At 38.5% G+C, this 72,089-nt stretch overlaps 1 protein-coding gene across 1 annotated transcript; it reads right to left on the reverse strand.

Moving 5' to 3' along the window:
* Positions 1 to 26,684: 26,684 nt before the first annotated feature.
* CPO (carboxypeptidase O) lies at positions 26,685 to 57,947 on the reverse strand. The gene is made up of 9 exons (XM_021008658.2): positions 57,868 to 57,947; positions 48,601 to 48,700; positions 46,012 to 46,113; positions 43,232 to 43,336; positions 42,005 to 42,115; positions 39,871 to 39,961; positions 37,078 to 37,280; positions 28,235 to 28,319; positions 26,685 to 27,046 (listed from the first exon to the last, which is right to left on the reverse strand). Exons 1-9 carry the CDS (start codon positions 57,945 to 57,947, stop codon positions 26,784 to 26,786), a joined length of 1,140 nt encoding a protein of 379 aa, XP_020864317.1. The 3' UTR covers positions 26,685 to 26,783.
* Positions 57,948 to 72,089: the final 14,142 nt, after the last annotated feature.

A 72,089-nucleotide genomic window follows, 5' to 3' on the forward strand; every position in this document is an offset into this window, starting at 1 on the left:
AACTACCAGTATGAGTGGGGTTGGGAGAGTAAGTCCAGTGGGGGTATCACCCTTCATCTTGTCACAAAGGCTTGGAACTTCCAAGACAATAGACTTCTCCCTCTCTTTTGCTTTGTGTCCTGTTGATTCTTCCTTCAAAATGTCATTTACATTCATTTCTTCTTTTCCATTCCTATCCTATTTGGCCCTTATAATTAATGTACTAATGTAATCACCTCCTAATCACCCTCCTTGCTTCTAACATACTCTACGTAGCACTCTCACTTTATTATTACTAAAATCTTGCTTTTTTCATGATATTTTTCTACTCAGAAATCTTCAGTAACTTCTGACTTGTCAACAAGGTAAAGTTCAAATATATAGTCCTGACCTTTAAGACCATCACTGGCTCCAAACTACCTTTCCATTTGTAACTTCCTTCGGTGAATCTATCTAAAACCAAGATACTTTGTACTTCTTTTACCCCATGCTTTGGAAATTGGTTTTGTACCAAAGAATTAAAAAGAAATGAGCCTCTAGCTTTTTTGCCTTGTATAATTATGATAAAGGTGATATTCATATGAAAGTTCTAAAAGAGAAGATTTCAGAAAAGCAATAAAAAGAGTCATGAACAAATTGCACAGGTGGGTTGGGACTTCACTGTGTACCTCTAGCTCTCACCCACTGATAAAGCCTTTTTGGAGCTTTATTATTTTAAATGGTTGAATCCTCAGAAAGAAATAAAATTTCCATTTCAAATCATCTAGGAAAAGAATGTACAGTCTTGATTACAACTGAATTTCAAGATAAAAGTAGCTATTACAGTCCCATAAAGGCTTATCTCAGCACCAAATATTTAAAGATTTACAAGCTCTGAAACTCTTATCTCTTACAACATGTCTCCAAAAGAAGACCCAATTAGAAATGTGTATGTTTTCCTAAAGATGGAAAGCATATGTTTGAATTCTTCTCTGAAACAAAGTTTCTCTTATTTTTAAATGACTCCACCTTGAGACTAGTCAATACCTCTGTTCGTTTGCAAGTCTTACACTAAATATAACCAAAGAATAACAAAATAATGTGCTTCAAGAGTTTCAGGGGTGGAGAACCTGCAGCCTGGAGGCCACATGCGGCTCTCTATGTCTCAAGTGCCACATTTTGTTTGGATTCAGTCAAAGGGCTACACTTAAGGACCTAGAGGGCCACCTGTGGCCTTGAGGCTGCAGGTTCCCCACCCCTGGTTTAGTTGCTCTGTGATCTCATTAATGTGGACATTCCATTCCTCCTTATACTGTGTGATTGTTGACCATTTTCTTCCATAAATACTCTGTTGGAGATATAGAGGCAAAGTCTGCTAAGCATCCTGGGAGTGTTTCTCTAAGCTTTTTAACATTATTTGGGAACTAGTATTATATAACCAGCCCATCTCCTTTTCCAGTCATTTCTTAGATGATATTTTAGTTCACTTCTTTCAAGTGGTCATTGGTAAAATGCTACAGTCTATATATGTCAAGCCATGCACCTTTTAATTGCCCTTTGGACAAGCCATAATTTGAGTCCTTTGGTCGGTATGATGTTATAATCCATAGCTAAAAAGCATCAATCAGTGTGTGTGACCATGGACTTTTCTCAGGGACAATTTCCTCATCTGTCCAATGAAGAAATTGTATTTGATACCATGTGAGGTCTCAGTTCAGCTATAAATCTAGGAGCCTATACGAGTAATTTGTTAAGCACCTACTATTTGAAAAGAATGGAAATACAAATGTGGAATCAAGCTGGGCCCTGACCTCAAGGAGCTTACATTCTACTAGGGAACAGGGTGTGGGGGAATACAACAGGTTTACAGATAAGTAAATACAAAGTGATTGGCAACAGGCCCTAACAACTGGGGGAATCAGGAAAGGCCTCTTGAAGCAGGTGGCATTGAGAGAAATTACAGATTTCAAGAGGTGGAAATGAGAAGGAAGAACACTCTGGACATAGGGAATGGCCTGTGTAAAGGTATAGAGGTGGGATGGAATGTTGCTTATGGGGAACAGGAAGTCGACTAGTTTGGCTATAGCGCGGAATTGTAGGAGGGGGAGCAACGTACATCTAATAAGTCTGGAAAGACAGGCTAGGACCAGATTGTGAAGGGTTTTAAATGCTAAACAGAGGAAATTACATTTTATCCTATAGCCAAGAGGGATCCTTTGGAGCTTGTGACCAGGAGAGTAGATTATCCATTTGGAAGCTGTGTCAAAGATGGATTGAGAGGAGAAAAAAGTGCGATGGGGTAGAGTGAAATCAATTAGCACACTATTGCAATTGCCATGTGATTATTTAGAAGGGGCAGGATACAAGGCATGTTGAGACAGTAAAATTCAGCATGGACCTGTGATTACATCAGTGTGGAAGCTCCCTCCACTGGCTATGTGTCTGTAACTTATAAGTCTCAATGTTTGGAACACTAGGGCACTGACTTGCTGAGGGTCACATGTCCAGTGTATATCAGAGGCTGGAACAAGAACCTGAGTCTTCATGATTCCAAGGGTGGCCCTTCTTCTTCTATGCCACATTGACTTTTAATATTTTCAGGAAGAATAGTGGTGTTAAAAATAGTATCACAAGCAATAACATTAGATCTTTGGGAATCATTTGTATTTTGGGGTAAGTTTAGAAGGAAAAGAGCACCCCTAAAATGTTCACCATCACCAGGAAATTTTGACAAGTATTTTTTTTAGTACCTACTATATACCCAGTAGTATAATGTGTACTATACCTGACCAATGTGATCCATTCACAATCATGAGTTCACATCATATTTATATGAGTTATAGAAACAGAATAATAAAACTAGGCATTGTATATCTAGAATAAATCTTAAAGGCCAAATTCAATTCATCATTTTATATTTGAGGAAACTGAGGCAACAGAGAGAAGAGCTAAGTGACTTCCTCAGGGTCACATGGCTTATAAGTGTCTGAAGGGAGATTTGAAATCAGGTCTTCCTAACTCCAAATCCAAATTCACCACCACATGGTGGTGAAAATCAGAATGTGCATTTGAGAGTACAGTAAGTTATTAGGGTATTTAAAGAGGAAAAAAATGGAAGAAGAATTAGGCTATTTAAAAATTACAAAGGGATCGAAGGGATTTCTGATTGAAGAATCAGAAGGGAGTAAAATGAAATACTTATTTTTGAGACCTTTGTGGAAAACATTGGAAATAGAAATTTGTCTGTCTTTGGAAATGGTTAGTATGTTACCTGTTTTTATTTCTGGCATGGATCTAGCAGTAATGCATTACAGATTGTGAACTTACTTGATAAATACATGAATAAATGAATGAATGAATGAATGAATGAATGAATGCCTCATGTCTTCCTTGTGCTACAAAATTAAGCCTACACCCAGTTCAGACCTGGGTGCTTAAAGGGAGTGGGAAAAGTATACTTTGGTGCCTTGAAGATGGCTCATGGACTAGAGAATGCCGGAAGGATGTAAATTTCAGGCCAAAATAAAACAAAGAAATATGGAGACATTTTTATGAGCTCTGAGATAATACATTAAGCAATAACACATTTATGCCTCTCAAGACTGAATACCAGTGAATTTCTTCCAAAATTGTAACCCCTTAAAGGCCAGAAGACTAGATCATCTCAAAGACTCCTTCTAGCTTAGAAAATCTTTGATTAAAAGTTATCTAGCTGAAGAAAGAACAGTGCCAATAATAGAATAATGCTTCTGTTATTTTTTTTTTAATTTTTGTTTTTGCTGTTGGCTATGCTCTTGGATACTAGGGAGTTCATAGAAAGTAAAAACAACAACAACAACAACAACAAAAACTAGATAAGGCCTCAAATTCCCTCATGTAATTAGTTGAATGAATCTCACTTAGAAAACCATGACTCATTATGATTACGTATCCAATGGTCCTAGAGGAGTGGGGGGAAGGAGCAGGAGGAGGTGGCCATAGATCCATTATCTCTTAGAAGGTTTAGCTGGAAGGCACCTTAGCTGCTATTAACTCCCTTATTTAACAGACAAGAAAACTGAGGACCTCAGGCAGGCTGGTGTTTGAACACCTGTGTTTGCAGTCCTCTCCTATAACAGCCAAAGGCTTGTTCTGGAACTGGGAATTTGTCTCTGTGAATACGAGGTGTTCCCACAGTACTGAGAGAGACCAGAATTTTAAGTGAATGGAGGCCTTAGACACAAAATTATAGGCTGGCCTCACATTTACAGAATGTGTGCACCCTTGGTCACATCTCATCTGCTTTCCCCTTGCATGTGCCTTTGGGTGGTATGTGTTCAGTTTCATTCCTCCTAGGCTGACAGTTCATGAAACTCAAATCATTGTCTCCTAACAATAAGACCATTGTGGTATCTGCATTTGGATGTAAATATCCATTCACTGATTCATTAAACCCCTCTGCCCCTGACATTTTCTCACATGACCCCTGTCAACCAGGCACAGGGAAATACATAGAGAATGAACAGGAAACAGAAAGGCAACAGAAGAGATGACCAAAATGGGACTTGTAAATGAGTTCAGGAAGTTAACTTCAGAAATGGATAACTAAATGGACATCAGGATGAGCTGAGAATAACTCACTGTCACCTTTGTTGGAGGTCCTACAGAAGACACAAAGAAAAGAGAAGACATGGTCTCTTCTTAACAGGGAAGATAAGACATGCTGTCTTTTAACAGCTGATATCTACGGGGCACTTCATACTTTATAAAGAATTTGCTGCATAAAGGAAAGCATTTATTAAGTACCTATTACATACAAAGCAACTTGAGGATATTGAGATCCAACACAGACCTTGCTTTCAGGGAGCTCAGGTGATTTGGCAAAGATGGCAAAAAAAAAATGACAGTTTTTGGAGGGGCTAAGGGAAAACAAGTCCCCTAATGCATTGTCAGTGGACATTTGAACTGGTACAACCATTCTGGGAAGCAATTTGGAACTATTTCCCAAAAGTCACTAAATTATGAATGTCCTATGAATGAGCAATAGTACTCCTAGGCCTATACCCCAAGGAAATCATACAAAGAGTAAAAGTTTGGATAAATAAAAAAATGTTCATAGCAGCATTTTTTTTTGTAATGAACTAGAAACTAAGGGAGTGTCCATCTATTGTGGAATGGTTGAAGATGTATGAATATAATGGAACACAACTGTGGCATGAGAAATAATGAAACTGATAGATTCAGAAAAATGTAGATAGGCTTACATGAATTGATATCAAGTCAAGTTAATAAGCATTTATTCATTTATTTTTAAATAACGTTTTATTTTTTCCCCAATCATGTGTTAAAACAATTTTTAAACATTTTTTTAAAGTTTTAAGTTCCAAATTCTATCCTTTCCTTTCTCCCTCCCCTCTCCCTGAGATGGCAAGCAATCAAATATAGGGTTATACATGTGCAATCATGTGGAACATTTACAGGTTAGTCATTTCATAAAAAAAGACTCTAACAACAAAAAAGAAAGAAAGTGAAAAACAGCATAAATGAGCCTTTATTAAATACCTACTGTGTGCCAGGTGTGTTTAAAAAAACATATTCAGGATAAATTGAAAATAATTTTAGAGGGAAAGCACTATTATGAAGGAGGACGGGAAAAGTCTTCTTACAGGGGAGCAGGACTTTAGCTGAGACTTAAAGGGACCCAAGGAAGTCAGAAGGTAGAGATGAGAAGGAAGAGAATTTCAAGCACTGAGGAAAACCTGAGAAAATACCTAGAGTTGGGAAATGGAGTGTTTTCTTTGAGAAACAACAAGGAGGTCAACGTTACTGGATTGTAGAGCTCATAGAAAGCAGTCAAGTAGCAGAAAGAAGACCACAAGTAATCACAGACACAAGGAACAGCTTTGAAAATGACATATTGAATTTATTGCATACTTAAAAGAGGTAACTAGATGACTCAGTGGATAGACTGCCAGACCTGGACTCAGGAAGACTCATCTTCCTAAGTTCAAATCTGGCCTCAGAGACTTGCTATCTGTGTGACCCTGGGCAAGTCATTTAACTCTGTTTCCTCATCAGTTTGGAAATGGAGAAGGAAATGGCAAACCACTCCGGTATCTTTACCAAGAAAAGCCCAAGTGGGGTTATGATAGTTGGTCACAACTGAACAACAACTACAAGCAATAGAGATTTATAGTTTCGTGTACAATCCTCCTTTTCTATACTGCTATATATATGTGGAAATGTTCATTTTATTTAGTGTTTTTTTAATTTGAAATTTTAAAAATGCAAAAAAGAAAAAAGGAAAGGAATTTAGAATCACTATCACTCTGGAATTCTTCAGTCTTCTTTCCTACCCTGCCCTCACTTCAACCCTCTTCAGTTCTAGATAAGCTAATTCCCATCCTTTGGTAATCATACCATCTGCTTTTAACCATTTCCAATCCAAGGTCTTTGAGCATCAGTGAAGATAGCAATGAAATCAAATTGATTTCATTCACTACAAATTAATGGGATCATAATCTCAGCTGAACCATCCATATGGACAGCAAAGTCTTGACCTTTCTCATCAGTTCCTATCTCATTCAGTTCTAAACTTCTCTTTTCAAGCTCTCACTTAGGCCACCATCATACACAATTACAGTAGGTAATTTAGCTTCCTGTTTCATTAAGAAGGCTAGATGATAGGATTATAGATTTAGAACTGGAAAAGACCATAAAGGTCACTGAGTCCAATCTAATCCCTTTGTTTTACAGCTGAGAAAACTGAAGCCCAAATGGTTGGCCCCAAGTCACACAGGGAACAAGGAGCAATTAAAATCTAGTCCTCTGGATCCAAATCCAGTAGTTTTTCCTTCATCCTAAGCTGTCTCTAAGGGCCACCCAACAGACGATCCCCTAACCACCCTCCTCTACTTATTGAAATAAGGTCTTCTCTTAAAGGTTATTCAGGATGGGGACTGGACCTGTGAATCCATTAAAGTAGGGCAGATTTGTCAAACATGTGGGGCAGCCAACCAGATATATATATATATATATATATATATATATATATATATATATATATATATATATATATATATATATAGGCACCATGCTAAGTGCTTTACAAATATTATCTCATTTGCTCTGTCCATCATGACCACCATGTTAGTACATACCCTCATTCTCACCCGTCTAAACAATTCCACTACCCTGTTAGAGGATATGCCCATTTCCACTCCCATTCAACTTCCAGCATTTGTCCTAAACCATCCAATTCTTCTGTAGTAGACCTGAGTTCAAATGCAGACTCAGACATTTACTGGACATTACCCGAGAGACTGGGGAAAGGTTCAGGAAGTGTTGTCAAGGTTATGGCTGTCACTGACCTTCTTTTTATTGCCAGTGCTCTGTGCAGTGCCTGGTACCTAATAAGGGCTTAATAAATGCCTTGCGATTGACTGACTGACCCAGGTCATCACTACCCAAGCACTTAGGAGTATACTATGCCTTTAAACACTCCCCAGGGACATCAAGAAACCACAGGAGAACACAACTATAAGGAAAGGTCTCCAGAGCTGTACTTCTCCGCCACACATGTCTCTCTTCTACTGACAATAGTCATCTCAGCACAATGATGACCATTGTAAAAACACTGACCCAGAAGCCTAAGATTTCTTTTCTTTTCAAATAGGCTGGTAGTGTTATTGGCAACAGCTGCTGCCTTCCTATTTCATAGATTAATTGCTTTGTCTTGCTGATTGTGGTAATAGCATCCTTCCTACTGCTGCCAAATAATCTTTCTCATACATCGATTTGGCTGTGCCACTCCTCTGGTCAGAAATCTTCAATGGCTCACTGTTGCTTACTGACAATGACCAAATTCTTTTGCTTGACGTTTGATGCCCCCTGCAATCTCCCACCACTGTACTTTATGGTATCATATCATACTACTTTCCTCCATATATTCTTTGTAGCAGCCAAACTGTTCCCTAACCAGGCCCTGGACTTTCCTATTTGCATACGCTGGCTCTCAAGGTCATTTTGCCTGGAAAAGCCTCCATCTCACCTACGCATATTGAATTGCTAAGAATCTTTTAAAATCCAACTCTAATATGATTTTCAGGGCAGATAAGTGGCACAGTAGATAGAGTGCTGGGCCTGGAGTAAGAAAGATATGAGTTTAAATATGGCCTCAGACAATGACTAGCGTTGTGACCCTTGGCAAGTCACTTAAGCCTGTTTGCCTCAGTTACCTCATCTGTAAAATGAGCTGGAGAAGGAAACGGCAAACCACTCCAGTATCTTTGCCAAGAAAACCCCAAAAGGTGTCATGAAGAGTCGTACATGACCGAAATATCTGAACAGCAGCAATATGACAAAAATATGACTTTTACTATGAGATTAATTTATTTTGATCTTCCCAGTCTGTAACAATCTTTCTTCCCTTGAAGCCTATAAAGCAGTTTGTTTTGCACACCTCTGTTTTTTGCCTTGTAATATCACATATGTCATAGCCCTCTCCCATACCACAGGTTCCATGAGGGCAGAGACTATGTCTTATCTAAACGTCATCTTTCTCTCAGTATCTAGCTTACTTATCTATGGAGAATAAGTAATCAGTGGTCCTTGAATTAGGTTATATCTAATAGAAGGGGAACATGGTGCTTTCCTTCTACTGATTATTGCCAGTTTGTCCTGCATATATCTTCTTTTATAGAATTGTTTAAATGTTGTCTCCTCGATTAGACTATGAGCTCCTTCATAGCAGGGACTGTTTTTGCTTTTGTTTTCTTTTGTTTTTGCCTTCTTTCCATTTCTATCACTTAGCACAATGCTTGGCAAGTGGTGGGTACTTAACAACTGTTTGTTGACTGATAACTGAACACAAATATTTAGGATACAGGAGATTTTGAGATAAGTGCAAAGAATAGGTCTAGGTAATGTTCAATGAGTAATCTAAGGATGAAAAAATCAATTTCAGGCATAGGAGTCAGGGGAAGCTTCATGGAGGACATGGCCTTTGAATTAGGTTTTGAAGGAAGAAAAAGACTTCAATAGATAGAGATGGGAAATGAGGCAATCAATTCCAAATTTGGGCAACTGCATGGGAGAAGATTAGTGTGGTATAAGAATGGAAGAGTAGGTCAGAGTCTGATTGTGGAAAGCCTTGAATACGAAGATCCAGAGTTTCTGGTTTATTCATTGTTGTTTTTGTTGTTCAGTCATTTTTTCAGTCATATGTGACTCTTTGTGACCCCTTTTGGGCTTTTCTTGACAAAGATCCTGGGGTGCTTTGCTATTCCCTTCTCCAACTCATGTTACAGAAAAGGAAACTGAGGTAAACAGGGTTAAGTGACTTGCCCAGGGTCACACAGCTAGTAAGCATCTAAGGCCAGGTTTGAATTCAGGAAGATGAATCTTCCTGACTCTGGACCCAGCACTCTATCCACTGTGGCACTTAGCTGCCTAGTTTATTCATTAGGTAGTATGATACAGTGGGAAAGGCATTAACTCTGGAGTCAGAGGATTTGTATTTAAATCTCTTCTCTGATGCTCGCTATATATGTAAACTTGGGCATATAACTTACCCCTGAATAGTGAAAGGTCTCAGGATAGTCCTAAATAAGGATGAGTTGAAAGAACTATAGACATTTAGTCTGGAGATGAGACTTAATAATAATAATTTACATTTATATAATGCTTACTGTATACCAGGCACTGTTAAGTGCTTTAGAGTTATGATTGTCACAACAATCTTCAGAGGCAGGTGCTATTATCATGCCCATTCTATGGAGGAAGAAACAGGCAAACCAGCTGCCTAGTTTTACACAGTTAGTAAGTGTCTGAGTCTGGATTTGAACTCGGCTCCAGACCCTGTGCTTTATCGGCCATGCCACCTAGCTGTCATTTAGGGACTTTGTAGCTGTCTTCAAGTATTTAAAGGACTAGGGAAGAAGGATTGACCCTAGAAGATAGAACTAGGAGAAATGGATGGAAGTTGACAAAAGGCAGATTTAGACTCTATATAAGAAAACACATCCTAACAACTAGTGCAATTGTCCATTCAGGCGGTGAGTAGAGAGTTCCTCCTCGCTATAGGTCTTCCAGCAAAGGTTGAGAGATCCCTCATCTACAATGTCATCAAAGGCATTCTTAATCAACTGGGTTTTGGGTTAGATGACCTCAAAAACATCTTCCAAGTCTGTGATTATTTGAGTGGATTGTGTGGAAGTAGAGGCAGAGAATGGAAACACTTTTCCCCCTAAAAGTTTGGCAGTAAAGGGGAGGAAAGAAATTATAGCTTGACTGGGGAGTTCTGTCTGAAATTTTTTTATGACTAGAAAAACAGTATGTTTTATAGTGAGAGAAAGGAGCTATTAAAAAGGACATTCTGAAGACACATGGGGGGGGGATGATTGATGCAATAAAGAAATGGAGGAGACGGGAGGTGATGGGATCAAGGCTACAGATGGTGGCATTAGTCTTGGCAAGCAGGAGGGCCACCTTTTCCTCTCATGCTGGAGAGGAGGAGAGAGTGGGTGATGATAATGAGATTATAAGGGTAGAGACAGAGTTAGGAGAGTTCGACAGTCACACTTATCTAAGTAAAGTAGGAAAAGAAGTCATTGTTAAGAGCGGGGTGAGAAAAGGGGTAGAGTTGGAGATAAAAAGTCATAAACAGCTAAGGTAAGGAATGAGAGAAAGAACCACTGTTGTTGTTATTTAGTCATTTCAGTGGTGTCTGACTCTTTAGGATCTCATTTGGAGTTTTCTTGGCAAAGATATAGAATGCTTTGTCATTTCCTTCTCCAGCTCATTTTACAGATGAGGAAACAGGGTTAAGTGATTTGCCCAGGGTCACACAGCTGGCAAGTGTCTGAGGCCAGATTTGAACTCAGAAAGATGAGTCTTCCTGATTTCAAGCCCAACTTCTTTATTTTACAGATTAGGAAACTGAGGCCCAAGTAAGTCTAGTGACTTACCCAAGGTCACACAGACAGTAGGTAGTCATCAGAGGTGGCATTGGGGAGTCCTCTGACTCCAGAGAAAAAGCATATGTATATTCTGACTTTACCTCCAGGCTGTGAATTTGGGGCCCAGGAGAGGTAGTTTTGGAGTGGGACTTGTGCCTAGGTTAGTAAACACATCTGGCTGAGAAGGATTGGAGGAATCAGATGATGGATGTTCCACCTAGCTGCCCTGAAAGAACTAATAAGAGATTATTAATAATAGCTCATATTTACATAGCATTTTAAGTTTCTCAAAGTGCTTTATATATGTGGCGGGAAAGAAAAAAAGATTGTTGCATAACCACAGCAATTATAACAACTAGAATTTATATAGCACCTTAAAGTTTGTAAAGTTTTGGGTTTGGTTTTTTTTGCAGATTATCTCATTTTATCCTCTTAACAACCCTGTAAGGTGAATACTATTATTAATCCCATTTTACAGATGTAGAAAATAAGACTGAAAGAGATTAAATAACTTGCCCAAGATTATGCAGCTTGTAAGTGCTTGAGGCAAGATTTGAACACAAGTCCTCCTGGCTCCAACTAAATCCAGTACTTTGTCCATTGCCTATTTAGGATAGCTATGTAGCAGTGAAGGCTAGCTGAAGGTAACTGCATACATTTGTAGTAGATCCAATTATCATGGTTTTGTTATTTACTCCAGTAACATTTGATCAACATGAAGTAGGAGAGGGGACACGCAGGAGGTCTGAATGCTTAATGGTTAATGGGGCAGGAACTGCAGAAGATCTAGGGGGCAAGAGATTCAAGGATGGAATGTCTGACACATGAATGCCTGACCATTTCAGTGGTGGGGAGGGAGGAAGATGAAGCATGCACAGGGTTGGTGGGCTTGGAGAATATGGAAGGATCTATAGGATGAAGGATCTTCATTCATAGAGAAAGAAGGTCAAGGTGAAAATCACGAAATTGTATTGGAAAGTTAAGGGAGTGACAGATGGAAGGAAGAGATTTGGGTCAGAGGAGGATGTTCCCAAGTTCAAAATCTTCAAAGTGGCAAATGATGAAGAAGTTTAGGTTTTAACCACCTGAGCAACTTGCTAAAATGGAGTAGACCCTGCACTTAAAGGAACTGAGGGGTTCATCAAATCGTAAGTACAGGCTTTTAGAATCATTATCCTCAATGGAGATTGAAATCTCCCAGAAAGATAGCAGGGAAATGGGAATAGAAGGCTAGGATGAGGTGAATTGGGGGAGCAGCCTGTAAGCTGTTGCCAAAATCATGGAGAAAGATGAAGGAGAGGGAGTTGGCAGAAGACAATGACTAGTCTCAAGAGAGGTGACATGTTATAGTGGAAAGAAAGCTGAACCTCCAGTCAAGAAGACCTGAGTTTCAATCCTACCTCAGAAAAGTTCTAGCTGTGAGATCTTTGGCAAGTCATTTAACCCTTTTGAGCCTCAGTTATCCCATATGTAAAATAGGTATAGAAATAACACCTACCTCACAGCATTGTTATGGAGATCACACTACATGAGATAAGGAATAATTAAGAGAGATTATGAATGTCAAGAACACAAACCTTGAATTTCTATATAAATGGGAGCTATAAGTATTGAGTAAATATAGTTTAGTCATGTCAGGTCCCTTTCAAGAGACATTGCTAAGTGTGGGTTGAAGAGTACAAGTCTGAAAGTGAGAGCATAAAGCAGGGATCATAGGACCATAGGTTGGTCTGGATAGGTCCTCCATGTTGCCCAACTTCTTTATTTTACAGATTAGGAAACTGAGGTCCAAGTAAGTCTAGTAACTTACCCAAGGTCACATAGAGAGTAGGTAGTCATCAGAGGTGGGATTGGAATTTGAGTCCTCTGACTCCAGAGAAAAAGTATATGTATATGCTGACTTTACCTCCAAGCTGTGAATTTGGGGCCCAGGAAAGGTAGTTTTGGAGTGGGACCTGTACCTAGGTTAGTAAACACATCTGGCTGAGAAGGATTGGGGGAATCAGATGATGGATGTATTAAAAAGGAAAAAAAAAACCAAGCAGGCCAATATAGTGGGTGGTGAATTTGGTAGATCCATTTAGAATATTGGGGCAAGGGTGCTTCAGGAAGTCTAGGTCCCTCCAAATGCAAGCCTCCCCTTGATTTCATGGGTGGTCTCATCTGTGTGAAAAGCAATGCATCTATGTCAGTTGAGATGAGGAAATAGAGGAAGGCTTCAACCCTACCATATCATAATTTCAAAATAAAAAATTCAAAACAATCATTGCAATGGTTTGTAAGTAATTTTGGAGATGGGGTCTTCTGTGCACTATTCCTACCAAGTCCAGTTAGCTGTGCTGTGCTAGGGCACCATCTTCTCCATTACAAATATTTGATCCTTACAACAATTCTGTTAGATGGGCTGGGTGTTATTATTCTCCATTTTACAGCGAAGGAAAATGAAACTCAGAACTCGCCACTTGCCTATGCATAGTAGGTGCTTACTAAGTGCGTGTTGATCATCTGGGGTCACATAATGAATAAGTGACAGAGCTAAGACTGAAGCTCTGTCTATATAGAAACACAAGTTACAGAGATGTGCCATTCACAGTCTGCTACAACAGGCTCAGATACAACTGATCTCAAGAAAGAAGCCAACTCTGAATAAAGAGTCAGTAGGAAGTGTAAATATTGCCGGCAAAAACTGTCAGTGGCCACAATCTCAGGAGATTCTGGTACTGGGGGACTGAGAGCTGGAGACACAGAGCCATAGAACATTGTTCACCATGTAAAGGAAAAGAGCCATTCCTAGCTCTTAAAACTATCTGTAAGTTGATGGGGGCCTCTGTTGACATTTTCCCCATGGTATTTGACATTCCTTGGGTGGCAGTGAAGGGGCTGGTGAGCGAGTAATCTGACAAACACAGAAACCTGCTATTATTGAATGGCATAAATAAGTGAAGCAGAGAGTACATTGCTTGGGTTGAGCCAGGGAAATGTGGGTTGGGGTGGGGGAGGTACATCAGGCTGGTAACACATGTAGTATTTGGGTCTCCTCTCCCTACCTAATCATCTTTTTCATTGTGGGGTATGTATATGTGTGTGAGTGCACATGTATGTGTGAGTATGTATGTGAGACTGTGTGAGTCTGTGTGTATAGGTGTGTGTGTGTACATGTGTCTTTGTGGGTATATGTGTATGAATCGGTGTCAGTGTGTGGGTTTGTGTGAGTCTGTGTTTGTAGGTGTATGTGTGTGTAAGTCTGTGTGAGTGTGTGTGTGTGTGTGTGTGTGTGTGAGTATCTATATGTGAATCTGTGTGGGTGTAGGTCCAAGTACTGGTATGTGAGTCTGTGTCAGTACATGTGTGTGTAAGTGTGAGTCTGTGTGTAGATGTATATGTGCCAGTGTGTGAATCTGTGTGGGTAAATGGGTGTGAGTAAGGGTGTGTGTGAATCTGTGTCAGTGTATGGGTGTGTATGTATGTGTGAGTCTGTGTGAGTGTGTGTGTGAGTACCTATATGTGAATCTGCATGGGTGTGGGTATAAATATGAGTGTGTGAGTCTGTGTCAGTATATGTGTATGTATGTGTGAGTGTGTGTGTGTGTATAGGTGTGTGTGCCAGTGTGTGAGTCTATGTGGGTGTATGAGTATGAGTATGGGTGTGTGTGAATCTGTGTCAGTGTGTGAGTATGTATGTACGAGTCTGTGTCTGGAGGTATATGTGTGTGGGAGTATCTCTAAGTGAATCTGTGTGGGTGTGGGTGTAAGTATGAAGGTGTGTGTGGGTCTATGTGAGTCTGTGTGTGTAGAGCTTATATGTGAGTCTATGTGAGTGTGTGTGGGTATTTCTGTATATATGAGCCTGTGTGAGTTTATGTGCTTGGCCACATGCGTGTATTTGGGAAGGGGGAGGTTCACAGCTTGTTCTAGGCTAACACTCACAGATGAAATGGAATACTCACGTCAGAAATGGAAAGACAAGTGATGACAGCTGTGGTCAGATTCAACCTAGAACTGCTAATCTGATCTATACTAGCTCAGTTTGCTTTGACTTTCTACCCTAGAGAAGGGTACAAGCTTGAGGATCCAAGTGGGATCTCTGCTTACTCAGTACAATTGTCATAAACTGTCAGTAGCCATTTTCTTTGGCAATGATTAATAGCATGGACACACAGGATCTCTACAAGTAGGCTCATGCCAATACAAAAACAAACAAACAAATTAAGTTCACATAGCTTCCAGAAGGAAGTGACCTCTTATATGTGTTTGGATTCTTTCTTGGAGAATTGGCCGAATATTCTCTTGCTGGGTTTGAAGTCCCATCCCAACACTTTCTGTGTTGTAGTACATGTATCCTGGCCTAGGCCTAGACCTGGGTCTGGATGCCGTCATCCAAGAAGTGTCTTCACAGTCCCACAGGGAAAGCTACTGTCTTCCTGGCAGCATTGTAAGGGAGGGTAAGGCATTTGTCACAGTATGGGAATCTTAGGAGCTACCCAACCCAAGGTGGCCAGATGTATAGAGAAGTATACATAGAGTCAGAAAGCTCTTTGTGAGTAGGTATTGTTTTATTCTTTGTCCTTCTAAACCCAGTGTGTAGTACGGTGCCTGGCATATAGGAGGTGCTTACTAAATACCTTTTGGTTGGTTGATGAAATGAGATAAAGTCTGCAAAGCTTTTTGTAACCCTAAAATGGTTGTGTTGTTTGTCGTTTGTTTCTGAAGAGGACCATGATGTCAGGAAAGTGATGCCATGACATGCAAATGAATTGGATTTAAATGAGGGAGGGCTGTGCAAAGTCACCAGCCTCATTTTCAACTCTGGAGCTATCTGGGCCCATTGGCCAGATATAGATCAGGTCAACTGGAGATGGCCCAGGATGCAGTGGGGAAACCTTGGCCTTTTTAAGCTAAGGTCCTTAATAGGTCTCACTTGGACTGAGGCAACAACCATTCAGTGATTAAGGCTTAATAAGAAATGAGGCAGAGAATGGGCTCTTTACCTAGTCAAAAAAAGAAGAAGAAGAAGAAGAAGAAGAAGAAGAAGAAGAAGAAGAAGAAGAAGAAGAAGAAGAAGAAGAAGAAGAAGAAGAAGAAGAAGAAGAAAAAGAAAGAAAGAAAGAAAGAAAGAAAGAAAGAAAGAAAGAAAGAAAGAAAGAAAGAAAGAAAGAAAGAAAGAAAGGAAGAAAGAAAGAAAAGGAAAAAAATCAATCTGGGAGGGGAAGACCCTAGGGTTTCTGGCCAAAACAGAAATAATTGCTATTTACATTCACTCTGAGCCAAAGTAGGGTTAGGGATAAGGACTAGAACAATGATTTCATGGTGTAAGGAAACCTCAGAGGAGGAAACTCCTTCTATCAATGCAGATCAGCACCTTTTCTGCAAATTATAGTCATTGAGGGTTGTGCGGACCACTGAGATATTAAGTGACTTGTCCAGTATCACATAGCCACTGGGTGGCGTTTGAACTCAGATTTTCCTGACTTGAGGTCAGCCCTCTGTATGTCACATTGCGTCTCTATAACTTTGAGGTGCTGTGTAAAAATCAATTATGATGGTGAGGAGGAGGAGAAGGAAGAGTGAGAGAAAGAGGAAGTAAAGGAGGAGAAGGAGAAGAAAGTTTGCCCTCCTGGTTCTAGTCTGATAGTGCAGTGACATACTCCACCTGCCTCACTAGTGGTAAGACAAGATGGTCAACTCAAATACCAGTGAAAACCATCTTCAAATAGGGCTCCCACGTCCATTTCACTGTCCTTAATCAAGATGGCACCAATAAATCCAGGGAACGCTTATAGGGCACAAAATCCTACCTTATAAACTCTAATTAAAATCTGGAGAAAATGGCCACATGGCTTCTGTCTTGAAGAAAGAGTCAGTGGAGCCCAGGGATATTACTTTAAAACTGATTTTTATGGTTGTCAGGATATATCTAGTAATTGCCAAGATGTCCATCATGCCATATTAATAGCATGATGGATATGTTTGAATATTTGAAACATTATAATTCTTGAATCCTTTCTACGAGAATAATATTTGAAATATAAAGTTTTATATTTGAAATCTTTTGTAAAAGTGTAGTATTTGAAATATGTAATTTGAAATTATTATTTTTAAATCCTTTGTACATGTGTCAGTTTTGCAGATGCATATAGGCCAAATAGCTGCTAGAAACTTTAAAATGTGCTAGAAATGGAAAATTATTTTGCATTTGTTCAATTTTTTTGAGGCCTTGAGATATCAGTCAAAACAACAATCTTGAGCTGCAGTGGGTAGCATCATCCCTGACTCCATTCCTAAAGGAAGGATGGATGATTTGCCTATCCTGGCGGTGCCACCTGGGAGGAGGACTTCTCTGGCTTGGATGGCAGATTGGGGTAAGTGTGCCATCCCCTCCCCAACTCCCACTCTCCAAATGACTTTGTATACAGTTTGTATTGACTCTTCCATGCTTGTGATGCTTCTCACTAAGACTTTAAGATCCTGAGGGCACATGACAATTTCGCCTTTTGTCTTTGTGTATTTAGTGCCTGGGATATAGCAGGTGCTTAATAATAGGAGCTTAATATAGACTCTCCATTTCCTTCCACAGCTCTGTTTAGTTTGGACTACATGGAACATGATGCTATCAGGACAGGTACTCCCTGCTGGTGCTCCCCATTCCCTTTCCAGCTTCCTTTTCTGTGTTGTCTTCCCCCATTAGAGTGTAAGCTCCTTGAGAGCAGGAACCATCTTCTTATTTGTATTTTCAGAGTTTAGCACAGTGTGTGGTACTTAATAGGAACTTAATAAATGTTTATTACGTTGAATTGAATTGCTTTATAAATGTCTGCCAAATGAATTTCCCACTGAAGCCAGTATACACAGAAAGCTTTCCATCAGTAAGGAAAATTCGGTGATAAAATTAAGTTCGAGGTCTGTTATTAGGGATTTGAACCTGACTACAAGCTCAGCACTATAAGGACATCCTGCTTTGCTTCTAAAAATAATTAGTTACCCCTCTCCTCCAACAAACCCAAAACATTGTCCTAGGGAGAGTGAGTATCCTGAAAGGTACAGTTATCCCTTCCACATCATGGGGTTTGGGGGCATGGAGCCTCCGAGATCTGGAAATTCATGTAAGATTTTTGGCCCTACCTTTGTACCAGAGAAGAAGTCTGAATTATTATAGTATTGAAAGATAAAATATGCTGATATTATACAATACTATCTATCTATCTATCTATCTATCTACATATATATATATATATATATATATATATATATATATATTTCATATATTTCTGAATTTCTAAACTTTCTTCTGTGTTGTCCGCTGGCCTTCAGTCTGGGACTTCCACAAAACTCCCAAAAAATTCCCATTTAAATTCTATGCCAACCCACAATATATCAAAATCATGATGGAGAAAAACACAATGTGGAAGGGATGATGGTATTTTGTGTTCAACAAAGCTTGCGAGGTAAGGATTAAATCACCATCAGGAGATGGTATGGTGTAGGGAGACCCAGTCCTAATCTAGGAAGACCAGGTGTGAGTCCTAGTTCTGTTAATGGAGATTCATAAAATTGTTAGAACTGGAAGGGAACCTCAAAGAGCCTTATTTTACCTTTCAACCTCACGTTTTAAACCTGTAATCATTAAAAACAGCTCACACTTAAATAATACTTTCTAGTTTAAGATGAGCTTTCCTCACAACCCCTCTGTGAGGTGAGTGGGTGGACTAGATGAGAGGCAGGGTGGTAGAAAGTATGCTGAAAAGCTTTGGCTCTGACATTAGCTGTGAGACTTTGTGTAAGTCATTTAATCTCTCCAGGTCTCAGTTTCCACTGTAAAGTGAGGCAGTTAGACTAGATAACAGCTGAGGCCCATTTGTGCTCTGAATCTATAATTTTCTGACCTGTAGCTTCATGTTCTTGTTTCAGATTCTAGCATGAGTTTATGTAAAGTTCTTTGGCAGCTAGGCAGTGGATAGAGTGCCAGACCTTGAGACAGAAAGACCTAAGTTCAAATCCGGGCTTAGACAGTTACGAGCTATGTGACCCTGGGCAAGTCACTTAACCCTGTTTGTTTCAGTTTCTTCATCTGTCAAATGAGATGGAGAAGGAAATGGTGAACTACTCCAGTATCTTTGCCAAGAAAACTCCAAATGGGATCACAAAAAGGCAGACACAACTCAAATGACTGAATAACAAAATGCAAGGCTTAGCAGATCCATTAGCAAAGCTGCCAAAAAGGCAAAGAAGAAACAGAAGAGTCAGGTAGCCAGGGCCCCTTCGAAATCTACCTGAAGCTGTTGGTGTCTCCATGAAAGGACACTACAAAATAGCCTTCAGAATAAATAAAAATAAATAAAAGAAAAAATAATAAAAATTAGAAAAAATAGAAAAAATACAAAGAAGAGAAATGTTTGGAGATATGTTAGTTTCTCATTATCAGACCATCCTAATATAATAAAAATGGCAGTGCTCTCTAACTTAATTCACAGATTCAGTACTATACTAGGTAACCAAAGGATTAACTTTATAGAAGCAGAGAAAATTATAACAAAATTCATCAGGAATTACAAAAGATCAATAATCTCAAGAGAAATCACGAAAAAAGTAGGAAGGAAGGGCTCCTTCCAGATGTCAAAGTATACAAAGCATTAATCATCAATTGTGATAAAAAGATAAGCAGATCAATGGAACAGATTAAGTATTCACAATCTAGAAGCAACAACACAGTAGCATAGTGCTCAATAAATACAAAGATATTCACTTCTGGGGTAAGGATGCATAACTTAACAAGAACTGCTGGCAATATTGGCAAGTGATTTGGGAAAAATTAGGCTTAAACCAACATCTCTTATCATATACCACAATTAATTCTAAATGGATGCCTGACCTCAATATAAATGGCTATATCATAAACAAATTAGAGGAGAAGGGAAACAGATATGTTTCATGACAACAGATGGTGAGAAAGTTCTTGACCAAATGATAAATAAGATCATAAAAAATCAAATGGGTGATTTTGATTACATAAAAACTTTGAAAGGTTTTTGTACCAACAAAAATCAATGCAGTTAAAATTTGAAGAGAAAAAATGAACTGAGAAAAATCATTGTAGCAAACTCCTTTGCTGAAGTTATGATATCAAAGATATGTAACTTTATCAGTTTCCTACATAAAAACTAGAGCCATTCTTCAATAGCTAAATGGTGAAAGGATAGTAAGAGGCAGTTCTGGGACAAAAACTCACTGCCTAACAAAAGTACTGGGAAAACTGGAAAGCAGTTTGTCAGAAACTAGGCATAGACCAACATATCACATCATATACTAAGATAAGGTCAAAACTAATAATGATTTAGAAACAAAGGAGGATAGTATATACAATTTAGTGGACATGGAAAAATTTATGTATTAGATATATGGATAAAGGAAGAGTTTATGACCAAACAAGAGATCAAGTCAGTCAAGGAAAGTAAAATAGATAATTTTTATTATCTGAAATTTAAAAGGTTTGCACAAAGAAAACTAATGCAGCCAAAACTAGAAGGAAAGTAGAAAACCAGAAAAAAATTTATGGCAAATTCTCTGATGAAGGCCTGATTTCTCAAATACATAGTACACTGAGTCAAATTTGTAAAACATAAGAGCTATTTCCCAACTGATGAATGGTCAAAGAATATGAACAGGCATTTTTCAAACAAAGAAATCAAAGCTATCTATAGTCATATAAAATGCTCTAAATCACTAATAATTAGAAAAATGCAAATTAAAACAACTTTGAGGTACAACCTTACATCTGTCAGATTGGCTAACATGACAGAAAAGGAAAATGATAGATGGTGGAGGGGATGTGGAGAAACAGGCACACTAATGCACTGTTGGTGGAGTAGTTAACTAGTCCAACCATTCTGGAGAACAATTTGGAACTATGCCCAAAGGACTATGCAACTGTGTACACCCTTTGACCTACTATTAAATCTGTATCCCAAAGAGATTAAAGAAAAAGAAAAGGACCCATATGTACAAAAATATTTATAGCAGCTCTTTTTTGTGTGTTGGCAAAGAATTGGAAATTGAGGGAATGCCCATCAGTTGGGGAATAGCTAAACAAGTTGTGGTAGGTGATTGTGATGGAATACTGTCATGCTATAAGAAATGACAACGGGATGGTTTCAGAGAAACCTGGGAAAACTTACATGAACTGATGCAAAATACAGTGAGCAAAACCAGGAGAACAGTATACGATGTAACAACAATATTGTAATAATGATCAAGGGTGAAAGACTTAGTTACTCTGATCAATACAATGATTCAAGACAATTCCAAAGGACTCATGATGAAAACTGTTATCCATCTCAGAGAAAGAACTGATGAACTCTGAGTGCAGATTGAAGCTATTATTTTTCACATTTTTATTTTTCTAGGTTTTTTTTAACAACATGGTTAGTATGAAAATATGTTTTGCATGACTTCACATGCATAATAGGTATCATATTGCTTTCCTTCTTAATAGCTTGGAGAACGGATAGAGAGAGGGAATTTGGGACTCAAATTTTAAAAAAATGAATGCTAAAAACGAACGAATAGATAAATGGTGAGAAAAAAGAGGCAGTTCTCAAAAGGAGAAAGGCCAGCTATCAACAACCATATGAAAAAATGCTTCAAATCACTAATAAGATAAATACAAATTAAAATAAACCTAAGATTTCTCCACCTTACATACACTATAGCAAGGATGAAAAAAAAATGACAATTTCTAGAGGGGCTGGAGAGGACAGGCGTACTATTACACTGCCAGTGGAATTGTAAAGTGGTCCAGCCATTCCAGAAACTAATTTGGAACTATATAACCAAAGTCACGAAACTGTATAGACACTTTGACCTGGAAATATCACAACTAAAATTTATCCCAAAGGGATCAATGTCAGAGGAAAAGGACCCATATGTACAAAAATGTTTACAGCAGTATTTGTCATCATAGGAAAGAATTGGGGGGGGGGAGTGAGTACCCATAAATTAAGGAATGACTGAACATATTATGATACAAGGATGTATGGGAATATCATTGTGCTCTAAGAAGTGATAAAAGATATGCATTCTGAGAAACTTGATAATATTTACATAAATTCACACATTCTCAATCTGAGAAGTAGAACAACTTGTACTATGACTGTAATACTGTAAAAGATTCAACTTTGAAAGGCTTAAGAAGCCTGATCAAAGCAATGATCAAAGACAAATCCAGAAGACTGATACTAAAGTAAGCTTCCCACCTCTTTAGAGAGAAGTGATAGAATGCAGGTGCAGAATGAGACACATGTTTTCAGAAACAATGTCTAAGGGTTTTTTTGGTTTTTTTATTTTTTGGGTTTTTTTCTTTGCTTGACCTTCCTCATTTATTATAAGAGAAGGCTTTAATTTTTTTGAATGGCAAAGTAGTGGCAAGAATGCGGGGACGGGGGTGGGGTACTGACAGCAGTATGAGAAAAAGAAGAAATGACTCTCAATGAAACATTTAAAGATACACAAAAAAGAGCAGAAGAAAATTTTAGAAGGGAACACAGACAAGTGGGACACTTAGTACTACTATATCAAATTTAATGTATACTTTTGAAAACAAACTGTATGTAATAGAGATTCATAGTTTCTAATGTGATCTTTTTGTTCTTTGTATATGGAAATGTTCCTGTTTGTTGATGTTTGACAATTTCATAATGAAAAAGAAGAAAATTTGGACTCCTTTAGGGAATCCCAATTCTGGCAGGGAATTTGCAGGTATTTTGGTCTGCTTGGCATAGACTTATGGGTAGCTAGGTAGTGTAGTGAATAGAGTGCTGGGCCTGGAGTCAGGAGAACTCATCTTCCTGAGCATAAATCTGGCCTCAGATACTTGCTAGCTGTGAGACCCTGGGCAAGTCACTTAACCCTTTTTGCCTCAGTTTCCTCATCTCTAAAATGAGCTGGAGAAGGAAATGACAAACCTTCTAGTATCTTTGCCAAGAAAACCCCAAATGGGGTCATGAAGAGTCAGACATGACTGAAAACAGCCAAACCCCCACTGACATAGACTTACCCTTCCAGTCATCCACGTTTGTACTTCAGTATCATCTTCAGGTCATCAATCGCTCACCCCACACATGCAATCAGTTGCCAAATCTTGTTGTTTCTATCTCCATGTCCCTCCCATCTATCCCATTCTCTGTATAACACAGGTACCACCTTAGTTCAAGCTTTCATCACCTTTTGCCTGGATTATTACAATAGTCTCCTAATTGGTCTGCCTGCCTCAAGTGTCTCATCAATCCAGTTCATCCTTTACACTGATGCCAAAGTAATTTTCCTTAAGCACTGAACTCTCCATGTTCCTCCCTGACTCAATCAACTCTAGTGGTTTCCTATTGCCTTGAGGAAAAAATATGAACTCTTCTATTTAGCTTTTAAAACCTTGCAGAGCCTGGCCCCAATCTATCTTTCCAGCCTCACTGGACATTGCTTCTCTTACACATTCTGCAATCCAGGCAAACTGCCCACACATAATACTCCATCTCCTGTCTGTACATTTGCAGTGACCAGCCCGTGTGCCTGAAATGGATTCTCTCTTTACTTCCTCCATATAGAATTAATTTTTCCCTGTAAGATGCTCAAGTATCACATTTTCTTCTTGAAGTCTTTCCTGATCTACCTAACCACTTAGTGCCCTCCCTCCTAAGCTAATTTGAGAAGTAAATACACATTTAAACTAAATGTTTAAAATTTAAATTTTTAAATAACAAGATAGCATTTTCAAAAAGTTGTGTTTTATATTTATGTTGTATATATTTGTATATGTCCTTGTTGTTCTCCCATTAGAAAATAAACTCCTTAACAGTAGGAATTGTTTTTGCATCCCTAAGGCCTAGCACATAGTAAATGCTTAATAAATATCTATTCATGTTTTATTTATCTTCATTCTAAAAGGAATGAATCCCTCATGAAGAAATTAATTTCTTCCTCATAGCAAATTTTTCTTTTCAAATCAAAATTAAAGGTAATAAAATATCTCATTATAACATACGCATTAAAGATAAAAAAAAATCTACCTCTAAAGTTCTACTAGATTGGAAACCCATAGATCTAATTGGTCAGATCGATGGGAAAACTGTTGTCACATCCCATTGTAAACTATTGGGCACTTCTGCATAGCAAAGAGATTAATTGATGACATTTGTTGCAGATTAAGCCTAGAACTAGATATCTGATCCTCTTTGTCAGAGCTGCTGGCATCTGGAGTCTGAAGCAGCAGATGCCCAAACCATGGACCTCCACTCAGTCAAGGAACACAGACATGCCACAAGGACTCCTGACTTCCTTTCCCAAGGGATCAGACAAGCTGCCCAGCACATTGATGTAGAGGTTAACACAAAGGAACTCTGGACTTTCTGGAAGCAAGCTGCTATACCACTCCTCCTAGCCTTACCTGGCCATCCTCATAATGCTCTCTTACTCTGGAAAATTTGTCCTGTCTTAAGTCTCTTCCTAAACTGTGTGCATGTGGAAAAGCAAATTTTAATCTCCATTAAGTAGCCCAAATGGTATTATTTCTTTTCCCTCATTTTAATGCTTACCTATAGACTGGCTCCTTTTGTTTGAGGTCAGAAAGCGCAGGCCTACCCCTGAGTGTTTTCCCTGTGTTTAAAGTCTATTCATTCAGATCTCAGAGGTGAGGGAGAGTCATTTGTAAAGTCCCCGGTCCTGGCTAGAAGCCGAATTTGGGGGAAAATAAAAAGGGGAAAAGAAGATGGAGATTGAGAGAGAATTTTTGCTCTGATGTAGAAGGATAATTAGAGCTTCAGGCTGTGTAGGCTTACCTGGTTTACAAAAATATTTACATAATAATACATTTCTGAAGCTCTTTAGGACAGTTAGGTGGTACAGTGGTGAAGTGTCCAGCCTCTAATTAGAATGACTAATCTTTCTGAGTTCAAATATGACCTCAGACACTTACTAGCTGTGTGACCCTGGACAAGTCAGTTTGCCTCAGTTTCCTCATCTGTAAAATGAGCTGGAGAAGGAAATGGCAAACCACTCCAATATCTTGGCCAAGAAAATGCCAGATGGGGTCATGAAGAGTTGGACACAATTGAAATGACTGAACAACAGCAAAGCTCTCTAAAGTTCCCAAAATCTCATCTCACCAGAGCCTCACAACCACCTGGAGAGACATGTATAAGTCTTAGTCTCATTTTACACATCAAAAAATAATGAGGCTCAGAGAGGTTAAGGGTCTTGACCACGGTCACAACAGTTATTAAGGGTCAGAGGTAGTCTTCAAAGCCAGCTCCTCCTGACTTCCTGTCCACTAATCTTTCTACCATAGATATTGTCTCCATTCAGCAGTCATTTCATTCTTTTTTTTTGTTTTTTTTCAGTCATTTCATTCTTATAAATGTTGTGTGAGGTGTGTAGTACCAGAATTATCATCTCCATTTATTTTACTGAGGCTCAGAGACACTGAATCACCCAAGGTGACACAGATAGTAAATGCAAAGCTGGGTCTTTGAACCCAAGTCTTCAGGCTCCAAAGCGCATGCTTTTTTCAACATGTATGCCATCCCTTCTGGAGTGAAGGAAAACATCACCTTTTAATTTGAAGGCTAGGAAGACAGACAACAAATTATAGAGTTGGGGAGGAGGGAACAGAACAGTTTTTGGGTCAGAAAATATAAACTGGGTGTTCCACCTTCCACTAGTTTCCCCTTGCTTATAAGTAATTGACATTTGTGTAATTCTTAATGTTTGCAAAGTACTTTGTAGACACAATCTCATTTGAGTGATTGGTTTATTGCTGCCTTTGTTACTCTATGGGTCAAATGGATCTACACTGTTTAAACTGGACATGTGAGTTTATAGGATTCTGGCGACACTGGGATAGTCCTCTGGAAAAATTTTTCTTTCTAGAATTAATCATAATTATTCTTTGAGATTGGGATCCCAATCAGTAATGGTAGTTTTAGTCATTCATCTACTCAAGAGTGGTTCCTGATGACTCTAAACTAATCCACAAATTTTGGTTTGAAAGCCCTTGAAAACCTAGCCCTGAGCTGCCTTTTCAGCCTTATTACATATTACTTCTCTTCCCACACTCTCTACTCTGGTCAAACTAACTGTCTTGTTCCGCACACGTTTGCACTGGCTATCTCCCATACCTGGAGTCCATTCCTTCCTGACCTCTGCCATTTCGGATCCCTTACTTCCTTTAAGACTCAACTCGAGCACCACCTGCTAGGTTAAAGGTCCTGAATAGGTCCTGAAAGGTCCATGAATACCTAAGGGATCTGTGAACTTTTTTTTTAAAGAATATATCATGGTAAGTGTTTCAATATAATTGGTTTTCTGTGTAGTCCTATGTATTTTATGCATTTAAGAACATTACTCTAAGAAGGGCCCCATGGGTTTCACTAGACTGGCAATAGAGTCCATAACAAAAAAGAGGGTGTAGAGGAAACCTTTCCTGATTCCCCCACTACTAGCATCCTCCCTCCCAAAACTAAGCTGTATTTATTCTGCACATATTCATATGTGTACATGTTGTGTATACCTTGACAAAATAAGATCCTCGAAGAGCAGGGACTATCTCATTTTTGTTGTTACATCTCTAGTGCCTAGCACAATGCTTTGAACTTAATAGTAGGCACTTATGATTATTAATGATTATCAGATTCTTTGTTTTATGTGTGTCCCTTATTTCTTATGCACTAAAATGCACAGGTACAGCTTTTATTCATTGATATGAACTGTCTTCATTGTAAATCATTTGTTTTCTGTACAACAAACAAATATTTTGAAAGTACAGTGCCACGAACTTTTATTGAATTGAGTTGACTTGGATTGTATCCACAAGGCTGGGGATTCCTAGTGGAGCTGTGACAGATGTCCTTAAAAGAAAAGCATGAAGCACAGGAAGACGCTGAGCCCCATGGTAGCTGGGGAGAGCACTGCTGCTCTGTCTGCACCCCATTCCTTCTTATAGATCTCATCAAGCATGGATAGGACAGCTGTTGTGATCTCCTCACAAGTGGGCTGGATCTGGTTTTCTGGTAGCACAAAATTATAGGTTCCATTATCTCTCAACTCAAACGTATAAGCAAAGGGAATCCCAATATCATAAGCCCAGTCTCGTGAGGATCCAGATACAAAGTCTATTAAAACAAGAAGACAGAATAAATAACATGGATACCCATCTCCGGCAATGGCAGGGAAGAGGGTGACTTCAGAGGAGTAAAATGCATACTCTGGTGAAATAAAGTTTAGATAAGAGTGGGAAGGGACCTCTGAGGTCATCCAGTACAACCCTCACACAAAGCATGAATCCCATTGACAAGAAAATATCTACCCCTTTAGCTTCTGTCTGAACATCTTCAGTGAGAAGGAACTCATGAGGCAACACATTTCAATTTTTGAAAGCTCAATTTTTTTTAACCTAGCTTATGATACCACCAGTATAGGGAAACTCTTGTTGAGGAAATGCCCTCTACCAATACAGTCTGGCACCTGCTTTACACTTTCCAGTCTTAGAGCACTCAAGAGCACCCATGACTTGCCCAAGGTCACACAGCTAGTATGTATCAGAGGCAGGATTCAAACCTAGATCTTTCTGACACAAAGACCAGCTCTCTACCTGTGATGCCATATTGCCTCTCCTCACTATTATTTAGTTCTCCTTATTTTCATCTAAAATCTGTCTTTCAGTCATTTCTACTTCTCACCCCAAGCAGACCAAGGTCATGTTCTTTTTCATGGCAATTTTTTCAAATACTAAAGGTGAAGCTCACGTCCACCCTAAATCTCCTTTTTCCTTTGCAGTACATTCCCAATCCTTTCAGCCAATCCTCAACTGACATCATTTGGAGTCCCCTTATCGTTCTCTTTTAAGGAAATAAAAGGTACCTTAATCATTTAAAAATATAAAATTATTCAGATTGATGATCCAAGTTGAATGACTTACATGTTAATGCTATCTGGGTGGGCTCCAGAGGTGTAGAGAAGAAAAAATCTCCTCCCAGATTCTTTTGATTTCAGATCTATCCTCCCAGCCCCACCCTACCCTGCTCTTGTTGCCTGTTATGTCCTCTGGGAGCTGAGTCAACAGATCAGCTGCCACTGGACATCATCCTTTCCTCTAACTTCCAGAAGAAATCCTATGCTGAGCCTGGGAGTTCATTCTTTCTTCTGGTTCACACCTCGTCCCTAGAGATCACAGTTCAGATTGTGTACCAAAAACTCCCTTCCCTCCAGCTGCTAAGCCCACGACCTTCTCTTTCTCCCTTGAAGTCCAGAAACTTCCTCCATGCCTTGGATAATGTCAAAGAAGCCAAACAGACACTTACATAACATTTCTGAGGTTGATCCAACTCTATAATTGCTTCCATGCTTTGCTTTCAATTCTTTTGCTGTCTTTTGTCCAATTCGAATCTGTTAGTGGGAAATGCAGAAAAAGATGCCTGGTTTTAAAACAGAAACAACAACTCATGGAGCTTTGCATTTTATTTTTTAAAAGCTAGAGAGAATAATACAAGAATCTCTCTCTCTCCTTTACCCTCTCTCTCTCTGTGTCTCTCTGTCTCTTTCCCTCTCTCTCCCCTTCCTCTCTTTATCTCTCTTCTCTTTGTCTCTGTCTCTTCACCCCCCCCAACCACTTGCCTCCCTAGGTAATACTGCCTTGGAATTTTATCGTCCCTAATTAGCATGTCCTCAGAAGAAACTGGGCACAAGATTTCAGGATATGACAGAGCTGGCATTTTCATGCTAGAAAAAAACCCACCCTATCAGTCGTATATTCTCTGAAAGCCAGACTGTGAAAAACCAAAGTTCACTCTCAAATTTAGCTTGCTGCCCATATCTTTAAGCCCATTTTAACCAAGAGATCATGGATACATAAAAAGAAAAAATGGGTTGGGGCAGGTAGATGGCACAGTAGATAGAGCACAGGGCTTGGAGTCAGGAGGACCTGAGTTAAAAATCTGACCTCAAACCAGACACTTGACACTTACTAGCTGTGTGACCCTGGGCAAGTCACTTAACCCCAATTGCTTCAGCAAAAAAAATGGGTCCCTGGGGACAGATGATGGGGTGAAGTAGACATAGATGATAAAAAGAAGAGAGAAATTGAGTCAAGGAAGTAATGAGAAGATAGGATAGGTATCAAATATGGTGAATGTTTGCTGAGAAAGGATAATAATGGTAGGAGGGACCAAGATCCTGAGGAAGGAACATAAATTAGAATGTGTAACTAGGGTGGTACAACAGAGGTTTTCCCCTAGGGTCAAAATTTAGAAAGTGCTGACAGTAATTGTGTTGCTTCAGTATGAAGAAACAACCAAACTTAGAACTTAGTTACCAAGCACAATGAGTTAAAATAAAAAGAGATCACAGACTCTCTTCCCTCTAGTGATTCCATCCTAAATAAGCTCCTCCCAGTTTCCTTCTCCCCACCCCAGACCCCCACCACCCTTGTCAGTTGCAGCCTCAAAATGTCCTGAGTTCTCTGTTTCTCCACCTCTCCCCCATGGGGCAGCATCTTGTGATTCCTCCCTTGGACTATGTTTTGTTTCTTGAAGTCTATTTGCAATTTTCTTTCCCCTATATCTTCCCCATCCCTATCACTCAAATTACTTTGTCATAAAAATTAATTTAAGGGAATCTTTTGTCCTGCTTGCCTCAGATGCATCTTATGGCGCTTGTCCTGGGAAAACAATAACTAGTTACAACTCTACATGTTAAAACATTAGATTTTTACTTTAAAACTGATTTTTATAGCTATTAAGATCATTAGCTACTATACTTAATTATGTATCTAGTGACTATTGGGAAAAGTCAAGGATGGCCCCTAGCATATTGGGTGAACCATTGGTGGCAAATCTTTGGGAGGGCATGGACATGAGTTACACAGAATGGCCAAGCATGGATGGGTTGCAAACTGGACTGAGAAGAAATTCCAGAATCAATGAGATCATGGGCCAATCAGTATATCTGAAATAATTTCTGTATGTTGGTTTTACATGCATATATGGGTATAAGTACATATGTATGTATATGCATACATGCCCAAACACACATACCAAAGTGTGTCTGATGCATTCTTATGGTCTAGAAGTTACTCTAGGCTCCCACAGGCTATAATCACTGAAGAACAAATTTCAAAAGGTTCCACCAAGCCAGAAAAGTTTCCCTTATAGGTATGGCAGAAGATTTCTATTGTCCAAAGACAAGACTGAGTTGAGAGAGGATGATTCCAGAGGGTTGCCTTCCAAGTGATTTTTTTTTAATTGGCTAGAGCAATTCATGAAGACCACATGTTAAAGGCATAGAGAGGCTGCAACCAGAGGAAAAAGTGAATACCCATGCTGATTAAATCTTGGATCACTGAAGCTTGACTATAAGATTAGAAATTATATAATCTTATTGTAACATGTATGTTGTATTACATGTATTATGTAATTTAAACACACACTCTGCATTAGTTTAGCCTAACCATTTATGTGGGAAAAGACACATGGATAAGGAATGTGTATTGTCCACAGTATTAGAGTTAGATGGATAGCCCATAGGGCTTGTCCATCTGTCTATATGTCTTGGGCAGATGGTGCAAATGGACACTGAGTTGGACCCATAATTAAGTAGGATGAAGGGAGCAAGCTAGATTGCCTTTAGGAAATCATAGAACTTCTTTAATGACACTAAGCTTCTCCCAGAAGTAAAAGCCCATCTTTTTTAATGCCAACATTATGCTGGTATTGTTGTATGGTTGTGAGTAATGGAACACCACAGTGTCCAATAAATTAAAAATGAGTATCACTTAGAAAGCAATAGAGAGGCTTACAGTGGGAATAGTTATAAAAACAACATATAACACACACACACATACACCCAAACACACACACACACACACACACACACACACACACACACACACCCCAGAAGTAAAGAATGTACACAGATAAATATGGGAATTAGAAGTGAGATGAATAGTTGCATAGCAGGAAGAATAAATTGCTAGTAGACAAACTACTACCTGCCCAATTGATATCGTTGAGATGTCAGGAGAAAGAGAAAGAGGAAGCCTCCAGCAAGTTGGTTGACACACCTGTGGCAAAACTATGGGACGACAAGCATGGATAGGTTCCATTTGCATTATTGCATGGAGCTTCCAAATTGTTAAGCTCGCAGATCCATTGGAGTGGTTTTGAGTACTTGATTATCCACAATCTCTAAAATATATGAGGGTATAGCTGTATACATATGTAATAGCAACAGATATATGAGTAATTTCTGATAATTTTAAATTGATCCTAATTTAGACATTTGATCAGCTACTTTTGGCTTTGAAAGGCAGATGCCACAGTGAATAGAGTATTAGAACTGGAGGAATACCACACTTCTGATATTTAATGTATAACCATTGTCCAATCATCTAAATTCTCTAAAGCTTGCACCTCATGGAGGTTCTTGGGAGGTAGGTAGATGGTAAGTGGATAAAGCAGTGGACCTAGAACCAGGATGATGTGAGTTCAAATCTGGCCTCAGATATTTTTTAGCTGGGTTACTGATTTTTTTCTACTTAATAGTATTTTTTTTCCAATTACATGCAAAGACAGTTTTCAACACTCACTTTTATAGGATTCTGAGTTCCAAATTTTTTCCCTCCTCCTCTCTGTTCTCCCTTCCCCAAGATAGCAAGCAATCTGATACAGGCCACACCATCATATTAAACATATCTCCACACTAGACCATGTTGTGAAAGAAGAATCAGAACAAAAAGTGAAAACCATCAGAAAGAAAAAAAAAACAGAGAGAAAGAGAAAATGCTTTGATGTGCATTCAGACACCATAGTTCTTTCTCTGGATGTGGATAGCATTTTCCATCAGGAGTCTTTTGGAATTATCTTGGAGCATTGAATCCCTGAGAAGAGCTAAGTCTATCAAATTTGATCATTGCATAATGTTCCTGTTACTGTATACAATGTTCTCCTGGTTCTGTTCACTTCATTTAGCATCAGTTCACGGAAGTCTTGCCAGGTTTTTCTAAAATTTGCCTGCTCATCATTTCTTATAGCACAATAGTATTCCATTGCATTCATATATCACAACTTGTTCAGCCATTCCCCAATTGATGGGCATCTCCTCAATTTCTAATTCTTTGCCACCACAAAAAGAGCTGCTATGAATGTTTTTTATACATGTGGGTCCTTTTCCCTTTTGTATGATCTCTTTAGGATACAGATCTAGTAGTGCTATTGCTGGATCAAAGGGTATGCACAGTTTTATGGCCCTTTGGTCATAGTTCCAAATTGCTCTCCAGAATAGTTGGATCAGTTCACAACTCCAGCAACAATGCATTAGTGTTCCAATTGTCCCACATCTTCGCCAACATTTAATATTTTCCTTTTTTGTCATATTAGCCAACCAGATAGGTGTGACGTGGTACCTCAAAGTTGTTTTAGTTTGCATTTCTCTAATAGTGATTTAGCACATTTTTCATATGACTATAGACAGCTTTAATTTCTTCATCTGAAAACTACCTGCTCATATCCTTTGACCATTTATCAAGTGGGGAATGATTTGTACTCTTATAAATTTGACTCAGTTCCCTAGAAATGAGGCTTTTATCAGAAACACTGGCAGTAAAAATTGTTTCCTAGTTTTCTGCTTTCCTCCTAATCTTGATTGCATTGGCTTCATTTGTTGAAACTTTTTTTAAAATTTAATGTAATCAAAATTAGCCATTTTGCATTTCATAATATTCTCTGTCTCCTGTTTGGTCATAAGTTCTTCCCTTCTCCATAAATCTGACAGGTAAACTACTCTTTGCTCTCCTAATTTGCTTATGGTATCTCCTTTTATGTCTAAATCATGGACCCATTTTGACCTTATCTTGGTATACAGTGTAAAATGCTGGTCTATGCCTAGTTTCCACCATATTGTTTTCCAGTTTTCCCAACAGTTTTTGTCAAATAAAAGGTACTTATCCCAGAAACTGGAGTCTTTGGGTTTTTCAAACAGTAGATTACTATAGTCATTGACTACTGTGTCTTGTGTAGTTAATCTGTTTCACTGATCCACCACTCTACTTCTTAGCCAGTACCAAACAGTTTTGATGATTGCTGCTATATAATATAGTCTCAAACCTGGTACAACTAGGCCACTTTCTTTTGAATTTTTTTCATTAATTTCCTTGATCTTCTTGACCTTTTGTTCTTCTAGTTGAATTTTGTTATTTTTTCTTAGCTGCGTGACTCTGGACAAAGTCACTTAACTTAAAATAGGGATAATAACAGCACCTACATTCCAGAGTTGTTGTGAGATAATATTTGTGAAGCACTTTGCCCACCTTAAAGTATTTTTTAAATGATAGCTATTAAAATGAGGTAACATATATGAAGTTGTTTGCAACTCTTACAATGCTATGTAATGCCAGTTATTGTTATATCTTTAAATGTTTATGTCCATTGCTCAGTGTCTGAGAAAGTAAAGATGTAGAAATGAGGCAATCTTTCCCATTTAGACTTGAGCCACTCTGAGAACACGCTGCTCTTTTTCACTTATATCCATGATGCTACCAGCCAACTATTTGTAGGAAATGCTTTCTGAGTTGCTTTCTGGTAATGATGACAGAATTACACGAATCCAGCCACACTCTGTTGGCCCATTGCAATGAGATCAAATACACACATCAGTGAGGTACCTATACTCTCCCTGCCCCTTTCTCCATGACTTAGTCACTTCTAGACTCATAGAATGAATTAGAAGAAATGATCTAATTCAGCCTCATCCTAAAGAGGAAGGATTTGAAGCCCTGAGTGGTGAAGGAATTTCCCAGGGTTACATAGCTGGTAAAGCCATGACCTTCAACTCCTAGTTTTAACCAATTCAACTAGCTCACAGAGTCTTCACATGTTTGAAACCAGAGCCATAACTATAGTGGGGCAGCCAGGGCTTTGTTCCAGGACAAAAAATTTAGAGGGCTCTAGCACTGCCTTAGTGCGGAGAAGGGGCAGGGCGGTATTTCAACTGTGACCTCTTAGTGATGGTGTCCTTGTCAACTGCCTCTCCTTCTTCCCCTACCCAGCTCTGACTCCTACAACAGCACTGCATTTCTTCCACTTAGCAGAAGTAATCTCAACAGAGCAAAAACCTTGGGTAAACCTAGGTGTTTTTCCTCCCCCTAGCGGTGATACTCCAGTTGTACAAAAACTGAGGCGTGATGTAGGTACTCTCTTCTGGTCAGACCCCATTTGAGGTTTGGTTTTCAGCTCTTGGCATCACATTTTAGGAATGATATTTGTAAATGAGAGATTTCAGAGGAGGCAAATGAGCCTTGGGATCATGTTATAGATTATTTGAAGCAACTGGGAATATTTCTCTTGGAGAAGACTCAGGGAGGATATGATTAACGGTCTTCCTATCTGTTTGTCCCAATGGAGAATTAAGTAGAAGGTGCTAATAGGTAAATTTAGGTTTGAGGTGAGGAAGGACTTTTTAACAATAAGAACCACACAAACGTGGAATAGGCCTCCCTCTCAGAGAGTAGAGGGTTGTCCTTCATTGAAGCTCTTCAAACAAAAGCTATATGAGGCTCCTAGTTCAGTAAAACACCCAGACTTTCCCATGAGTCTAGCCATACCTTCCCCATTTTGTGCTTGGAAATATATTTTTAAAACCTCAGTATTTTGGATTTATTCCCATTAAATTTGAGTTTTAGTTTCAGACTTAGTTTCAGTCCATCATTCTAGCTTGTTAAGATTTTCATACATTTGGACACCAATCAACTAAGATGTATTTATTAAAGACCTACTATGTGCCAGGGCCTGTTTCTTTCCTGAGTCTTTTTTCCCTAATGTTCCAAGTTCATGTCATGCACGAACTTAGCAACTTTATTTGAGTCATCAGTAAAAATGTTGAACAGCCCAAGGCCCATGACAGAGGGAGCTCTACTAGAGACTTCTTTCCCAATTAACACTGACCAAGAATTAATCTTTGGATCCTGCCATTCAGCCAATTCTAAATACTCTTATCCTATCATCTAGCCTGTATCTTTCCACATGTTCACAAGAAGACTATATGACAATGGTGTCAAGCTCCTATAGAAACTGGGGCAGGAGGCACTAAAGCATACAAAAAGATATCTGTGGTAGAAAACCACAAATTAACGTTATCTATGTTTTATTATATTTTTATTTATTTTGTTAATATTTCCCAACTACATTTTAATCTGGGCCATACTCAAGAGTATTTTAGGCCACCTGAAGCCTGCTGGTAGCTTGTGTGACCCTTCTTGTATAAATTGGCAGAGGGAGATCACCTTTCAGGAGTTCCCTATATGAATGAAATCAGAGGTTTGGTCCCTATCCCTTATTTCTTTCTTAAGCCTCTGTTTACTCACCTGTAAGAAGGGGGAAATTTTGTAATCTCTTTCACAAGGTTGTTGAAAGGAAAATATTTTATAAATTCATTTCAACTCCACCAATTAAATGTTTACTATGTGTTAGGTACCATCTAAGCACTAGGGCTATAAAGACACACATGCATGTACATGTGCAAGCACACACACACACACACACACACACACACACACACACACACACACACACTCAGTGCCTATCTTCAAGAAGTTTATGTCCCACTAGGGAAGGAAGGAAGGAGGGAGGGAAGGAAGGAGGGAAGGAAGGAAGGAAGGAAGGAAGGAAGAAGGAAGGAAGGAAGGAAGGAAGGAAGGAAAAAAAGGAGGAAAAGAGATAAAGAGGGAGGGAGGGAAGGAAGGAAGCATTTATTAAACACCTACTATGTTCCAGGCACTGTGCTATAAGCACTTTACAAATATTATCTCATTTGATCCTCAGAACAACCCTGTGAGATAGATGTTATTATGATCCCCATTTTAGTTGAGGAAATTGAGGCATATAGAGGTTAAATGACTTACCCAGGGTCGCATAGCTAGTAAGTATGAGAAGCCCTATTTGAATTCATGTCTTCCCAATTCCTGGTCCAAGTGCTCTGTTCACTGCACTATCTAAATACAAAAATGCATACAAAATAAATACAAACAAATGGGCGGGGCATTACAAATGGAGGAATCAGGAAATACCTCTTGTAGTAAAAGGCACTTATGTCGAGCCTTGAAAGGAACTCAAGGCTCTGACCTTTAAGTGCTATGAAAACTTGACATTATGATCACACAGTGGCTTGTTATACAACAAGAAGTGGCTTGCACCTAGTAGGTGTCTAATAAATTTTTTTGAACTGAATTACAAATGAGCAATCAGTGTTTCTTGTTGCCCTTGGGTACTCCCAAAGAACCAAAAATCAGAATCCTTTCCCACTACTGTTCTTGTTCTGGCTTAGGTCTACATTGCTTGGTGAAAGATAAGATATCATTCCATAATGTGGAGTTGCATTTTCATTGGCAGCACACTTTACAAATATCATCTCATTTTATTTTTACTAAAACCTTTAGAGGTAGATGCTTAATCATCCTAATTTTACAGATGAGGAAACTGAGGCATATAGGGGTTAAGTGACTTGCTCAGAATCAAACAGCTAGATTCAAACATAGGTCTTCCTGACTCGGACTTCAATGCTCTGTCCACTATACCACCTAGTTGCCTATTTTCATTGACACTTGCTCCTTAAAAGGGTCCCCAGAAAAATAAGAGGAGACAGAGTTGGGAGGGGATGAGTATTGTGTTTGGAAGAAAAGGGAACAGAGATTACTTTGGGATTTTGTGGGGTTAATTTCTTGTTTTTTATCAGTTTGTTTGTTTTTAGAGAAAACATATTCCACTTTTGAGAACTCACAGCTGGTAACTTCTCAACAGATATCCAAGTGCTCTCTGGGGCTATAGTGCTAAAGATGAAAGATTATCATTTCAAATGTTTAATATACTTACCTTATTTTTTCTTATAGTTATGAAAATGGAAGGTGTTTCTCAATTTGACACTTAAAGAAACAGATGGTATTTATTTAAAGTACAGTAATGCTATGCAGACCTGAAGACAACACAGCAAAGATCTGGGAAAGTGGTATAAACAGGAGAAAAGAAAAAGAAAGGTGAAGAAAATGAAAGGGAAGGATGGACATGATAGACATAAATGAAACTATAGCCTTGAAGTTTAGAAGGCAGAGAAAGGGTGCCTTACTTTAACAGAGAGTAGACCAGAGGGTCTAATCTCTTACCAAGTCAGCATAGTTATGTGGTCTCTTTTTGGTATAACCATAGGGGGTGAGGATGAGCTGGCCATTAGAATGTATTGTCAAATAGCATAGGATGCTGTCCTTCTTGCCTTCAATAAAACTAGAGACAGCTTTCGTTTCAGGCTCAGAGACTGGTCCTGTTCCACAGAATGTTCCGTGTTTGCAGTTTTTAGAGGCTCCAATATCTGCAAGAGGGAAAGGAAAGAGACAAAGACCATGAAAATTTGAATTCTAAAGTGATAGATGTTGAAAGGGTATGGTGTGGGTCCTGGATTCAAAAAGCTTGGCTTCGCCACTTACTAGCTGTGTAACCTTGTGGGGGGAGGGAGAGGGAGAGGTCGCTTCACTTTTCTTGGCCTCTGTTTCCCTTCCCATATAATGATGGGGCTGGAATGGGTGATCTGTAAGCCACCTTCAAGTTTCAGCATTCTATGCTTCTATGTAGTAGAACTGAATAATACAGGACATTCCACTTGGAATTCGAGATTTGGCTTCCAGGTGGTCATTCTAAACAACCGAAGACTTCTTCAAGGACGAAATTCTAGGCAATCTGTGTCATGATAGCACATTCTCTGCCACTACACATTCACTCACTAACCAAATATTCATTAATAGCACCCTAGGTGTTGGGAGATACAGGATGATAAATAAAACACAGTCTCTGCCTTCAGAGAGCTTAAAGTCTGGTGAAAAAGATAATCTATATTCACAAATACTTAAAAGACAAGAGAACACTGCAAACATATACCATCTACGTCTGACTCATTTTTGAATTACTATTTTCAAACTCTCAAGGCAATATAGTGGAATGGATAGTGTGTTGGGTATGGATTCAGGAAGACCTGAGTTCAGATCTTGCCTCTGACATTTACAGGTTGTGGAATCCTGGACAAATCACTTAAGCTCTGTGTGCCCCAGGCATCTCCAGTTGCCTATGACTCCTAAGTTATAGAAGGATTGCTGGTCTGGGGGATAGAGGGATGAAGGATGTTCCCAAACTTAGTATATCAAAAATGCTTAATCTGGGGTCAGTGAATCAGTTGGTTTTTTTAAAATATTTTAATAACTGCATCTCAAAATAATTTGTTTCCTTTGTAATTTTATGTATTCTATCTTATGCATGTAAAAATATTCTGAAAAAAGGTTCATAGGTTTCATCTGACTGCCAAAGCGGCTCATGACACAACAAAGGATAAGAACCCATATAACAGTTGGAGGTTGTGCCTATACCTAAGAGTCCTCCATTGGCAAAATTGTATTTTCAAATCTACATTGGGCACTCACTTAAATGGCTGAAATCAAGTATTTGAGATTCCATCCAATGCTCTAATTCTGTATCATTGGCCAATATCTGCCAATGACTGTTTTGTGTTTTGTGTTCCCACTCTCAGGTATTTCCAGTTTATATAGGAGTGTGTCGCAGGGGGCATGCTGGTAAATGTTTAACAACCAGCTCGTCAAAAAAAAATGTACCCAGGATAAACTTTTAAGTTTAATGTGCATTATCAACATTTTCTCCATTACTTTCTTGTCTATAAATTATCAAAACAATAAATCAAGCCCTGATTTATAGGATTCGCTGATTTCAAAGGTATAAATATTCACACTGAAAACTTAACAATTGGCTCTCAAAAACAAATCCAAGCTGGTTCCAGCACACCTCTGAATGTGTAGAATGGAGAATGGATGCCTTAGAACCCTCCAACCCCCTCAAAAGAAAATCTGTCCCTTAGACTCCTTGGAGCATAGATTGTTATCAATTGAGTTAACAGGTAAAAAGATTGGTTGGACTAAAAAAGACCTCTTACATACTCACTTCAATATTTTGAATATCTGTGATTTCATTTGTGTAGCTATTTCTTCCACCAATGCTAATGGGCCACAACAGTGTCCTTCTTAGTAGACCATATCATTATTTGTTATGGCCCCAAATTTCCTCATTTGATGAACCTCTCTCAATGTAGCTAAACTGACCTTTAGAATACAGTTATCCCTTCCACATCTTGCAGAAGCTGCAGATGACACATGAAGGCCAGCAGATGAACAGAAAAAAGTTTAGAAACTCAGAAATTCATACAATATATGTACAGTATTATATAATATCAACATATTTTATCACTTAATACCATAATAATTCAGACTTCTTCTATGGCATGAAGGGAGGGCCAAAAAATTTTACATGGATTTTCCAGATTGTGGCTGGGTTGGGGGAGGGGGAGAGTGCCACACCCATAATCCCCAGAATGTGGAAGGGATAACTGAATATACCACAATGCACTTACTAGGGTAAGCTTTCAACTTGGTAGGACTTGACAAGATTGCTGGTTAACTAACATAGCTTTCAAAAATCCATAGTTTCCATCATGACGGAATGAACCATTAGAACAGGACTTTTGATGAAGTCCCATAGTATAATTTAGAAAAATCATTGCTGCCTTTTGAATGTATGGGTTAGGGGCATGGTGCCTCCTCACACTCCCTACCCCTACCATCCTCCACAATCTGGAAAATCCAGTGTGGCCAAATCAGTCCCAAAGTCTACCCTGGGCTTCTCAACCTCACCTGGCCTAAGTAGATTACAAGATAGAAATTCTAATGTTTCTTATTGGTGGATAATGATCATCTGACTAGGAGGAAGATGATGAGGAAAGGAATTGGTGAAGACACTTGAGCTTGAATATATTTTTGCAAATGGTATCTCTAAGAACTCATATCTTCCTATTGCTTCTCTACCTCCTATGCAGTTATCAACTCATATCTCAAACTTGCACTTACCACACCAAGATGAATTGAAATTTCTGTTGAGATCAGTCCCAAAGCAGGTGCCATTATAATGGGATGCACGAGATTTTCTCCACAGGCGATTCTAAATAGAAACACATAGGTGTTACAGTACCCAAAGATGTTCTAAACACCACAATATGAATCACAGTGTCAATGATTATATTTTGATTCTTGACCATGAGGATGGTTATCTCAGTTTGACCTACTAGGGGAAATTTGTCACCAGCACTTCTGAGTATTCCCAAATAATTTTCAGTCATCCTGTTGGACACATCATATGGCCTAAAACTATAGGAAACAGGCATTTCTGTATACCCCAAAGGGTTAATTCCTTAAATGAAAATGCTATCATTGGATCATACATTTAGAGCTGAAAGAGACCTCACAGACAAGCTAGTCCAGACAAAATTTTAATATAGAATTCCTGAACTTGATTTTAAAATTATTTTTATGATACCTATATCTCAGTATAATTTGTTTCCTTTACAATCCCACTTATTTTATTTTGTTCATTTAAAAATATTCTGCCAGATATGCCAGATATGCCCATAACTTTTGCTACTGAGGAGGTAGAATTTGACAACTCTCTTGAGGTTGGGAGTTCTGACTAAAGTGGGATAAGCTGATTGGCTGCCCACACTAAGTTTGGCATAACTATGTGGAGCTCAGGAGATTAAGGGGCCACCAGGTTGCCTATGGAGGGGAAAACTGTTCCAGGTCAGAAAGGAGTACAGTAGTTCAAATCTCTCATGCTAGCAGAGTGGACTGGCCATGGGCAATATGGAGAACCAGTCTTAAAGAAAACAAAACAAACAAATAAATAAAAACATTCTTCTGAGAAAGGTTCTATAGGTTTCATCAGGCCACCAAGGCCAAAGGAGTCCATGACCAAAAAAAAAAAAAAGGTTAAATGCCACTGATATAGCTCAGCCCTTTCATATTGCAAATGAGAAAGCTAAAGCAAAGAGAAGTGAAAAAATTTGTCCAAAAGATCTAGTGAAGACAATAGTTAGAGAAGAGAAACAAGATGTGGGGGTTGCAATCACATTTTACTTACTAAAAAGAAATAACCTTTATGTAACACTTTAAGGTTTAAAACACACTTCACAAATATGATCTCATTTTATTTTTACCAACCCTTTGGAGATAAGCGCTATTATTGTCCTCATTTTGCAGATGAGGAAACTGAGGCATATAGGGATTAAGTGACTTGCTCAGAGTTGCACTGGTAGTAAGTGTCTGGGACAAGATTCAAACCTAGGTCTTCCTGACTCTAGTTTGGTGCTCTGTCCACTGTGCCACCTAGCTGCCTCAGAGAAAGCTTAATTAACCACTTAACCGGAGAAAGCTTCTCAGAATTGCTTTAGGCAGGATGTTAAAGGAGGAAAAAGAATTGACAAACCTAATGGAAAGAAGTAAGCCTTTCAAGATATGACCTGTGTAAATGTTCGGCCTTGAATGGTAGACAAGGAGAGTAAGGACAATAAGAAGGCTCCCTCTGTTCCAAATAGAGAAAATAATTTGGGGAACATTGAAGAATTGAGGGCCTATAAGTAGGCTAGCAAAGGGTTTTCTGTTCCATGATTGAGTTTGGCTTTGGCACATTGGGAGACCGTAAGGCTTGGGGGGGGAGGGGGGTTGGGAGGGTGAAGAATGAAGTGATGTACTTTGGGGGACATTCAAAGAAAGGAGGAGGAGGAGAAAGAAGGAGATAGAGATGAAGAAGAAAAAGGTGTACAGAATTTTGCCCATTATGCAGTGATAAAGTCCTTTAGAATTTGAAGGAAAGTCCAATAAAGGTAAATGTAAGCTCCTTGAGGGGAAGGACCTTTTCATGTTTGTCTTTTTATAACTAGCAGCTAGCATATTACCTGGCATATAATTGAGACTTCAGAAGTTATTTTTGATTGACTAATAAAAATCAATTCCCAGAAAAAGATTTTAGCCAGTTGCAATAGGAAGCCCTCTAGGCCCCAGAGTCCAGGGGATGCTGTATGAATGTGCTGTTGATGAGAAGCAACAGATGTAGCAATGAGCTTGGACAGACCCCTGAGGTCCCTCCTGGCTCTTAGGTTCTATGGTCATGCACAACTCCCATCCAGTAAAATGGGATTGGCTTGCTTACGGTTCTCCAGCTGTAGACATAGCCATCAATATTAAGAACTGGGAGGATATAGAAGTCCAGCTTCCTAAGAAATCTCCTTATCCTTAGGTCTGTTGTGTAGTTTTGTAGAATCTACAAATAAAAATATAGAAACACTTGAAAGATTTTTGAGTGATTTCTTTTTCTTTTCCCTTGCCTCATCTCCCCCCAGTCTGATCCCAAGAAATCATTGTATTTTTCCTCAGGTCTTCTATTTTCCATGACTTCATATGTTACCAAGATTTGCAAAAAATGATAATTATTATTAATTTTGAAAACTTTATAAAGTCCTTGATAACCTCTTTTGAAGGTTAGCATAAGCTCTGTTTAATATAGCTAATACGAAAATTTTCTTTAAAAAATATCTTGGATTCACAGAGATAGCTGTGTCAAATGCTGGCCTTCTCAAGTGTAGGATGGGAGGGATTCACAGCTTAAAACTCAAATGTAACCCCCAAAAAAATGATTAAAAACATTGGGGAAAGTATCTTCTTCACCGAATGGATTCCTCTGCTTTCATTCTGCGCCCCCTCCCCCAATCCCTTTCGGTAAATTCCTGTAAGGAAGCTTCATGTTACTTATCATGTTGACAAACTGTTTGGGACACTAAAAGACTAAGTGGCTTATTTATGCTCCTGTAGTGTGTGTATGTATATGTGTATGTGTATGTGTATGTGTATATATGTATACACACACACATATGTATAAATGTGCATACGTAAGTGTGGATACACATCGCATATATGTGTATGTATATATAACTGTGTACACATGTATATGTATGTATGTGTGGATGCATGTGTCTATTCATGTATATATTTGTGTGTAAATATACATGTTTATATATGTTTGTGTGTGTATATGTGCGTATCAGAGGAAGGACTTAAATCCAGGACCTCCTAACTTCACTCTACTACACTGTTTCTCCCCTAAATTACATTGAAAGTGAATTTTTGATGCCAAGGATAAGACCAGATTCTGCAATTCAGTGTTGTTTCCAACCCATCGATGTACCTAGCTCCATTGGAAATAATGGATAGTCCTGTCCATATGCAAAAGAAATAAGGTATTTTTCAGTAGCTGAGAAGTGACAGTTGTCACCATCATCATCTTCTTTATCATTGAACTCTTTTAAGGAATTTTTTAGTTTATAAAGTGCTTTACATACCTTCTCTCATTAACCTTGACAAATATAATAGAGGCACTCACTTCTCTCACAAACCACTGGCAAAAGGCGGGCGCGATCCACTCTCTAGCATGAATTCCACAGTCCATCCAAATGATCTTCTTCAGAGTTTTTGTTGGCTTACTGATCTAAAGGGGATCAAACGTGGCAGTCTGAAAACAATCACGTTACAAGAAGCCATCCCACCATATTTTTGTTGTCTAGGGCCAGCCTAAAGCCAAATTAAACCCTGTGCAAATTGACTGTTTGGCACCTGAGGAGTCCTTCTTTATGGTTGTAAGTAGGAATGAGGATTCAGACAGATACTTCAACCAACATGAGCCTCTTTCCTACAACTGTTGAACCCTTGCTGAAAGAATAATTCAAGGTGCAGTAAATGGGAGGAATTCCAGGGGTCACAGCATAAAGTACACAGCTTTCCACAGGCCAAGGACTTAACTTATTAAAAGGTATTTCGTCCTCTTCCTTTCCAAAAGTGGGAGCTATGGATGTAGAACGCTGAATATTATAACATTAGACGCTTTTGAAACCCTGGTTAGTTTTGCTGAAATGCCCCCTCCCCCAACACATTTTTTTTATCTTTGTTAGAATGAATGGCTCGCTGGAAGGGGCAGAAAAGAGCAATGCAGTAGTTGGTTTCACTATTTCGACAAAATTTAACCAAAAAAGTTTTATTCTGTCCCAACCTGGGGGTGAAGGGAAGGGGGAGTTGAAAAGTACTTGAGTTTTTACTGTTACTAAGGGCCTGTTGCCTCCTTATGAATAGCTTACAATTTAAGAATGACCTCATGATGGGTTAAATTTTTTCCAGTTCACTTAACCTCACTCATTTTTTAACCTACGGACACAATCCGTGAACCATCTCTGACTTCTACTCACTTTGATAACTACCATATTTATGGGGATTTTTATGTTAGTGACTTGCTTGCCCTGATCGCCTCCTTGTTACAGCCATTGCCTTGACTGTTACTGGGGCCCAGTCTGCTCATTCCCATGAACTCTCACCATCAGGGGGCCAGATGGTCTGGTTTGGGCAGATCAGCCCTGCTTCTGATGAAAAGTCCCAAACTGGGTGGGCAGGTTTCCCAGGGACAACCGTAGGCCGGCTTTGCTTCAAGGCCGGCAGGACTCTGCATGTAACCCTTCCAAACTCCGAAGCTTCTGCATACAGCCATTTGATAGCTAAGTTGCCACATCCACACTGAGAGGTATATGAAACTTGACAAGGGAATTCTTCTGCTTATCAATCTTTCTTTATCTCAGGGCCCAAGGGCCCTGAACCTGAGATGTTGTACCTATGCTCTATGTCTACACACTTTGCATAATGGACCCTGAGAAGCTAAAGGGACTCCTGGGAATGTAACTCCTCCTTTGTGGGTCACAGAGAAGAGTATTTGACTTGCTCTTCCCTTCATTTTGCTGCCATGCCTCTCTCCTTTCCCTCCCTCCAGCCTTCCCACTTCCACACTCCATTCTAAACTCACTTGTCAGAAATGCTTGTTTCACCCAAACATTGACTGTGGGTCTTCTGGATGTTCAATAAATACAAACCTGGCCATAAAGAAGGATACAGTCCAAAAAAGTGTGCAAATTTTGAAAGACATTACAAATCTGATAATGCAGTAACAAATAACCATTCCAGAGGAGCATGGATGAAATACACTAACTTGTTCCTGCTGGAGAAGTGATACATTCAAAACACAGAACGAAATGATCTCTTTGGGGAAATAGCCAATGTGGGAATTTGTTTTCTTTGAGTATGTATATTTGTTAGGAGGATTTTCTCTTTCCTTCCTTCCTTGTTCCTTCCTTTTTCTTTCTTTCTTTCTTTCTTTCTTTCTTTCTTTCTTTCTTTCTTTCTTTCTTTCTTTCTTTCTTTCTTCTTTCTTTCTTTCTTTCTTTCTATCTTCTATTAAGGGAAAGTAGAGAAAATAAATGTTTGTTAATTGGAAAAATAAAATAAATTTTAAAAATTAAAAGTATATGTCAGATAGCCTATTAAGAGGATTCAAAGTGGAAGATCAACTAGTCTCCCCCTTCAACCCATATCTTCATTTAACAGATGAGGAAACTGAGGTCCAGAAAAGTTAAATTACTTACCCAAGGTCACACAAGGGGCAACAGAGACAAGACTCAGAACTAGGTGCTCTGACTCCAAAAGTCAGGGCTATGTCCACTAGAATAGCTAATACTTTTATAAAGCTTTAATGTTTGCAAAGCACTTTAAGTATGTCCCTTTATTTGAGCCTCACAACACACCTGTATGGTAGGTGCTACTATTATACCCATTTTATAGATGAACAAACTGGCACAGGTTAGGTCATTTGCCCAGGGTTACATTGCTAAGGAGAGCCTGAGGCAAGATTTGAATACAGGTCTTTCTGACTCCAAGTCCACCATTCTATTTACTGTACCACTTGGCTTCCATACCATTCCACAGTGTCTCATAGGGCCAATATGGCAAAGATCAGGACTGATATCTCCTTCTCCCTATCACCTTTTAGGCCTTCTCCTCAGTGGTTCTTAACCTTGTACTCTGCACTCAGTGAGCACTTCATGAATATGCTTGAAAAGATTTTATTTTTTAAATCTTGCTGTTACTGTCCAGTTGTATTTGACGCCATTTGGGGTGTTCCTGGCAAAAACGATTAAGTGGCTTGCCCAGGGTCACACAACTAGTAATATCTGAAGCCAGATTTGAACTCAAGATGAGTCTCCCTGACTCCAGAGCCAGAGCTCTATCCACTGTACCATCTCACTGACTCTTTTAAATCTTACTAGCATCTTAAACCCTTTCACTCACCTTCAGGTAATACATTGGTCGGGCCTCATAGGTCATGCCTAGAAAGTGCTGTGTCACCACTTCACTGTACCTCTTTTCTATCTGAATCATCCATTTATAGATCTGAAATAGTCATAAAATATGTTTTGCATCAATAAGATCACCATTTCCCTATCTCAGCTGAAGATAACAGCTTATCTCTTTCAGATACAGAGAATATACCGAACTCTATGGAGTATGGAATAAATAAATTGCCACACGGTATGGAAAACATTTTTTAAAAATATCCAGACTTGTGATTTCAACCACGTAGCTTAACAGTGTTTGGAAATTCCCTCCATCAATGTAGATTAGCAACTGCTCTCTAATTGATGGTTGTAGAGATTTGCCTGGGGCACTGAGAAGGGAGTGATTGACTCATGATCACATAAGTCTATGAGTAAAAGGCAAGACTCAAATCTGGGGCTTCTTTTCTTTTTTTCCTGACATTTATTTTATCTACTACGCCATGCTACCTCTCATAGAGAAAGTCTAATGGCTTTAAACCAATATATAAATACTATTGGCTTATTGGATTTTATTTAGAAAGGTTTCTTTGCCACACTACCCAGGGTACATTCACAGTCATTTTTTTAAAAAATCACAATCATTGATCATCATTTAACATCACTCTAAAACAAAAGAAATCAATGAATACATCTGTCAAAACATTCACCAACCATAATTTCGAGGGGGCATGAAATCACAAGGAAATTGAAATCCACATCAATTTGGAGAAATACCAAACAACACTCATCCATACTTTGATGGACCACAGGTGGTAAAATATCAGTAGCTGGCACTGGACCATGCCATCCAGGGCAGCCGAATCATATTAAAGCTGTTTCCCTTTTCAATTCGGTAGTTAGGGTGGAGCTGGTTTAGATGATGAAGGGAAGGGGAGGGGGGGAGGGCATCTTATACTATTGCCTAAAATACAATGAACTCAGGGTCTGTGATGATCAATAAGATAAGAGAATTTTAAGAAGTCAGCAACCCAAAGATGGCACCATCAGAATGTGACTAAGTCATTCCCCATGCATATAAGTCATGATATATTTGGAAGCCCTGAATGAAAGGAGCTAAAGATGCTCATTAGAAATGCCAGTGATCTATTTCAAAATGATTACAATGTGATTAGCTTTCTTTCCCATTTGTGGGAGCTGTAGCCAAATAGAATAATAATGTGAGAATTACCATAACAATAATCATCATAAAGAGGCTTGGGTCTTTTCTGTACAGTTCACTGATCAGATACAACTGGAGAGAAGAAAAGAAAACTAGGTAAATGAGTATTATATAGTGTTATGAATAAGAATTTCAGATGCTGGGATCATATACACAAACATATACACATACATGTATCCTGGGTAGTGTGGCAAAGAAACCTTTCTAAAATCCAATAAGCCAATAGTATTTATATATTGATTTAAAGCCATGGTACATAGCATTCCACACATGTATGCATACATGTATACATGCATATATACACATGTGCTTAATATTATTATACAATTAATATATTGAATACATTTGGTAGACCCCATGGGGAGAACATGGACAAGAATCACACATGATGGGCAGACAAGTATACACATACACATATTTATACATATTAAGTACACACATATACATATGCATACACACATATGTGTGTATACAGAGAGAGCTTGGGAAGCTGTAGTCAAGCATATTGTAGAGATATATGTGCACACATATATATGTTTATGTGTGTGTGTAAATGCATACACATATACATATAAATGTATGCATGTTCAACATACATATATATGCATGGTATATGTGTGTATAGTTTATGCATGTGTGTATACATGTCTGTGTATATGTGTGTATATATGTATACATACATACATGTAAATTTATTTGGAGAAAACAATTAAGTCAGCTTTGTCATTATTGAAACTATTTAGGAAAAGCAATTTTAATGCTTTCCCACCTGGAAATAGTTCCTCTCCCTTGCATCTTACTAGAACAGGTCTTCTTAATCTAAGGTCCATGAGCTTTTAAAAAATATATTCGATAACTATATTTCATTATAATTGGTTTCCTTTGTAATCCAACATACTTTATTTTGTGCATTTTTACATAATGTTCTGAGAAGAGATTTGTAAGTTTCACCAGACAGTCAATGGGACCTATGAACCAAAAACAGGTTAAGGACCCCCCAAAGTACTGCTTTCAGCTAAGTATCATTGGAGCAAAGGGCCTTTCTCCTTAAACGCTACCCTCAGTGCACAGGCACAGGCACACCTTTACTCTCACTACTTAAACCTCTCAGAGATTGAGAAACAGGCATAAACTGTAATTTGGGTTATTTATATTCATTTTTCTAATATCACAGAAGTTTGAAGGAGACTCAAAACATCCTTGACTTTGCCTCCCCCAACCCCCAACCTAGATGTATTCGTTAACTCATTTTCATTTCTAGATGATATCTTTCCAATGGCCCATGCCTCTTTGCCTTCCATGGGGCCCTCCAAGCCATCCACCTCAGAGGTATTCACTTGTTTCCTGATAAGATGGCTGTGACCTCTTTGCGTCCTTGCTCACCTCCTCAATGGGGTGATACTTCTTATAGTCATAGTCTTCCAAGTTGCTCCCAGAACTGTATTTCTTCTCTAGCACTTCATGTCCATTATTTGCTGAGGTTCTGTAAAGGACAGCCATGAAAATTCCAAAGTCAACAGGATCATAATTCTAGAGCTGGGTGGACCTCAGAATTCACCCAGTCCAACCCTCCTCCTTTTATATCTTTGAGACCCAAAGAGGTTGTGATACCTAAAGTCACACAGACAACATCAGAGACAGAAGTTCTGTCCACTATATTAATTGGGAATACTGCATTGATTAATAAATAGCCATGTTATGAAAGTTTTTATGTCCTCTGTTGAAAGGCATCACACAAGAACTCTGACACCTCTAATGTTAATTAATTTGTTTAAAAGCACCTGGTGATGCAGTGAATAGGTCATAGGGCCTAGAGTCAAGAAGGCATGAGTTCAAATCTAGCCTCAGACACTTGCTAGCTATGTGACACTGAGTACAACCTCTGTTTGCCTCAGTTTCTTCAAGTATAAAATGAGGATAATAAAAGCACCTACCTCTCAAGGTTGTGATGAGGATCAAATGGGTTAATATTTGTAAAAAGTGCTTAGCACAGTACCTGGCATATAGTAATATAAATGCTTTTTCCTTTCTCCCTTTCCATTCTTTTAACACACATTTATTGAGTACTTTTTGTATATCTGATGCTGTTAGGCACTTCAGAGATCACAAAAAAGTATAAGACATGGTCCTTGTTTTTGATGAATTTATAATCCACTTAGGGAAATCCAACAGAAATAAGAAAAATTAACAGCATAAATATAAAAACATGAGAGATGTAACAAGGCTATAGATGCTAAGTGCCAAGTAAATGGAAAAAATAGCCTCAATCTACAATTTCCAAGAAGAAAGAGATCAATATGGAGATGAAAATCCAAGATTTGGAGGCAGAGAACCTGAGTGTGAATCCCAACTTTGCCACTAACTACTTACATGACTTAAGACAAACTCATCAAAACTCATTGGGCCTCCATGTTCTCATCTGTAAAATGAGTGGGTTGCCCTCCCTCTAGGGTCCTCTAAGATCCTTTCCTTACATCACTGAACTGGTAGAAGTAATGAGAGGTGTATGCAAAGGGCAAGGGCCTAATCAACAACAAGCTTGTTATTCTTAATCACTGTGAATTCTTGTTTGTGAAGAATAAGTATAACATCCCCATCATGAATGGTCTTCGGTGGGTCACTTGTGCCCACTGTGATAGGGAAGGCATACACTGAGCCAGTTTACAGACCAGGACATCTAAAGGCATCCCAGACCTATCATTCCTCAAACTTGGGTAGGTAAAGGCCCTTTATCCCTCTAAGAAGTTGGGACACTGACTACTGCACATCTCATTAGCATGCCAGAGTCCCATTTGTTATTGGAATTAACCAGACAAATTGCTCAACAAGGCTGGCTGTGCACCGGTGATCTAGCTCCAGCTCTCTTGCTTGTGACCAAACATATATCTTCCTGATTAACACCAGTACGTCTCCTCGTTAACTAAGCAAGGAAACCTCCAAGCAGGAATTCATTACAACTTGACAATTTTAGCGACTGGCATAGCTATTTCCTGCGTAAACCCTGTAAGGCTTGAAGAAACAGAGGCTGAAGGGGATCCTTCCAAGGACCAAAAATCAGGGACATTTTAAGATTATTATGGGATACTAAGGAAGTTTACATTTCCAAACAAGACTCATATGAGATAGGTTTTGTAAACCAGGGGAGAAACACATACTTCTGAACTGTTACTCACCTTTTAAGAGGGGATTCTGGGGCTGATATGGTTGCAGTCAGAATGGGGAAAATGCAAAAGGCAATGGAAAGAGAAGTAGAACCTGAGTTTGGAAAATAGCCCCTGAAGGCCAACCTTGGTCACCCCCACACACACCTTTTTTTTTTTGTTTGAGAAGCATTATGGTAATGTATAGAGCTAGGAGACCCACATTCATATGCATCCAAATGCAAACACTTATTAGCTGTTGACTTTGAGCCTTGGTTTTATCATCAGTAAAATGAGAATAATACTACAGTTATCTCTTTCACATCACAGGGGTTAGGAGTGCAGGGGTGAGGGGCATGGCACCCACCAACATCTGGAAATTCCACGTAAAATTTTTCGGCCCTCACTTCATACCACAGAACAAGTCTGATTTTTTTCTTTCCATTTCATGGGGTGTTTACAGTACTTTCTTGTAAAATTTTGGTTAAGTATTTGGTCATAGGCTCTGCGTTGTCTGTGGCTTCTGCAAAACTCCCCCAAAATTTCCATTTCATTTTTTATGCCAACTGAGATGGGGAAAGTCTCAATGTTGAAGGGATAACTATACTAAGCAAGACCTATCACACAGGACTGTTGGAAAGATCAAATGAGATTTATTTAAAGTGCTTTGTAAAACTCACAGTCCTGTGTAACTATGGTCTATTATTATTTCTGTCCATAAACAACTAAATGTCAAAAGAAGAAATGCCCTTTTACTGAGCCCAAGGTTCCCAGGAAAGCAAAAGTTCATCTTTTCAACATTAACATTGAAATATCACTGTCACTATATAGCAGTAACACAGGGAGCATCTCTGTCTCCAAAGAGCCAAAATGAGTATCACACAGAGAGTAATGGGGAGTTTGTGCTGTCACTGGGTGAACTGCAATGAAGAATCAAGGAGGAAGAATAGGAGAAAAGAACATCATGAAGGAATTACGTGCCAGGAAGAGATGATGGGCTGGTCATGCAGCAAGAGCAAGGCGTGACATGTGGACAGCCAGAAGGCTCTCCCGGTACACTTGTTCTGATGCCAGGAAAATTCAAGGAAGTCCTCAAATAGGTTCTCCCATTAGGAGAACTTTGGGAAGAACATGGACAATAGTCATATGTGATGGGCACTCAAGTAAAGGTTGCGATCTGAGTCATTGGGAAGAACCCCGAGATTGATGTGATTACTTACAGAGCCATTTATATATTTGAGCATTGACAGGAGAGGAGAGAGAGCCTTCTAAGGCAAGCAGGACAGTCTGTGTCTTATTGGGGCAGGAGATAGGATGTGTACAGGAAATAGGTGGGCCAATTTGGTTACAATGCAAAGTGCATGAGGGGGGCACTAATGTGCAATTAGCCTGAAAAGATGTGTGGAGTCATACTGGGATGGATTTTAAATGCAAAACAGAGGATTTTAAATTGTTAAGCAAGAGAATGGCATGTTTTTACATAGTAGAGGCACTAGTGGATAGAGATGGAAGGTTATAAATAGAGAAGATGTCTGAAGGAGCAAGCTCCCAAAGGAAAGAAGGAATAGCATCAAGGGTGCAGGTAGAGGAACAGGCCTTGGCCCAGAGGAGGACCACTTCTTTTTCAAAGAGAGGAGCAGAAGAGCAGGAAGTAGGGAATGTTGTTGAGGGAATCTCAGGATTATAAGTGAAGAGAAGGAGCCCATGACAGATGGCCTTAATTTTCTCAAAGACCTTTGCTGGAGAGGTGAGGCACGTGGGCCGTGAACCTTAAGAAGAGGTTTGGAATAAATGCTCTATAAAGTGAGTTGGAGAGGCAATCAGAGAAAATTAAAAGGATTGTAGTATAGCAGGAAGGTCCCAGTTGAGATTCAATGCCATGAATTTATGGTGGACCCTAGCAGCATAGTTTCATGACTTCCTTCAACAATGTGACATAGTTCCTTTATGGGAGCAGAGAAGGCTGATGGTAAGAAGTAGTGTAGTGTTGGAATTTGGAAAGGGATGAGCAGCATCCTAGGACACAGGGGCAGGGGGTTTGAAGGTAAGGAACAGGGTAAAATGAACTTGTCAATTATAACTGTAAGTATTTTCCTATAATGAGACAAATTCTTTTCCTGGTAATAATCACATACTCATAATGAAGGCTCCTTCTATCCACATCATTTCAAAGAGCCAGTTTAAAAGTGGAGAATGGAGTCAGCCAACTGGCATTTTGTCCACATATAACTGCATGGACTGATTTTTAGACTGAATTTGGATGAATATGGCAACCTAGTAGAGACACAATTGAAGTCACAATGATGTATCTGTTAAGACATATTACACAAATGGAATAATTTACTAGAAGATGAAAACAAAGCAAACCAAAATAGAGTCAATTTTTGGCCAAATATTCTTTTCTGTGGGACACAATGCAAATGGATAGATTGAATTTTTCACTTCTTACTTGATTATTTTGTTATCACATAGAAACAACTACAGTCACTGACAATAATGATAATGTCAGCTAACATTTCTACGTGCTTTCCCCTCAACTCCCCAGTGTGAGAGAGGCAGTGCAATCGTTGTTATACTCATTTCACAGGTGAGGAAACTGTGGTTCAGATATGTTAAATCACAACCATTTAAAGCAAATTCAACTTATGAAATATATGGTTACAAAAATGATAAATTAAGGGATTTACTTTAAAAAGGATACTTTGCTTTTAAAAGATTCTTCTATAAACTTAAATAGTTCTCTCCCCTAGTAAAGTTATAATATAAAAAGGTAAAATTTATATACTTTTTATATACTTATATATACTTTTTTATATATTTATGGTACAATAGAAGAAGCATTAGACTTGGTCAGAGCACCTGGGTTTAAATTCTGCCTTTCCTACCTATTCTCTGTCTGACTTTGGGCAAGTCACTTAAGTTTTCCATGTCTCATATTCCTCCCATGTAAAAATGAAGTGGGATAGGCTAGATGTTATACAAATTTCACTTTCAGGGTTAAATATTGTACTTAACACAGAGGAAAATTGACCAAATAGGTCTTAGTAGCTGAAAGTTCAGAGGTGGGATTGGCCCTCTCCACCCCCCTCCCATGACCATAGTTTAACAAACCTTTAAGAACTGGGCTTTTCTACCTACATCTGGACAGTCTAGACACTACTCAACTTAAGTGGATTTCATTTAAAAAATCCGTTCATTTATTTATTACTATACTGAGCTAAGTTCTAGAGATACAAAACCAAAAATGAGAGTTCTTGCTTTCCAGAGGCTTACATTCTGCTGACAGGATACAATTTGTACAGAGATATGTAAATATAATGTATATACTAAGAAATACAATTTAATATGGGAGGAACAGTGAGGGGTGGGGGACACCTGAGATGTGCTTTGAGGGATTCTATCAGGCAGAGGTAAGAAGGGAGTACATTCCAAACATGAGGAACAGCCTTTCCAAAAGCATGGGAGGTGGAATGTTATCTCTGGGGAAGTTAGCTGACCATTTTTTACTATAACAGAAAGTGTGACTATAAAATTAGACTGGTCAGGTAAGCAGGGGCTAGGTAACACAGGACTTTAAATCTTAGGCTGGTCATCTCCTGGAGGGGACAAGGGAGGGACAAAGGGAGAGAACCTGGAATTCAAAATTAAAAAAAAAGAATGTTAAAAATGTTTTTATATATAAATGGAAAAAATTATTCAAAAAAGGTTGAATTACAAAGTGAAAGAAAAGAAAAAATAAATTAGAATAATAAATCAAAAATCAAGATCAATAAATAAATAAACTTGATAGACTATTATTGTCATCAAATTTCTAATCCAGATCCCTTTCAATGAAAGGAATATGTAGAGTCCAATCTTGGGCTTTTATTTTGTTTGCTGTGAAGTAGTTGTCAGCTGCTCTAAATAGGAGTTCTTAATCTTGGGTCTGTGAACTTGGATTTTGTAATAAGTATTTTGAGAATTATTTTTCACCAGTTTCCTTTGAAAACCTATGTATTTTATTTTATGCATTTAAAAACGTTTTTCTGAAAAGGAGTTGATAAGTTTCACCAGACTACCAAAAAATACCTACAATAAAATAGGCGAAGAACTTTTGTTCTATAATAACATATGGATATATTTGTCACTTGGATGAAGTCATTCGTCATAGGGTCAGTTCCTCTTATGGCTTACGTGAGTTGGGGGCAGAAAAAAGAATCATTACACAGGTCTTAGAGCTGAAAAAGGCCTTAGACATCACTTGGTCCAGCTCTCCTCCCCCATTACCATTTTACTGATAAAAGGCCCAGAAGAGCTAAATAATTGTGTTAATATTTCTCAGCATCTTAGTAAGCATGTTCTTCAGGCCCCTCACTCACCATTTTCAGAAGTTATCTTTTTGAAGTGATTGGCTTCTAGACCAGGACAAGGAAGGATCAACAATTCCTTCTTTCTTTCTAGTGAGTTCATCTAAGATGGGAAAAAGCTGACCCTCCAGTGTTCAGGTGAAGGCTTTTGATATTAAAAAGAGCTTACCCTTTTAATATCGAACCAAAATATAATACTTAATCTCCCCAAGTCAAATAGAACACTTAAGCCAATATTTAAACCCCTCATTTGGAGACTGCTCTTGCTTTTACCTTGTCAATTTCTGGACTGATGCATAATACATAAGGAATGGGAAGGAGAGGGAAAGCTAGCTAATCCCCCAAATTAGCACCCTTCTTATTTCACGTGATCAGATGGAAGGATTATTGTATTTTGTGTATTCTTTTTGAACTGGAACTCATAAAATGTGTAACAGAGAAAATGATTCTTTGGGATTCATCATTAATAAATTCCTCAGATCAAAGATTGCCAGTCAGAGTTTTGACAGGCATCCACAAAGAGGTTTCTATATAACAAATATTGGTGCAAAAAAAGGTATTTGGGGGCCCTCAGGGGAAAAAAGGCTGCTTAGGCATTTTGTGGTGTTTTATTTTCAAAGCAATTAACAGAAGTCTAGTGAATTTCCAGAATGAGAATGATAGCCAGTAATTACTGCTGTTTTTTTTTTTTTGAGCTGATAGGAATCCTCAAACAAGGAACATTTTGTTTCAATACTGGTAAAGGAAAATGAATTTGAAAATGATCAATATAGACAAATAGACATATTCTGAACTGCTGTTTTTCCCCCAAGTTCTATAATGAGGTGAGGTCAGCAGGAAGCCAGCTCATTTAAAGCCCCCTGACTGGGGTCAGCCTCTTCAGTGGGTTGCACAGGCCATGGTAATCATCTTTATTATTCTTCTGTCCAACTCCTTGTGAAGTTGATGAATATTCTTAGCTCTGCTTGCAGATAAGGCATGTCAGGAACAAAGAGTATTGCTATCAGTTATGATGGCAATGGTCATAATGATGGTCACAATGATGATGATGATGATGACGATGATGTATAGTGAAAGGAGCGCTGTAATTGAAGTTATAGGGCTCGTAATCAGATCTGGACCTGAATACCAGATCTACAACTCTCTGTTGCCTTGGGCACATTAATTCATTTTTTCTGGGCCTCAGTTTCCTCATATTTTATACAAGGTGGTTGGACTGACTAGATCAGAGGATCTTAAACCTTTGGTAGTCTGGTGAAACCTATGGACCCCTTCTTAGAATATTTTTTAAAAATTCATAGTTGAAGGAAGTGCTAAATTTCAATTAGGAAATAATGAAAAATAATAAAGAAGGTTACAAAAAATAACAATGTGTTTTTTCCCTCATTCGAGTTCATACACTCCCCCTCTCCCTTTGCCTTGAAATCTCTCCACTGCTCTCAATCTAGATTAGATTGGACCAAATGACCTCTCAGGTTGCCTCCCAGTTCTAAGTCATTGGTCTTATGACCTTAAGAGTAATTTGTATTTGCATAATGCCTTAAAGCTGATGAACATGATGTCCTCAAAGCAGGCCCATGGGGCTGTACAAGTATTATCATCACCTTTTTCAGATTAGGAAACAGAGGCTTAGAGAAGTTAAATAACTTCCCGTGGCCATATGAGCAGTGCTGAAGTTGGAGTTCATCTCCCTGCTTTTGACTCCTTCCCATTAGGTAGCATATCACCTGTGTGTAAGAAGAAGTCCTAGGTGTGGCACAGTGGAAAGAATGCTGTGTAGTGTCAAGGGACCTGGAATCCCATCCTGCCTCTTAGGCTTACTGCCCTTGTGACCTTAGGGCAACTTACTAAAACTCATTCTGTCCTCATTTTTCTCAATTAAGTAACATCTGAGATCCATCTAATGGTAGATCTATGATCCTGATAGGGTAGCTAGGTAACATAGTAGGTAGAGTACCCGAGCCTGGTGTCAAGAAGACCCACCTTCCCAAGTTAAAAAAAAAAAAATCTGGCCTCAGACACTTACTAGCTATGCGACCCTGGACAAGTCACTTAACCCTGTGTGTTTCAATTTACTCATCTATAAAATGATCTGAAGAATGAAAGGGAAAACCACTCCAAGTATCTTTGCAAAAATCCAAACCCAACCCAGATAGGGCCACAAAGAGTCAAACACAACTGAAACAACTAAACAATAACAAAAATGATCCCGGTAGTAAAAAAAGATGTTCCAACACATTATTTGGTAACATAGAAAACCCAGATTTCAGCAGTTTGACTGAGTTTAATCTGTGTATCAGATGAACTTGTCCCCAATCACATAACATGTTGGGGGCAGGGAGGAGAATGGAATTTGGGATGATCTAAGATTACATCTATTTGCTCAGTCTACTCAGTCAAGTGGCATAAATCTGTGTCGGCAACAAAGAGCAGGCTGAGAGTAGCATGTCAGACTAGATAAGTGAACCAGAGCAAGCAAATCAAGAGATGATGAAAACCTGAAACATGGATTTCTTTCCCTTTGCCTTTAATATTCACACTTTAGTGAACTAAGGAAAAATATTTCCAAAAACTAGCATGTGCTAGGCAAATGTTTGCTGTTAGATATTATTTCCTTTTTCTAAGTAAATTTGGTTAATAAAAGTTCCAGTGCTCCTATCACTTTTATTGCTGAAGAGAGGAAAAGTATTTATTTTGGAATGTTTGACTTCCATCAAGGTTCAGCTGATAGGTCAATTAGTGGAAGTCTTTTCTGATTCCCCTGGTTGTTAGTACCCTCAGCATCCTCAAATAACCAGAAGTCTTTCTATCTGAATATTTACATGTTGTCCCCTGTCTCCCCTACCCCAAGAGAATATAAGTTCTTGAAGGGAAGGGATTGTTTTTCATTTTGTCTTTCTATCACCTGAGCTTAGCAGAGCATCTTACTGGTAGTAACTGTTCATTGGATTGGATCTTAAACATACTGTGATGGCCCAGGACTGGACCCCTTGGACTGTCCTTCTTCCCCCATTATATTGCTAAAAATTTTCTATTCAAACTATATACAATAGTTTCTTCTTCTCTAAAATGACAGGGTTGTACTAGGTACCCAAGGTCACTTCCAGCTCTAGCACTATATGTGTCTACAAGCTTCTAAATTCTCCTTTCCATTTCATACTCACCCATCATACTTCACTTTCAGTCCAAGCCTCCGAGGGACAAGAATCCCCAAGAGACAAACAGTCCAAAGCAGCTTCTTCATTTTTCTGCAGAGATATTATAGCTGCCTAGGCCCCACTTACAGGAAAAGATGTCTCAGATAAAATAGGAAAGGACCATTGTAACAAATCAAGATAAGATAAAGCACAGTCAGGCCCTCTAATTTTTATGACTAACCTAAGTGAGCAAGTCGAAAGTCAGGGTGGGATAAACCAAGCAGTTGTGAGTCCTGGTCCCTATGAATTTGGCACAAATCTCTGAGTTTCTAGTTATGTTTTTTCTTCCATCTCCTCAAGCCCCTTTCCTCATCTCCTTCTTTCTGATCAGTAGAGGAACAAGAAGGCCTTTAAACAAGATAAAAATAGCTGGCAGATATATAAAGATATGCAAAGAATTTTATGTATATTACCTCATTTGAGTCTCTATGCAACACTGTGGAGTGGGCACTATCAGCATTATTATCCCCATTTTACAGATGAGGAAATGGAGGATCAGAGAGTTTGAGTGACTTGCTAGTGGTCACACTGCTACTAAGTATACGCTAAGTTACCAAGTACCAAAGGAGTTGGAATTTGAACCTGAGGCAGGTGTTGAAAGAGAATGTAGGGCAGCTTCTACATTAAAGGATCAGAGGGCTTGGAATATGATATTCCAGAGGGCAAAGGATCTAGGATTACAACTAAGAATCACCTACTCAGCAAAATTGAATATAATCCTTCAGGGGTAAAAATGGATAGGAAATGAAACAGAAGATTTTCAAGTGTTCGTGATGGGAAAAAAAAAACCAGAGCAGAATAGAAAATTTGACTTTTAAATACAAGACTCAAGAGAAGCATAAAAAGGTAAAAAAGAAAGAGAAATCCTAAGTGATTCAATAAGGTTAAACTGTTTATATTCCATTATGTATACTCATAACTCCTAAGAATTTTTTCACTATTAGGATACTTAGGAGTATACATAGAGAGAGGGCATGGCTGTGAGTTTAATATAATGGGATTGTATCTAAACAAAGTAAAATTAAGGGTTGAGAAAGAGGAATGCACTGGGACAAGGGGAAAGGGAGAGGTATAATAAGGTAAACTATCTCACATAAAAGAGGCATGAAAAAGCTTTATAATGGAGAGGAAGCCTTACTCTCATCAAAAATGGCTCAAAGAGGGAATAACATACACACTCAGTTGTGTATAGAACTCTCCATATCTTTTAGGAAAGTAGAAGGGGAAGGATATAAGGGGAGTGGGAGCTGATAGAAGGGAAGATGGATTGAGGAAAGCAGCAGTCAAAAGCAAAACGCTTTCAAGAATGGATGGGATGAAAAGAGAGAGAGAGAGAGAGAGAGAGAGAGAGAGAGAGAGAGAGAGAGAGAGAGAGAGAGAGAGAGAGAGAGAGAGAGAGTAGGATAAACAGGTGGAAAAATAGGATGGAGGGCAATACACAATAATCATAACTATGAAATAATTTTGTAGCAAGTTTCTCTGATAAAGTTCTCATTTCTCAAATACATAGAGAACTGAGTCAAATTTGTAAAAATAAGAACATTCCTCAATTGATAAATGGTCAAAGGATATAAACAGGCAGTTTTCAGATGAAGCAATCAAAGCTATCTATAGTCATATAAAAAGTGTTCTAAATCACTATTGATTAGAGAAATTCAAATTAAAACAACTCTGAGGTACCATCTCATACCTACCAGATTGACTAATATGACAGAAAAGGATAATGGCAAATGTTGGAGGGTATGTGGGAAAATTAAGACACTAATGCATTATTGGTGGAGTTGTGAATTGATCCAACCATCTGGAGAGCATTTGGAACTATGCCCAAAGGACTATAAGACTGTGCATACTCTTTGATCCAGTAATACCACTATTAGGTCTATACCCCAAAGAGATCATAAAAAAGGGGAAAGAACCCACATGTACAAAAATATTTATAGCAGCTCTTTTTGTGGTGGCAAAGAATTGGAAATCTAGGGAATGCCTATCAACTGGGGAATGGCTGAACAAGCTGTGGTATATGAATGTAATGGAATACTATTGTATTATAAGAAATGACGAGCAGGCAAATTTCAGAAAAATCTGTAAAGATTTACATGAATTGATGCTGAGTGAACTGAGCAGAACCAAGAGAACATTGTATACAGTAACAGCAACATTGTGCAATGATCAACTTTGGTAGTCTTGGCTCTTCTCAACAATTTAATGACCTAAGACAATTCCAAAAGACTCATGATGGAAAATAATATCCATATGCAGAGAAAGAACTATGGAGTCTGAATGCAGATTGAAGCATACTATTTTCACGTTTTTTGTTTTGTTTTGCTTTCTCTTAGTTTTTCCCTTTTGTTCTCATTCTTCTTTCACAATATGACTAATGTGGAAATATGTTTAATATGATTGTACATGTATAACCTATATCAGATTACTTACTTCTTGGAAAGGGGGAAGAGAGGGAAGTAGGGAAGGAGAAAAAAGTTTAGAACTCAAAATCTTATAAAAGTGAATGTTGAAAACTTTCTTTATAGGTAATTGGGAAAAAAAATACTATTGAAAGTAAAAAAAAAATGAGCAGTCTGCTTTCAGAAAAACCTGCAATGACTTACATGAATAGATGCAAAATGAAATGAACAGAATTCAGGAGAACATTGTACACAGTAACAGTATTTTATGATGATCAAATGTGAATGACTTAGTTATTCTCAGCAATACAATGATCCAAGACAATTTCAAAGGACTTATGATGAAAAATGCTATCCATTTCCAGAGAAAGAACTGATGGAGTCTGAATGCAGATCAAAGCATACTTTTTTCTACTTTCTTTATTTTTCTTTTTTGGTCTATGATTTCTTTCACAACATGATTAATAGGGAAATATGTTTTGTTTGACTTCACTTGTGTAACCTGTATCAAATTGCTTGCCTTCTCAATGAGTAGGGAGAGGAGAGAGAGAATTTGTAATTCAAAATTAAAAAAAAATGAATGTTAAATATTGTTTGTTTGGGTTTTTTTTTTTTTGCTTTTTTTTTTGGTGAGTCAATCGGGGTTAAGCGTCTTGCCCAAGGTCACACAGATTGTTAAGTGTCAACTGTTTGAGGGCAGATTTGAACTCAGGTCCTCCTGACTCTGAGGCTGGAGCTCTATGCACTGCGCCACCTAGCTGCCCCACTAAATGTTGTTTTTACATGTAATTGGAAAATGAAAATGGAAGAGGGGGATGAAGTAACCTAGTTCAGTCTGCTATTTAACTCTTGCGAGGCTGTCCATTCCTGTGTTTCAGACTGATGTCAGTCTTTAGCTGACTTACTTAGGTAGAACTGTCCCAGAGAAGAAAATATGTCATTTGCTCAGCAATAAAGCCATGTGAATCTAAATTATCAAGCTAGTGCAGAAAGAACTAAAGGACCCAAATCCCAATTGGACTCATTTGCTTTTTCATGTCCTGGGGAACTTCTGGGAAAGAACAGTCAGAGGAAATCCTATTACATAGGTCATGGCAATTAAAGGCTCTGCGGTTCACGCACAAGTGCCTTTATTTACAGCAATAAAACAATATGATGTTCTTGTTTGATGATCAAAAGATGTGTAGCAGCAAATCAAGTCACCTGCTAAACAAAATGTTTCATCCTGCCACATGGCCTCATTTAAGAGCCCATTTGTTTATTCACTTGCTTGTTCACTCATTCATTCATTCACTTATTTATTCATCCGGTTGTTCGTTGTTCATTTGTTTGTTTGATTGATTGATCGGTGAGGTGGGGGAAACAGGGAAAAAGGTAAGGTGCAGGTTCCAGAGAATGTTTTGCTGACTTGGAGATACTATTGGGGAATTTCTCAACCAGGAGATGTCTGGGGAGAATTTCACCCACCAGTGGGTTGAATGACTACACATCAAATAAGTTGGGAAGCTGGACTAAAAGGAAAGGATTTATCACTGCACTAGGAAATTACCTGCTGGACTAAGCTTCAGCTTTCCCAGGGAATGGCATTTGCTACATACAGCAAAGTAGGATATAAGAAACACAGTCACTACACAGTGTTCTGTTGTGAAAACCATTTGAGAGAATGGCATATTTCCTAATGAAGTCCATAATAATAATAATAGCTAGCTCGTGTATAGCACTTTAAAGTTGGCAAAGCACATTACATACATCATCTTATTTGATCCTGTGAGGGAGGTGTTAATATTGTCTTCATTTTACAAATAATAATAATAACTCACATTTATATAGCACTTTAAGGTTTACAAATATTATCTTATTTCATCCTCACAACAACTCTTGAGAGGTAGGTCTTATTACTGTCTCCATTTTACAGATGAGAAAACTGAGGCTGAGAGGGTGTGACTTACGCAGGGTCACATTGCTAGTAAGTGTCTGAGGCACAATTATGTCTTCCTGGCTTCACATCCTCCATTTTATCCACTGCACCCCTGAGCTGCCTAAAGAGTGTTGTTCTCAGAAGGAATAGGGAAGGGCTTTTTTGGGAAGAGACTACAGCTGTCCCAGACACGGTGCCTTCAGTATGTTTCTCACCTCGTTAATCAGAACTCAGCATTTCTTTTTAAACTAGGGAATTTCCACTTGCTGAATTCACTGACTAGACATAGGATTCATCTGAGATGGAATCTCTGGACAAAATGGAGTAAGTTTTGCACAGCTCTTTTATATCTTATTAGTCGACCCCTATAATACCTGCCTGGTAACATTTACAAATCTCAGTAGCACTACTATTTGGAGACCCTGGTATATTGTCTTGCCATCTCTCTCTAAGGATCTCTTTCTCTGTTGTTATTCTCTCTCTGTCTCTCTCTGTCTCTCTCTGTCTCTCTCCTCCATCTTTCTCTCTGTTTCCCTGTCTTCCTGTCTCATCTTGTCTCTCTCTCCCCCTTCCCCAACTAGATAATTTGTTGTTATTCAGTTGTGTCTGATTCTTCGTGACCCTATTTGGGATTTTCTTGGCAAAGATAACTGGAGTGCTTTGCCATTTCCCTCTCCAGCTCATTTTTACATATAAGGAAGCTGAGGCAAAGAGGGTTAAATGACTTGCCCAAGGTCACACAGCTAGTAAGTATCTGAGGCTATATTTCAACTCAGGAAGATGAGTCTTCCTGACTGCAGGCCTAGTGCTCTATCTACTTTGCCATCTAGGTGCCCACAGCTAGGTATTAGCTTGTTCATATCTTATTTACCTTACTTTTACAATTCAACAATCACCATTAAACACCTACTATGTGTTCAAGGCTAAGAGCAAGATCAGCAATGATTCTTTCAGAAAGTGTTTTAAGGATAGGCAGTCAGGTATTATGGCTAAAGAGCTAGTCTGGCAATCTGGAATACCTTAGTTCAGGTCACAGGGGGAACATTAATGGCCAATTGATACTAGGTAAATCATTACACTTCTCAGCTATAGGTTGCAGAAATGGTACTAACCTCCAATAATAGAAGGAATCTCCTCCTTCAGGAGTTCCCTGTACCAATAAGATCACAAGTACAGTCCTGATCCTTTAAGGCTTACAAAGTGCTGTCCCTGATCAAAGTGAACTGAGATTCTTTTCTCTATTTTGAAAAGCCTCTAGGACCTCTCGCTAATTAATAAACGTGAGGGCCAGCTCCACTGACTCCAAAACCAGAATTTTTTGCAGCATACCATAGTTGCTTTGTGGTACAAGCCCTGCCTTTCCTGCCCTTCAGTTAAGGAGACGGGGGCGAAAACCAATGAATGTAACACGTTAGAAAATGATGGAGTACAGCAGAAAGGTGGGCAGCAGAGGCATGGGAGAGTGAGGGAGCGGACTTCTCTCTTGTGCATACATTGTTTTCTCTGCAGCCCATTCACATATGATGAACACAGCTTTCACTAATCCCCTCTTGGTCTGGGTGACAGTCCAGTCCACTCAACTCTGCTCCAATCCTCCTCTCCTTTATTTGTGTGAGCCCAATAGGGCTAATATAGACTCAATCAATCAATTAACACGTTTTTATTAAGCACCTACTGCATACATTCTGCTAACAGCTGGGAATACAAGGACCAAAAAATAAACAAACAAACCCAAAAACCCCAACCCTCATATCTTCAAGGATCTTATATCTTATCAGGGGAGGGAGAAAACATATAAATATATAAGAATAGACAAAATAGATACAAAGTAAGGGCTTTAGCCACCAGATGATGGACAACCATACTCTACTCTATCTCTCTCCTTTTCTTTGACACGTTCACCGAGCGTCTTTAGAATGGAAGAGGTTTTCCTCATTTAGCTGTATTTATAATATCCTTCTATGCTGAGGGTGATGTGCTAAATGGGAGCCCATTATGCAAAAATCTAAACTTACCAAATAGATAAATTAGGGGGTAATTATCTGCCTTACAAGAGGATTCTTTCTTTCAAGGAACACTCACTGCAGGATCCCTTTAAATAAGGGAGTTCCTGCTGTGTGCAAAATAGGCTTGATTTGTAAAAATTAAACTTCTATATGACTTTTCAGGAGTATATCTTTTACCTAAAATGAAGCATACCTAGGCTTTTTAAAGCTTAGCTTATATGAAATAATAATAATGATAGCAAACATTTATATAGTACTTTAAAGTTTTTCAATGTGCTTTATAAATATAATTTCATTTGATTTTCATAGCAACCCCAAGAGGTAAGTGTTGTTATTATCCCTATTTTACAGATGAGTAAACTGAGGCAAAATTTAAAGTGACTTGTTCAAGGTCCTACAGCTAGTAAATGTCTGAGGCTGGATTTGAACTCAGTTTTTCCTGACTCCATGTACAATACTCCATCTAATGTGCCATATAGCTTCCTGAAATAAAAAATAAGATGTCTAGAATTACAACTGGAAGGGACCTCATGGGGTCATGTACTTCAACGGTCTCTTTATAGACTAGAAAACATAGGTCCATAGTGGCTGAAAGTCTTGTCTTTGGCCACACAGGTTTTTGAAATAAGTACAATCTTCAGATTTTATGACTTTAAAAATTACATTGTTATTACACCAGAGTGGGAGACCTGTGGCCTTCTAAGTCCTTGGGTGTGGCCTTTTGACTGAGTCCAGGTTTTACAGAACAAATCCTTTTATTAAGGGCATTTGTTCTGTGAAGTTTGGATTCAGTTAAAGGGCCACACTTGAGGACCTAGTGTCCTCAAGGCTGCAGGTGCCCCACCCCTGTTATATGCCAATATCTCTACTGACCAATGAGTTGCTCTTAACTTCTAATGTAATCACTATCGTGACTTATAAAAGAAATGCTTCTGCATAGGCCATTTTTGGTTCTGAGATTAAATTGTATATGCAGTGTAATGACATATGTCCAGATACAGGTATTATTAGAATCATTATTCCCTTGAGTCTTTATTAAGCACATTGCTTAAGCACATTAAGGAGACTCCATTCAGCCCAGGCTAACAGAACACCTCTAATTTCATTGGTCTCCCTTACAAATTAGGCTACTTGTCCTACCATACATCGGCTCATATCCAGTAGCAACTCTTTAGAAGGTTATTTACTTCATTAAGCCTAAGTCTTTGCATTTACATCCCCAGTGCCTCACACAGTGAATGGCACAAACAGGCGTTTCATCAATCTGGCTGATTGATGTTGGTGGCTAGAATTTTGAAGACTAGCTTGATATTGATGATATTCTATTTCTACCATGCTCTTAGGCTCTAGTACCCTTAATTCATATGCCTCGTTAATGGACTTTGTTAAGATGTTAAAGGAAAAAAAAATTACTTGTAATTTATATCCTGGAGGTGATTGAGGAAATAAAAAGTCAGTGAGGTTGTATTAAAGCATGAATTTTTGTTGAGATAGAATCTTCCAGCACCTAAACTAGAGGACATAAAGATGAATAATACTCAAGACCTACCTGTGAGTTCCTTGAGAACAGGGATGGTCTTTTGCCTTTCTTCGTATCCCGGGTACTTAGCAGGGTGCCTGGCACACAGTAGGTGCATAATGGGATTCTTATCAACTGACTGCATAAATAGCCACCAAGAAACAGAATGTGATAAGAACCACAACAGAGATTATAAATACAGAGCTTTGGGGGTTTAGAAGAAGGCAAGAAACCACTCTTAGTCCGCAAACCAGGCAAGGATACCTGCATGGTCTGAAGCCTAAAGTTTACACAGTTGGATTGCTTGATCTTTCAGTAAGGGAAACAATGTGGTATAATGGAAAGAGTACTGGTCTGGGAGTCAGGAGACCTGTATTCTAGTCCTGGTTCTGACAGGAATTTGCTGTATGTTCTTAAACAATGGCTTTTTCTCTCTGGGCTTCAGTTTTCCTATCTATAATAATAAGGATTGTCCTTTTGTTCTCTTGTTTTAACTTTTGGTAATGCAAGTGCCCCAAAAATCATAGTGCAATTTTATGCTTAGTCCCCCCCCTTTTTTTTTTAAGCTTTAGCAATTTAAAACATCACTACAGATTTTGGGATACCTTGTACAGCTCTTTGCTAACCACTAGAGTGTCCCCATATAGGCCACGGGAGAAAAGTATAACGTATTCTGACTAGCACAGTTACTTGTCAAGGATTTAATAGTACAGCAATGCTTTCCTTTCACCTAAACATCATGCTTGGTGCCTCAGAGTGAGTATGCAGGTGTCCACAAAGTCTTACTCAAGTTTCAAGCTTGTTAGAATTTGGATATAATGTTTTCTCAACAGCGGTACCAAACTCAAAAAGAAATGGTAATCACTATGACATACATAAGAATTTCTTATTGGGAATCTGCATATTGTCTTAGAAGAACACACATGTGTGCACACACACACACACCCACTCACACACACACACACACACACAGTCAATCCTCAACTTTTGCAGGGGTATAATTCTTAGAAAATAGCGCAAAAGTTGAAAACATGAATATTGATACATTGAACCTATGGGAAATAGCAGGTTAGGTTCCTTGACCACCAAAAACTTTTCCTAAGACAGTTACCATGAAATAACCCATAAAAGGCAGTATACAAAGTAAAATTGGTAACATGTGAAACATTGTCTCACTAGTAATTCCCTAGAATTCTGTGACCCTTTTGTGCTAACATCTCAATAAAAAAAGAAAAAATCATTAATTTAAGATATTTACTTTTTATAACACATAAAATCTACAGTATAATAAATACTGTACAACAAATAGAATTCTTAAAACTAAAACATTTTTTACCTGAATCTTATCTTGCACCATGTCAGATGACAGTGTGAGGGCATTGTAACTGTATACTATATTGTTGTAAACCTGTCTATCTTGGCTGCCCTATGAAAACTAAGGGAGAGTTTGCTGGGATTTATTTGCTGCTGTCAGAAGATACTGACTCGGGTGAGGTCTCAACATCACTTCTAATGCTCTGTCCTTCACAGCTGGTAGATGACATTGGAGATCATGAAGTATATACCATCTTGAAATAATCCATTAGTGACATTTGCTTCGTGCGCTGTTTGAGATCCTTAAGGATCTCAGAGTATAGGAGCATTGCTTTTCCATTTTTTCAATTCCCCCATTGCACACTTGAGAGGTTGCTTTAGCACTTTCCAGACCAGATTCATGAACACTTTTATGAATACTTTCCTCCTTTTTGCAGATATAACAAATCCTGGATTCATTAACACCAAACCTGTGGCTTGGTTTATCTAATACCCATATTTTCTCACTAAGCCACATCACTGACTTTGCACACTTGGGCTTAGAGTCCAAAGGACTTGAAGTGTGCTTTGGGATTATAATTACAACACAAAACTTGCATTTTAAAGGCAAACAATGGAAATATGCAATGAACTCAAGAGGAGCTCTTTACAACCATAGAATGAACAAGATCAGCTGCTCCACAAACTTACACATATCCTACTTCTCTTTTTTTTCTCTACTGCACGTGGCCCCGAATGTGTGTGGTTGCCAATGCAACAGTGAAAATGAAGCTAATAAAATCACTCAAATGCTTGAAGTCATGACAGTTAAAGGTGTAAATGTTAAGGACTGAAGGTACATACATATGTCTATATACATATGTGTATGTATATTAACATATACATACATGTGTGTATATATGTACATGTACACATGCGTATGTGTATATGTGTGTGTGCGTGAGTATATATGTGTGTGTATGTGTGTGTGTGTGTATATATATATATTATATATGTATAATATATATATACATATATACATATATAATACATCAATATATAAAACCAGATAGGAACTACATTTCGATTTGGTTCGTGGTTCACCTGCATTTGAGAGTGTTGTAATACTTTTGTTCTAGAAAGATTCCTGAAGCTTTTGACTCTTCACTGAAGACTTCAGATGGACTTATTTTTGAGAAAAGATCACTGACCTTCTGTGTATGAGCTCTCTGTAGATTCTTAAAACTAAGAAAATGAAGTTTTCAGGGGTTTATTCTTAGTATAATTCAAGCAATCAATTAATTAACATTTTTAAGTATTTACTACATGCCAAGCACTATGCCAAACATTTCGTAATTAATTCTTGTCGACTGCAACCATTCAGCACATACTGAGCCCCTGTTGTTTGCCTGGAGCTTTGCTAGATTTTGAGGGTGGGAGGAACATAACACAGAAAAACAAGACACAGTCCCTGTCCTCAAGGAAGCTTACAGTCTAGTTGGAGTTGCAATAGGAGGCATAATGTCCAGGATGTAGGAGGTAACAGTTCTGCTCAGCTCTGCCTTTCTCAACCACATCTGGAGTACTGTACGTCACATTGATAAGTTGGAGAATCCATGACAGTACTGGGGGACACGGTACTAAGCTGGAGAGTTCCCAGAAAAGGTAAGTAAGGATAGTGAAGGACTTTGGGCCTGTATTCATATAACCGCTGGCTGATGGAATGGAAGATCTTTAGTCTGGAGAAGAGAAGACTTTGGGGAAACCTGACAGCTGTCTTCAAGTATTGGAAGGGCTCTCATGTGAAAAAGAGATTAGGTTTGTTCCGCTTGGGCCCCAGAGGGCAGAACTAGAAGCTGGGGGTAGAAGTAACAGAGGGGCAGATTTAGTCTTGTTGTAATGAAAAACTCCCCAAAAGTTACAGCTCGCATTCATACAGTGCAGCAACTATCAGAAAGGCAATACAAGTATAATTGTCCCCATTGTATTTATGGTGGAACTGAGGCTCAGGAAGTGAAATACAATAAAGGAGCATCAGGACATGGGGACTCTGTTCTCAGCTCTGCCCCCAACGTTTCTGATGTCAAAAGTATTCAACAACTTTTCTCATGCTCTATCCTTGTGGAGAAAATGGATAAAGGCTAGACAAAAGTACAGGAGGTTTGAACCTGGTTGAACTACACACCCAAAGAGTAGTCACTAATGGCTTGATGTCAGGTTGGAAGGGGTCTCGGTGAAGGAACTTAAGGATCTGTTCATGGCCCTATGCTATTTAACACTTCTATCAATGACATGTACCTATGGCATAGATGACGTGTTTCTAAAATTTTTAGATGACATAAAGTTGGGAGGGATGGCCATCATGTTGGATGACAGTCAAGATCCAAAAAGATCTCAAAAGGTTAAAGTGGTGGGCCAAGTATAATGTGATCAATTCAGTTCTAATCAACAAGCAAATATTAAGCATCCACCATGTACAAGGTATTAGGAATAAAGAGACTTTCCACTGTCCAGGAACTTAAATTGTAGGGGAACATGTACTAATTTAATAGAGATAACAATAGAATCATAGATTTAAGGCTGAAAGGGATTTTAGGGGCCATTGAATCTACCCCTTCATTTTACAGATGACACTGCTGTAGATGCTATTTCATGTGGTCATCATCAATGATGGCTGGCCCAAGTTGCCATGTTCTCAAAGGCAGTCTAGATCCAGTCTTCTGGTGGAACATATCCATATGGTCCTGTTTCTCAGTTCAAGTGTATAAGAGAATGGTGTTCTAATACTATGAACACTTTCAGGTGAGTTCTTCAAATGGTAATCTATAAATAGGAAAGTTGAAAGCATGCCAGTAGTTGACAACAGGCCTAATTATAGTGTAACAGTGGACTCAAAACAGATAGTCTTCAGCTTAATATTATCTGATCCATAGGGAAAATAAGTAGTAATGTTCCTACTTGTGCCTATAATTACAAAAACATAACATGGATGTAATTGTAATTTTTAGATACCTAAAGGCCACCAAGGGAAGATATTATTGCACAAAAGTTTCCATGTCTATGAATTCTTGTGTTTCTTTTTCTGTGTGTCTTCTGATATATGTGCCTCTGTCTGTCTTTTTCCCAATATTTCTTATTTTCTGTCTTCGTCTCTTCCTCTTCTCCATCACATCTCTCTCCTTTAATTGAGTGTAATAGAGAAACAAATTAAATTTTAAATTATTTGTATTTGTTTCTTTTGTATTTAGGTTTTAAATTTTCTTTTTAGCAGATTCTGTTTTCTCTAAAAGCAAGAAAAAAACTAATAAATTTGCATTTTAATTATGCTGTTGTAAACTATCCCATTCTCAAACACACACACACATACACACACACACACACACACACATCCTTAGGTCAGTGGCTCATGTTAATAAAAAATCATAAAATGATAAATAAAATAATAAAAAGCTTCCCTATTTGCTTATAGATGGTGGGCATTAGAGGAAAACAAGATTAATTAATCTTTGCATAGAATTAAGTTGGTGTAATGTTTTTTGACATGACATGATTAAGGAAGTTTCCTCCAACAGATAAAAGCTAGCATATTAACGCTAAGTTTGGGAAAGAACTTCTGACATAGTGGGAAATACTCCAACTCTGGCTTTGAAATACATAGTTGTGAGTTCTTGATCTACCACTTTTCAGTTGTATAACCATGAGAAAATCACTAAACCTCTTTTGTCTCAGTTTCCTCATCTGTAAATTGATGATAATAAAACTTCATTACCTAACCCTATGGAATTGTTAGGAGTTAACTTTTAATAAGACTAACTCAAATTTTGTAGAAGAAAATTAAATGATACAAATTGTGTTAGTACATTATTCAGTTCAATTGTTTTTTCAGTTGTGTCCAACTCTCAGTGACCCCATTTGGGGTTTTCTGGACAAAGATACTGGAGTGGTTTGCCATTTTCTTCTCCAGCTCATTTGACAGATGAGGAAACTGAGGCAAACAAGGTTAAGTGACTTGCCTAGGGTCACACAGCTAGGAAGATGTCTTCCTGACTCCAGGCCAAGTATTCTATACACTGCTACCCAGCTGCCCAGTGTTATATTATAGAGGTATTTTTTCTCATACTTTACAAACTCTAGTATGGTATAATGAAAAGAGTGTTGGATTTAAAGGAAGAGGATCTAGATTTGAATTCCAGTTCTGTTACTTGTTATTTCTGTGACTTTGGACAATTCATTCCATACCCTCTTGGCCTCAATTTCTGTATCTGTAAAATGAATGGGAGGGACTAGATGCCCACCAAAGTCCTTTCCAGCTCTACATCCTGTGAACTATTTGCTTTGTTATCTCTTGTGATTGTCAAAGTAATCTATCCACTTCCTACTTTCTTCCTAGATTCAAGGCATACAGTGTTAAAGGACTGATCACAAATCATTTTTACCATGTCAGTGAACCTGAATCTTCATTTTTTTAAAAAGCCTGATTTCTTCTATAGTGATCTATTTATTCATTCAAAAAGAATTTCTATTAAGCACTTACTCTATGCAATGCATTTTTTTAAAGAGGCAGATGTTTTTTAGAAGATGAGGGGAAAGAAGAATTCTAGGAAAGATTTTGAAAAAATGGCAAAAGGGTCACAGTAAGCAGAGTTGCCAAGCTTTAAATAGCTATTTGGTGCTTAAGATTGCAAAATGGGGCGTGGGCTTTCATGTTTTATAAAGGCAGTTTTGAGAAGTTTATAAATTCTTGGATTGTTAGAACTAGACGGGATTGTAGAGATCACCCAGTCTTACTCTTCTTTGTAAATACAGCTGAGACACTATATAGAGGAATGGGCAGTGAGCTGGCTTCAGGGTCAAGAAGACCTGGATTCAGGTATCCTTCTGACATATACTGGCTGTGAGACCAAGACTGTAAGTTGCAAAACAAAGATCTGCATTATTAGAAGCTTCTTCACCTAGAATTCTCTAAACTCCTGAAATCACAAGTGCACACCAAAGACACTAAGGCAGTTAAGGTCCAGAAAGATTGAGTTGCTCATGGTCACATAATTTAA

This window comes from Phascolarctos cinereus, unplaced genomic scaffold (genome assembly GCF_003287225.1).
Source record: "Phascolarctos cinereus isolate Bilbo 61053 unplaced genomic scaffold, phaCin_HiC Scaffold_7;HRSCAF=346, whole genome shotgun sequence".
Classification (NCBI taxonomy): domain Eukaryota; kingdom Metazoa; phylum Chordata; class Mammalia; order Diprotodontia; family Phascolarctidae; genus Phascolarctos; species Phascolarctos cinereus.

Excerpts from the sequence above, each read along its gene's own strand:
- CPO (XM_021008658.2), bottom strand. The coding sequence starts at position 57,947 with ATGAAGAAGCTGCTTTGGACTGTTTGTCTCTTGGGGATTCTTGTCCCT. Across the intron at positions 48,701-57,867 it reads CTGAAAGTGAAGTATGATGG|AACCTCAGCAAATAATGGAC; the intron begins GTGAGTATGAAA and ends TGTCCTTTACAG. Across the intron at positions 43,337-46,011 it reads GACCAATGTATTACCTGAAG|ATCAGTAAGCCAACAAAAAC; the intron begins GTGAGTGAAAGG and ends GATCCCCTTTAG.